At 40.7% G+C, this 68,231-nt stretch overlaps 1 protein-coding gene across 1 annotated transcript; it reads left to right on the forward strand.

Annotated features, from left to right (window-relative positions):
* Positions 1-24,637: 24,637 nt before the first annotated feature.
* Positions 24,638-58,433, forward strand: ALKBH8 (alkB homolog 8, tRNA methyltransferase; the record flags this gene model as incomplete). Its single annotated transcript, XM_080932570.1, is given in 14 exon segments — positions 24,638-24,650; positions 24,653-24,690; positions 24,694-24,770; positions 27,298-27,433; positions 30,006-30,243; positions 32,024-32,155; positions 33,151-33,246; positions 35,293-35,397; positions 37,209-37,279; positions 44,080-44,186; positions 51,194-51,345; positions 52,529-52,785; positions 54,242-54,391; positions 57,879-58,433. Coding segments are annotated over 14 exon segments (2,127 nt in total).
* Between the last annotated feature and the right edge of the window lie 9,798 nt (positions 58,434-68,231).

Consider the following 68,231-nt stretch of genomic DNA (forward strand, 5'->3'; position numbering starts at 1 on the left):
TTTTTCTGTTTGTTTTATCTTGTTCTGAAATTAAAAGTATGCAAAATAAAGGAAAAAGGGTGATATCACATTGCCCAGACTGGCTTTTTCTTTTGTCTTATCTCTTACATAATGGAACCCTATTTTCATTGCAGCCTGATCTTTATCGATGTTTTGCTATAACCTTGACTCTGTGACCTTGACTAGACCTCGAAATAATCTACAGATTACTTCTGTTCAGGATACTGCCTGCGTAGGTGCCTCATATTCAGTTCTTTCCCCTGGTGCCACGGGTAATTTGGAGTTTGTTTGTAGGGGACTTTCAAGGGGCTTTTCATGTCTTATGTACTGATTGTGTTTTATCTCATTGTTTTTCACAAAACAGAACGTCTATGTCATTCAGCAGCAGACACTGTACTGCCACTACCGTCCCTGTCAAATCCCGGTACTGAACCATTCACCAAGCCTCGTTCTCGTTATACCCCAAGTGACTTGTAGCTGCTTTGGTTTTAGGAATTATTGTCTCGATTGGTATTGTCACTTATTTTGCTCTTTCTACTGCTTTTCTTGTACAGGAGGTTCAAACTTCTCACCGTGTGGCTCAACTATCAAAAATGTTTGGCTACGATGCATCAGGAACAAATATATAGGGGAACTCAGAATAGGTTAAATGCTTTAGAGGAAGCAATCTTCTTTATGGGGGAATGAAATTCAGAACGTTAAGATTTGACTCTCTGTACAATGCTATTTCTTACTTAAATGGGTTTGTGTAACTCCCCTTCCCTACCGTTGGGATTCTGTAAACCCCACCCCTCAGTTACCTGGCAATAGCCAGGTATGCTCTGCCCCAGTGACCTCACGGTATAAAAGGGGCTGCTTGCCCCCTCCTCTCTCTTGCTCTCTCTTGTTCTTGTACCCTTACCCCTCCTTTTCCCCTTCCCTTCCCCCCTCTCTCTCCACATGCTCATGGCCGGCCTCTTCTCCTCTAGGCCTCTACTTCTCTATTCCTCTCTTCTCTCTCTCTGCCTCTACTACCCTTTTAACTCCCCCATAACCTAAATAAACTCTATTCTGCACTATACCATCCTGTGGCTGGTCCCTTAGGGGGAAAGGATTCCCAACATGGATCCTCCAGAGGCATCTCCCCTGTCTCCAGGCCTCGCCCCACATCCATGGGCCATATCCCCCAAGTCTCTTCATCCTTTAACATTGGTGCCCCGTGTGAGGAGATTAGATTTCCTCACGACTGGATATCTTCTTTTCCTTTCACCTACAATGACAGAGAACATTCCTGGGATACAGTGCAACATCATATTCTGGGGAGGGGGGTTGGAATAACACAGGACTAGAAATGAAGATTAACCAGTTGCATGAAAGAATTGCTGATTTTAGCAGCTCTCAGGTTGGCTCCTCTTCTCTGGAGAAAGTGGCCACAGCTTTTGCTTCTTCTGTACATGAGTATGTTGTTAATGTCAACTCTTGCTCCTTTATAATGTTGCCATGGTTGGAGGTTTGTTCATTCTCCTTAATTTTCTTCCATTCATCATCTGATTCGTTCTGTTTCTTCTCTTGCTGTTGATGCCTGAGCCTTGCAGTTTAAACACAAGGGGAAATGTTGTAGACACTCCACATTAAGTGTGAGATGCCTGGGACCCACACGACAAGGGAAAGAGCTGGGGTACCGTGTGTCTCAACTGGTGTCTTCCCATTAGCTTGCCAGGTACCCCTAGTTCTGGATGATCCCCGATTCTTCTCTAGGCTGGACATAGGCCCGGTACCGCTCCATTCCGAGAGACCCTATCCCAGCAGAACTAAAGGCATCCCTTCCCACTGAGGCCCAGCGGCAGGGGAAAGAGATCCAAGGCAGACAATAGTCAGAGAGCTCCTGCTCCAATTGTTATGGGACCCCGTGAACACCAAACTGCCTATCCACAAATGTGTTTGAGGACTAGGTCCAGCCCCTGCAAATTCTTTGGTTGATGGTTCAGTCTCTGTGATTCTCCATTCGCCCAGGTTAGTTGACTCTGTAGGTTTTCCCGTGGTGTTCTGGATCCCTCTGGATTGCTCGATTCTATCCCTATTTTTCCACAGAACTCCTCAGTCTTTCCCTAATGTTTTGCTGTAGGTCTCTATGTCTGTTTCCATCCACTGGTAGATAAAGCCTCTTAGAAGACGGTCTGCAAGCATGACAGAGTACAATTAATAATGTTGGGGGTTGGCTCCCTCTCATGGGATGGGTTTCAAGTTGGGGTAGTCATTGGATGGCCATTCAATGGCCTGTTTCTGCTCCATCTTTATTCCTGTGCATCTTGTAGGCAGGACAATTTTGAGTTGAAGGTTCTTTAGGTGAATTGATGTCCTCTCTCTGCAGGAAGTCTCAACGGGTCTACAGGAAGTTGCCTATTCAGTCTCAATATACCCTGCTGGTAGGAAATTCAGCTGGGGTCACCCTGATAGACTCCCAAGATCTCCCCCAACCCAGGTCTCCAGCTAGGCCTAGAGATGCCCAGGACCAGTTTCTACTCTCACTCCCAGCACTCTCCTGCTGTGCCTCTCCTGCCCCTACCCTTACCTGATCCCCATCCCCTTTACCCTTCTCACCTGCTTTCCCATCCAGTTCCCTCTTTCATCTACATGTGGTGATTATTTTGTTTTACCTTCTGAGTGAGATTCACACATCCTCCCTTGGGACTTGTTCATTAGTTTCCTTGGGTCTGTGAACTGTAGAATGGTTATGCTGTAATTTATGGCTAATGTCCAGTTATGAGTAAATACCATATATATATGTATATATATATATATATATATATATACCTTTCTGGGTCTGGCACATCACTCAGGATATTTTGTAGTTCCATCAATTTGCCTGCAAATGTAAAAATTAACGATGTCCTTATTTTTATTAGCTGAATAGTATTCCATTGTGTAGCTGTGCCACATTTCATCCATTTTTCAGTTGAAGGACAACTAGGTTGTTTCCAGTTTCTGGCTATTATAAATAAAGCTGCTATGACCATTGCTGAGCAAGTGTCTTTGTAGTATAGTAGAGCATCTTTTGGATATATGCCCAGGATTGGTATAGCTGGGTCTTGAGGTAGAACTATTCGCAATTTCCTGAGAAACTACCAAATTGATTTGCAAAGTATTTATACTAGTTTATATTGCCACCAGCAATAGAGGACTTTTCCCCTTGCTCTACATCCTGGCTAGGATGTGTTTTCACTTGAGTTTATGATCTGAGCCATTCTGACAGGATTTAAAAAAAAAAAAAGGTCTATTTATTACATATAAATACACTGTTGCTGTCCTCAGACACACCAGAAGAGGGCACCAGATCCCATTATGGATGGTTGTGAGCCACCATGTGGTTGCTGGGGTTTGAACTCAGGACCTCTGAAAGAGCAGTCAGTGCTCTAACCACTGAGCCATCTCTCCAGCCCTCTGACAGGATCTTTACTGTACATAATGGTCTCCATTTAAAGCTGATATATTTGCCTGGATGTGTTTCATTGTCTTTTCTGTTGGAAAATAACTGCCTTTTCTTCTTGGGGTGTCACTGAAGATTGTCAACACGGACTTTCCTATAGTCATTCATGAGTTCCGTCACCATTTGTTGTAGTCTGTCTGCCCAACACTGAGATGATTTTGAGGTTCCATCTCAACACTTCGCACACATCTCGGTCACAGAAAATGGCTTACAGTGATGTAACACAATAATTAAGCAAGAATCTCAGGCCACTTCCTGGGGCTTCAATTATAATTTCCTCTCTCTGTATAAGACCTCAAGCTTCCGAAAGGCATTCACCCCACAGTGTGTGCTCTTGAGTAGAAACATTAAGGCTGCATAATCATTTCACAAATAATTGTTTGACGTGTATTATGAATATCAAAGACTAAGCAAGTTAACAAAATAAACATCTTAAAATGTTAAATATTACAATGTTTACGCATTACAGTATGACAGAAAATCTTGAATAGAAATTTGAAGACGTTTTCAAATCTTAAACTGATACTTTTGAAGTTTTGAAAAACAATGCTTTTTCTCTTATTTCTTTTGAATCATATTTTCTTGCTCCCCTTTTATTAAATATAGGTTATTTTCTCATATAATACAATCTGAATATAATTTCCCTTCATCAGTCCCTGCCCCTTCCACATACGCACATCTGGCTCTATCCCATTTCTATCTCACATTAGAAAAGAACAAGCTTCTTAGAGATAACAGCACATCAAAATAAAATACATTAAGATACATAAAAACCATTATACTGAAGTGGTACAGAACCCACTCATTCTCAGGTTCCTAGTATATATGCAGGGGATCTGCATAGGTCCTGTGGTTAGTGACTCAGTCTCCGTGAGTTATATGAGATTTGCTCATTAACTTTAGAGCACATTTCTCTCTCAGTGTCCTCCATCCCCTGTCTCATTCTCAGAATAAAACAGTCTTTAAAATCTTTATTACAGAAACTGAAAACTAAAATGATTTATTACTGTTTAGAATATATTCAAAATATTAGTAAATTTGGCAGTATGGTAATCTATACAATGGGGTAAATGAAGGTGTTGTTCTTTCTCCATATCCTCGCCAGCATCTACTGTCATCTGAGTTTTTGATCTTAGCCATTCTGACTGGTGTGAGGTGGAATCTCAGGGTTATGTTGATTTGCATTTTCCTGATGACTAGGGATGTTGAGCATTTCTTTAGGTGTTTCTAAGCCATTCAGTATTCCTCAGTTGAGAATCCTTTGTTTAGCCTGTACCCTATTTTTAATATAATTATTTGATTCTCTAGAGTCTATTTTCCTGTGTTCTTTGTATATATTGGATACTTGCCCTCTATTAGATGTAGGATTGGTAAAGATCCTTTTCCAATATGTTAGCTGCCATTTTGTCTTCTTGACAGTGTCCTTATCCTTACAGAAGCTTTGCAATTTCTTGATATCCCATTTGTCAATTCTTGATCTTACAGCATAAGCCACTGGTGTTCTGTTCAGGAAAATTTTCCCGGTCCCCATTTTCTCTTCTAACAGTTTCAGTGCACCTGGTTTTATGTGTAGATCTTTGATTCCCTTGGACTTGAGCTTCGTACAAGGAGATAGGAAAGGATTGATTTGCATTCTTCTGCATGCTGACTGCCAGATGAACCAACACCATTTGTTGAAGAGGTTGTTTTTTTTCATTGAATGTTTTTAGCTCCTTTGTCAAAGATCAAGTGACCATAGGTATGTGGGTTCCTTTCTGGGTCTTTAATTCTGTTCCATTGATCTACCTGCCTATCTCTGTACCAGTACCATGCAGTTTTTATCACAATTGATTTGTAATATAGCTTTAGTTCAGGAATGGTGATTTCCCCCAGAAGTATTTTTATTCTTGAGAATTGATTTCTGTATCTAGGTTTTTTGTTATTCCAGATGAATTTGCAATTTGCTCTTTCCAACTCTATGAAGAATTGAGTTGGAATTTTGATGGGGATTGCATTGAATTTGTAGATTGCTTTTGGTAAGATGGCCATTTTTACAATGTTGATCCTTCCAATCCTTGAACATGTGAGATCTTTCACTTCTTTGAGATCTTCTTCAATTTCCTTCTTCAGACTGGAAGTTCTTGTCATACAGGTCTTTCACTTGCTCAGTTAGGGTCACACCAAAGTATTGTTTGTGACTATTGTGAAGGGTATCTTTCCCCTAATTTCTTTCTCAGCATGTTTATCCTTTGAATATAGGAGGGCTACTGATTTGTTTGAGTTACTTTTATATATAAAAGTTCTCTGGTGGAATTTTTGGGGTCACTTAAGTATACTCCCATATCATCGGCAAATAGTGATATTTTGACTTCTTTCTTTCCAATTTGTATCCCTTTGATTTCCTTTTGTTGTCTAATTGCTCTGGCCATGACTTCCAGAACTATATTGAATAGGTAGGGCAAGAGTGGACAGCATTGTCTAGTCCCTGATTTTAATGTGATTGCTTCAAGTTTCTCTCTATTTATTTTGATGTTGGCTACTGTTGCTATGCTGTATATTGCTTTTACTATGTGTAGGTATGGGCTTTGGATTCCTGATGTAAAGCTGAATTTGTGGCCAGATATTGTATAAATTTGGTTTTTTACTGGAATATCTTGGTCGCTTCATCTATGGTAATTGAGGATTTTGTTGGATATAGTAACCTTGCCTGGCATTTGTGTTCTCTTAGAGTCTGCATGATGTCTGTATAGGATCTTCTAGCTTTCACAGTCTCCGTTGAATAGTCTGGTGTAATTCTTATCAGTCTGCCTTTATATGTTACTTGTCCTGTTTCCCTTACTGCTTTTAGTATTCTGTTTTGAACATTTGGTGTTTTCACTATTATGTGTCTGGAAGAATTTCTTTTCTGGTCCAATCTATTTCGAGTTCTGTAGACTTCTTGTATGTTCGTGGTCATCTTGTTCTTAAGGCAGGGAACTTTTCTTTTTTGATTTTGTTGAAGATCTGTACTGTGCATTTTAGTTGATATTCTTCACCCTCTTCTATACATATAATTCTTAGAATTGGTCTTCTCATTGTGTCCTGGATATCCTGGAATTTTTGGGTAAGGAGCTTTTTGATTTTTGTATCTTGTCTGACTGTTTTGTCTATGTTTTCTATGTTGTCTTCTGCCTCTGAGATCCTCTCTTTCATCTCTTGTAGTCTGTTGGTGATGCTTGCATCTGTGACTCCTGATTTCTTTCTTAGAAGAAGAAAGGGTTGTCTCCAGGGTTGTCTCTTTTTGTGATTTCTTTATTGTTTCTATTTTCATTTTCAATTCCTTCACCTGTTTGGTTGTGTTTTCCTTTAATTCTTTGAGTGATTTCTCCTGGTTCTCCTGTAATGTTTAAGAAAGTTATTCATGCACTTCTTGATGATCATCATCACCATGAAGTATGATTTGAAGTCTAAATCTTGGTTTTCTGGAGTGTTGGTAAGTCCACTTCTTGTTGTGGTGGGAGAACTGGGTTCTGATATTGCCAGGTTGTCTTGGTTTCCATTGATTGAGTTCTTGTGCTTTCTTCTTGCCATCTAGTTGTCAGTGATTGTAGGTGATCTTTTTGTTTCTGACTGGTGCTTGTCTCTCCTGTGGGTCTGAGGGCTCGTGGGTTCAGGAGGGAGATTGATCCTGGGTGTCTGGCTCTTTATGGGCAGGCAGTGAGTTTTGATGGCAGTAAGTTGGTTCTGTGTCCGTGGGCTCAGATGTAAGAGGTCTTATGAGGCTGTTCTGGGAGTTCAGCCTTCTGCCTGTAAGTCCTGAGCTCTAATGGTGGAGACCTGTCTCTCTTTCTCTCTCTGTGCTGGAAAGGACCCTTTTCCTGAGAGCACCATGCTTCCTGTGCTTCAAGAACTCCCAGAGTTGCCTCTCCAGTTAGCTGGTGTGCTTATGTGTCAGGCTCACCTTTGGCTCAGGTGGAAGAGTGCTTGTGTGGCTATTCTGGGAGCTCAGCCTCCTGCAGGCAGATCCTGAGTCTTAATGGTGGAGTCCCAGCCGTGCTGAAAAGGACCCTTTTCTGAAGTCATTGTTTCAGATAGCGGAGCAGTACTCCTTTGTGTAAATGTACCACAATTTCTGTATCCATTTTTATTGAAGATGTCTGGGTTCTTTACAGCTTCTGGCTATTATAATTAGTTATGAACATAGTGGAACATGTGTCCTTGTTATGTGTTGGAGCATCTTTTGGGCATATGCCCAGGAGTGGTATAGCTGGGTCCTCAGGTAGTACTATGTCCAGTTTTCTGAGGAATTGCCAGACTGATTTCTAGAGTTGTTGTACCAGCTTGCAATTTTACCAACAGTGGAGGAGTGTTCCTCTTTCTCCACATCCTGGGCAGCATCTGCTGTCACCTGACTTTTTGATCTTAGCCATTCTGACTGGTGTAAGGTGGAATCTAAGGGTTGTTTTGATTTGCATCTCCCTGATGACTAGGGATGTTGATCATTTCTTTAGGTGCTTCTCAGTCATTCCTTAGTTGAGAATTTTTTGTTTAGCTCTCTACCCTATTTTCAATAAGATTATTTGATTCTCTAGAGTCTAGCTTCCTGAGTTCTTTGTCTATATTGGATATTAGCCCTCTATCCGATGTAGGATTGGTAAAGATCTTTTCACAATCTGTTGGTTGCTGTTTTGTCTTCCTGACAGTGTCCTTATCCTTACAGAAGCGTTGCAATTTTATGAGATCCATTTGTTGATTCTCAATCTTAGAGCATAAGCCTTTGTTGTTCTGTTCAGTAGATTTTCAATCTTCATGCATCTGTTGAGGCCTGTTTTGTGACCAATAATATGGTCAATTTCGGTGAAGGTACCATGAGTTGCTGAAAAGAAGTTATATTCTTTTGTTTTAGAATGAAATGTTCTATAGATGTCTGTTAAGTCCATTTGGTTCTGTTAGTTTTTACTATGCCTTTGTTCAGTTTCTGTCACTATCATCTGTCCATTGATGAGATTGGGGTGTTCAAGTCTCCCACTATTATTGTGTCTGGTGTAATATGTGCTTTTCACTTTAGTATAATTTCTTTTATGAATATGGGTACCTTTGCATTTGGAGCATAGATGTGCATGAATGAGAGTTCATCTTGATAGATTTTTCCTTTGATGAGCATGATTTTTCCTTCCTTATCATTTTTGATAACTTTTTATTGAAAGCAGATTTTATTCAATATTAAAATGCCTACTCCAGCTTGTTTCTTGGGACTGTTTGTTTGAATTTTTTTCTCAGCTTTTTACTCTGAGGTAGTGTTTGTCTTTGTCATTCAGATGAGTTTCTTGTATGCAGCAAAATGCTGGTTCCTGTTGATGTATCTAGTGTGTTAGTCTATGTCTTTTTATTTGGGAATTGAGTTAATTGATGTTAAGAGATATTAAAGAATAGTGGTTGTTGTTTCCTGTTATTTTTGTTGTTAGAGGTGGAATTATGTTTGTATGGCTATCTTCTTTTGGGATTGTTGCAAGATCACTTTCTTGCTTTTCCTAGTGTGTAGTTTTCCTCCTCTTATTGGAGTTTTCCATGTATTATCCTTTGTAGGTCTGGTTTGTGGAAAGACATTTTATAAATTTGTTTTTGTCATGAAATCTTTTGGTTTCTCCATCTATGGTAATTGAGAATTTTTCTGGATATAGCAGCCTGGGCTGGCATTGTGGTCTCTTGGGTTCTGTATGATGTCTGTCCAGGATCTTCTTACTTTCATAGTCTTCATTGAAAACTCTGGTGTAATTCAGATAGTCCTGCCTTTATATGTTACTAGACCCTTTTCCCTTATTGCTCTTAATATTCTTTCTTTGTTTTGTGCATTTGGTGTTTTGACTGCTATGTGATGGGAAGAAATTCTTTTCTGGTTTAATCTATTGGGAGTTCTGTAGGCTTCTTGTATGTTCATGGGCATCTTTTTCTTTATGTTAGGGAAGTTTTCTTCTATGATTTTGTTGAAGGTATTTACTGTTTTTTAGTTGGGAGTCTTTGCTCTCTTTTACTCCTATTACCCTTCGACTTGATCTTCTCATTGCCCTGGATCTCATGGACGTTCTGCATTAGGAGCATTTTGCCTTTTGCATTTCCTTTGACTATTGTGTCAAAGTTTTCTATGGTATCTTCTGCATCTCAGATTCTCTTTTATCTCTTGTATTCTGCTGGTGGTGCTTGTATCCATGATTCCTGATCTCTTTCCTACATTTTCTATCTCCAAGGTTGGGTAACTTTGTGATTTCTTTATTGTTTCTATTTCCATTTTTAGATCCTGGATGATTTTGTTCAATTCCTTCACCTGTTTGGTTGTGTTTTCCTGTAGCTCTTTATGAAATTTTTCTATTTCCTCTTTAAGGGCTTCTACTTATTTACCTGCACTCTCCTGTATTTCTTTAAGGGAGTTATTCATGTCCTTCTTAAAGTCCTCTATCATTATCATGAGGTATGATTTTTAAGTCCAAATCTTGTTTTTCTGTTGTGTTGGGATATTCAATACGATCTGTGGTGGGAGAACTGGGTTCTGATGTTGCCTAGTTGTCTTGGTTTCTGTTGCTTAGATTCTTGAGCTTGCCTCTTGCCATCTTTTTATCTGTGACATTAGTTGGTCTTGCTGTCTCTGACTGAAGCTTTTCTCCCTTGTGGGCCAGTGAGCCTGTGGGCTTAGGAGTAAGAGTGCTCCTGGGTGCTCAGCTCTCTATGGGCAGATTTTGGGTCCTGATGACAGTGGGATGGCCTCAGCTCTGGGTGTAGATGGAGATTATAAGGGTCCAGTTCCAGGCAGCGCTGTGACTCCTGTGCCCTGTGTGCTCCTGGCAGGTCTCTTCTTGGAGAGTCAGTGGAGAGAATGTGGGTCTCACTAGATCTCTATCTCTATCTTTATATACAAATTAGTGTAATCCTCTCCTAATAAAAAATTCTCATGAAAACAAAACAATTGGTCAAAATACAATAACAAAATTTTGTGTGGCACCTAGGCCCAAAATTTATATCTTCTACACAATTTTTGCTTCTAAGACGCAGGGAAAAAAAAACATGGAATGAAGGCAGAAAAATGAGCAGAGACAGAAGACTGAAAAATCATAAGTTTGTGTTTCCTGGAAATAAAAAAGAAGCTTTGTCTATGATAAACATGGATACCTAAACACAAAATATCCAGACAGTGTAATATGAAAGTGGGAACCTCATGGAGCATTTCTTAGGCAAGAACAAGAGAGGAAGTATGTGTTTTATCAGGAGATGAAAACCAAATTCCAGTGCTCAACTCTGATATCACACACAGAAGCAACAAGAAACAAACTCAGCAGGTTCTCTCAATGTTTTCACACACTTAAGTACTAATGGGAAAATGAGAACTTAAATTTGACAGGAAGTGAGGAAGGTCTGGATAGAGGAAAAGCAAGGGGCTAAATAATGATGTAAATATGATTATATGTAATATATTAAGCTTATATATAGTTATATATCAAATATACAATTATATAAATCACAATGCTATGTCATGAAAGGCATGGAAACCAAGTAAAATAGACAATCAATAAAACCAGGGAACATTATGACTCTACTTTAAACAAGACTTGATGAAAGTGGATTGGGAAAACTCATCAGCAAAAGTAAGAAGATGACTACAGGGGTAGAAAACCTGTGACACTGGGTAGCACTTTTTAGAAATTAATAAAAACTGATGGCACAAACTGTCCATACAGCATAAATGTATTCAGTGAATAAAATGCGAAGGTTTCCTGGATTTGACATGAGAGTACACATTATGACAAACTCATGGGCTTCTGGTTTATAGTTATGGTTTTGACATCAGGAAAGGCTTTTGAAGAGCAGCTGATTCTTGGGGAAGCTAGGAGCGGATAATGGCGAGGGTGCAGGCTCGTTTCTATAAAAGCCTAAGGACTGATGGGCCCATGGATAGAAGTTAATGGTTTTTATCACATGAGAAAAGAGAGACCCCTCTCAAAAGAAAAGAGAGAGACCAGAAGAGCCTGTTAGTGAAGGTGAAACCCAGTTGCAACAAAAATTCCAGCATTTTGGAGACACCAGAACCACAGGGTCTGCTGCAACAATAGAGTAAAACTAGCCTGAAGCAACGAAACAGGCTTCGTGTGCTACCGAGGGCCGAACCCTGGAAATGGTGCTTTTGTAAGACACAAAACAGCCAGAAGGTAAACCGTAACAACAAACACACCATTCACTTTTCTATGTTATAATGCCTGCCTTGTAAAAGAGGCATGATGAAGTTCACTTACAATGAAAAAGCTCAACCAGAACTACAAAGTTGCTTCAAAGTCTCCACTCAGTTTTTAGTGGCAACCAACAGAATGGGAAAAGATCTTTACCAACACCACATCAGATAGAGGCCTAATATCCAAGGAATACAAGGAACTCAAAATTCTTCTAGTTTTTAATTACTGTCTTTCAGTGAAGGCTCACTAATGGGAACACATTCTTTTCTTGAACTGTTTCTATTAGAGATTACAACTGGCCACATTAAATTGCTGCTGCCTGTTTGGGTAGCCATGAGCTTTTCTACCCAGCCTCTCTGTTTCCAGATTAACGACTCTGAGACTTAATTATTTATGAATAAATTCCCAGGAGTAAGCTTTAGCTCATTTTCTGACTAGCTTGTAACTCGTGTAACTTATTCATTCTAGTCTACTTGTTCCACCTGGTTAGTTACTGTCCCTCAGTTTCATGTGTTCATCTCCTCTGTGCCCAGGACAAAATACTTTCCCAGAATTTCCATTTCTCCATGACAAATGTCCCACTTTTTAATCCTGCCTCAGCTTATTGGTCATCAGATTTTTTATTGACATGGGATGCTTTCATACAATACATAACTATTTTGAATATCCCATATCTATCTGTCTGTCTGTCTCTCCATCTATCTATCTATCTATCTATCTATCTATCTATCTATCATCTATACATACCTCTATTCATCTATCAATCAGTCATCTTTTCTTAGTTATGGTTCCTACCCCTGTGACAAAATGCAATTACCACAAAATAGTTGGGGAGACAAAATTATCTTACACTTCCACAGCAGTGTTCATCATTGAAGGGAATCAGGACAGGAGACGTGGAGGACAGGATCCTGGAAGTGGGAGCTACAGAACAGGACATGAAGGGGTGCTACTTACTGGCTTTCTTCTGATGGCGTGCTGAGCTTGCTTTTTATAAAACCCAGGACTACTACTCCAGAGATGAAACCAACCACAATTGCCCAGTGTCTCATCTAATTAAGAAAACACCTCACATACAGATGTTATGGAGACATTGTCTCAATAGAGATTCATTTTTTTTTTTCAGAAAACTCTAGTTTGTGTGTCAAATTAATAGACGACTTACCAACCCACATCTATTATCTCTCACTACTCATTCTTTTACTTTTCTGCACAGTTTACATTAATTCAAAAACTAATATGTGCTTATTAAATATCATGACTGGAACCATTAAAAACATGCATGAAACCTAGAGGAAAATCAGCATTACCAAACACTAAAGGATTCAATGATAAATCGATTTCCACTTGTTCATCACATAATGGCATTCAGAGTGTATATGTTTGTAAGAGTGTTGTCTTACTTATATGAGTGAAATTGTGTCATATATCTACAAGTCTACCTGAAAGAAAAAGAAGAAAAGAAAGCAAACACTGGATATTCTGTAAAGGTAAAACTATTTTTAAAATTTTTTATAAACCGGTTTTCTCTTTTTTTTTTGGTTCAAATGCTACTAAAATACACACAACCCAATAACGATGAGGTTCTACAGTCAGTTCGTGTTTAATGGCATTTGCCAAAAATTGCTGTGCTAAAATAGGGACTATCATTCTTCAGATATGCCTCACCTTTCACAACTTAAACTCTTTGATTACTCAAGCAAGGAAACTCACTGTTCTTCTTAAAAACACCTGGCCACTATCACTTTAGATCAGTCAATCCCCACTTGAATTTTAGTGTTTCAAATATCCATGGTCTTAATTTTTATTCTTCTTGCATATAGGTTCTTTTTTTTATTAGATACTCTCTGTATTTACATTTAAAATGTTATCCCCTTCCCCCACCCACTCCCATCCCCCCTCCCTCTCCACTTGTCTTCGGGAAGGTGCACTAACTCCTAATCACCCTCTCCACCCCATTGCCTTGGCATTCCCCTACATTGAGAAAACATGCCCTCCCTGGACCAAAGACCTCTTCTCACATTGATGCCCGACACTGCTATCTTCAGTTACATATTCATCTGGAGCCATAGGTCTGCATATAGGTTCTTATTCAATTTATCAACAATATAAAATCTGGTTGCATGGGTTCTGGTAAAGTTTTCCACTATTGTGCCTAGAGAGGTGCATCTTGTGGTATAGGTAAAGTTTTTGAAATGTATTTGTAGATACCAAGATGATAAATATTTTCTGTTTAGTGAAGCATTTAGTCTCACACAGTACAGATTATTCCATGGTTGTTGTAAACAATCATAGAGAGTATATAATAAATGGATATTTAATGTCCCCCCAAAATACATATTGCAGATAATATGATGATTAATCCTACAGTTATGCTCACTGACTTGAATATATGATCTGTTTCTTAATCACTAGAAGAAAAGACCTCATGGGTTTCAGTAGTATGACAACATGAAGACGCTTATAACCTGATTTGATTGTAATATAGTTGTATTTTATTTCCAGACATCAAAATATGTCTAAAATATACATCCATCATATGTTAAATAATTTTTATATCTTTATAATTATACAGTTCTAATTATGTAGAGTTAATCAATGTGTCTTACAGACATGAACAATCTTACATCATATCCCCAATCTATGTCAACATAATACCAGTTATAGATATTAATTTTATTTCTTGAACTTGTATTCATATTAAATATGCAACCAATTCTAAATTTATTTAATTGTTTTGAATTTCACACACACAAACACACACATACACACACACACACAAAACACACACACAAACACACATGCACACAGTTGGCAAAGGCTCCTTTCAATAAACCCATCACTGGAGAGCAAGATAATTTCTCTTAATTTTGTCTATTATTATAAGAGCTGTATAAGGAGAGTCAGGCACTTGTAACTTTTCAGTTCTGATGAGATGAATTACAAAGCAAACAGAAAAGTACATTTTGATGGAGTGAAGTCATTTTATAAGAAAATTGTCACATTGAACTATTTTATGAACTGCACAATGAACCCAGAACTCCATGTCACTCTTCCAGAACACAGTGTGTGTGTAGAAAAAGTATTTTATTTTAGCTTAAGCCCAGTGTCTCCAATGTCTGTGCATCAAAAGTCTTGTGTTCAGTCTAAGGAGATGCTGGGAGATGATTCAGTGTTGCAGTGGTGGGATCCTGTGCTGATGAAAGCAGTGCTTTACTGGTCCCTGAGGAAGGACGCAGGGGAACAAGCTGCTTGTGTTATTGATACTTTGTGTAATAACAAATGATGGTTTGTCCCACGAACAATATTAAAAATCTCACCAGATCATAAAGCCTACCATATAATTCTACTACCTTTGCATAGTAACTTGTGTTAGGTACTTATTACATCACTGTACGTTTTAAACGGCAGCTCTTTGTCACCTGAATCACCCACTGGTGTACCCATCCGCACTTGCTTACTGCCACACTCCGGCATTTCAACACTGAACTTAGTAAAGCTCTTATTTTCAGCCCTATATTGGGAAAGAAAGCTGTAGAAAATGTTCATACCTGAAACACTGTTACCTATCTGTAAAGAGCAAGAAAACCTTGTGCACACAAACACTGGGGTATCCGGGAAAGTCCAACAGTTTATGCCCTCCGTGCAATGAGGTGTGTAGCTGATCTTCCTGGGATGCCAGGAAAAATGGAGTTTTACAACTTGCCACTCCTTTGCTGTCTGATGAGAAAATTTCTTCCCCCATCTTCCAGAATTTATGTTTTTATTTATCCCAGACCATTTCCCCTTAAATATTGAGCACTACTTTCAGATTACTAAACACATTTGTATGAGTAATGTCATTTGCTCTTTACAACAGCCAAAGTGATTGCTATTATCTGAGAGGCAGGCCAGTTCTGATAATCACAGGCATCATTTCTACTTCAGTCGTTCTCCCTAGACCTTTACCTTGAGCATTCTTTCTAAGTCAGCAAGAAATTATCTTATAGATACATCCTTATGGACTTTGCTAAGAGCTTCAATGTAAACATGTCTTAAGCTTCGCTGTATTCACCAGGGTGCACTAAATGTTATTAGAATATCCTTTCCCCACAGAACTACACAATGCTTAAATATAGCTAAAATAAAAGCATACGAGCCTGACTCCAGAAGTCCTTGGCCAGCACCATTGACAGTAAAATCTGGCTGAGCAGAGTTTCATTCTTGTCTCACTTGGATCACCTTTCCCTGCCTGCTGTGAGCCTGTAGGGAACGACCACACATGTGCTATTTCACTTGAGTATTGAATGGTGTGTGTGTGTGTGTGTGTGTGTGTGTGTGTGTGTGTGTGTGTGTGTGTACCTGTATGTTATAGATTTCAATATTAGATATCTTTCTCAATTCATTCCCTCTCTGTCTCTCTCTGTCTCTCTGTCTCTGTCTCTGTCTCTGTCTCTCTCTCTCTCTCTCTCTCTCTCTCTCTCTCTCTCTCTCTCTCTTATGAAGCAGAGATTCTTAATAAATCTTGGATTTGACCAGATATCCTCAGAGATCAATCTGACTCTGCTGTTGCTTCCAGTGCTAGGGTTGCAAGCATGTTTATTCCAGCTTTTTTACAAGAGTGCTGTAGACACATATCCTGGGCTTTGTGCTTGCATAAGAGGCACTGAGCTATATCCCTAGCATCAGATTTTTACACAGGCCCATAGATCCAAAATACCTCTTCAATACTAATGTTCTCTAGTTAAGTGAGAAAGCTACCCCTTCCATTCCCAAACCATTAGCACATGAAAATTGACATTTAACCAGCAGTAATTAAAATGAAAACATTGAATATTAACATTTGTCGGCTAGTAAAGAAATAAAAATTCAAATTTTAGAAAAATGTAACAAAATCAACATCTGAAAAGCAAAACATGTACCTTGTTAAAATCATAGTTCTAAGTTACCTTAGCAAGAAGATAAACACTATATTTAAAAACAAGAACAATATGTAGAACTAGATTATGGTTATTTCAACAGTTATAGGTATTCAGACACACCATTCCAGACAGTGATGAGACACCTAAGTTATGTGTTATGGTGTCAAGAACCAGAACCCGAAACACTGAGATGTTGCAAGGCAAAAATGTTGTTTTTATAGCCAGGCCAAACATACGGTCTCCTAAGATTAGGAGAAGAAGTAGCTTAGACGAAGGTAAAGAGGTACTTTTGTATTAAAGTGAGGAAATGATTATAAAAGTGGATTTTTGTAGTTAGCAGTTATTTATTTTTATGATTATGAAGAAAGCATTTATTGTGGCTTTGTCGCAAGCCATAATGGAAACAAGTTATGACATGCAAATCATGAGATTAAAGAGGAGGAAGAGTTAAAAGAACTCAAGCTGTTCTTTAGCTTAACCTTCAGCTTGAGGCATGTTTAAAGCCAAGACCATAAAACACAGTACAGAAATAAATCAAAATTTGACTAAAGAAAGGAGTCAGCTGTTCTATAACAGTTGGACTATATGTTTGTTTTTAAAACAAATACTAAGGCAGTTGACACCTTTAGGAGGAAAATTGTACAAGCTTATTTTTCTAGAAGTTTTTACGTTTCTAAATTAATTAGTATTCATTCCTGTTGCTTAACTTTCTGGTTCTTAAAAGAACATTATGTTAAATATAAATTCTAAAGAATATTGATATTTCATGCATCTCATGGAAAAACTGGCTTATACTTTAACAGCTCTTGCTGTTAAGGAGGAGCAACAGGTACTTTGTGATGCTGGGAGAGGTAGCAAACATCCATTTTGATAGTTAAGAGGCCCTTCAGTCTTAACAGTCATTTGTTTTGGGTAACATTGAAACTTTGTTGTTGGAAGCCGTTTGTGCTGCACCCAAAGATGGTGCCGGCTTCCTGCCGATGATTCAGCAAACAGAGCTGCTGTCCAGCCTGAGGGACGTTGTGGGCATGTACCACAGCCCACTCTCGGGGCATGCTAATGAGATACTGGAGGGCGCACCAATCAGGTAGCGACACGATAAGCAGTGCACTTTTCTTCCATGTGGTCCCCTTATCAAGAGTACTGTACAATAAAGGTTGTTTGCAGAAGAATCCTGTTGTCGCATGTCGTCCTTGCCAGCGAGACGTAGGGCGCGAGACATCTTGTGGGGCTGTGTTCTAGAGGCCCCACATGGAGATCTCTGGTCAGGGAGGGGGATGGCTTCCACCGATGGCCATCCCTGCAGCTGGGTCTGTCTAGGCAAAGGGTTTCAGGCAAAGGGGAAAGAGCTCGAGGCAGGGAGGGGGAAAGCAGTTCTGCCCTCTTGGCTGCTGGTGCTGCTCCACCTCTATCTCAGCAGTTAGGCAGGATGCTGGGAGGGCTGAGCCAGCAGGAGACTGGGGGGATGGTGCAGGGGAACTTTGGGAGAGAAGATCTCTTCCTAAACAACGATGTTACAGCTCTTATGACACACACTCTCAGATGATGGAATAATTCCTGCACACCTTCAATTCTACAGGCCTCATATATATATATAGCTTTAGGATGGGTTAGAGTCTGACAACAGGTGCTTCCCATTGTCTTGTCCTGAGGGCTTGGGAATCCTTTGTCTACATATTTGGGGGCATGGTCCTGCTTCTGTCTTCCTCACATTCTTACCTGTGGAGGAGGGACTTGGGGTATGATCAATGCCACTCAGGGTGGGGGGGCTGGGAGGCTATAGCTTGGGAGACTAGGAAGCTCCTGCCTTCATTCCTTAGGGTCCAGGGGCTTCTCCTTATCTCTACTGAGAAATTGCCACACAAGACCTAACATTCCAGACTTTTGCTGATAATAGTGAAATAATCTCTTCTATAACTATCTCTTGTTGAAATTCATGCATGACTGTGTGTGTGGGGGGGTTAGGCTTTAAGCTAGGGCTGTTCGATGACTAGCTCATAAGTTGATTATCCTGTTTAAACTATTCTATATCTGCCACAAGACTGATTACCTTTCCTCAGTTTCAAACATCTGACTTCCTCAGATTCAGGTGGGGAATCCTCAGAGCCTGACTTCTCAGAATTCTACTCTCAGTCTCTGCTCGACGTCCTACCTTTTAATCCTGCCTCTGCTTATTGGCCATGAGTATTTTTATTGACAGGTAATGCTTTTACACAGTGCATAAGAAATGTTTTCTACAGTATCAGTTGGAGTTGGGGTAAAAGGAGCAACAGAAGGACAGAAACTAGAGACTGAAGAGAGACAGGAATGCAGCTGGAACGTAGCTCAAGGAAAGAGTCAGGTGGTGGAGATACAGTGGCAGAGAAATCAGGTTAAGCTTCATGGGTAGTTGAGAGTAAGCCCCAGCAAACAGACACCTGCATTATAATACATACATGTTTTTATGTATTTATTATTAAGCTATAACTGGGACACAAAAGCACCACAATAGGAAACCTGCAGCAAAAGATATAGACTAGAGACAGATGATAAAGTTAAGAAGTTTAGGTGAAAATTTTATCTTGTGTGTGCATTTTAACCTTTCAGGTCCATGGTCCTGGTAGTTGTAGAAGGGGAGTCCCAAGGCCAGGGGAGAATGAGAGATAGATTCCGCCCCGAGGAATAGGCAATTGAGAAAAATTTGTCTTTTATGCCACGAGTCTGGAGTCTATTTGACCCGTGACAGGTGGGTCCAAGTCAACTCCCTAGAACTTACTTCAAATTTTAAAGTTTATGAAAATCAACAAGAATTTTAGACATATTAGCTTTAACATATTAGCTTTCTGTACTGAAATCTAGAGGTGTGGGTCTGATGTTAAGGTCCTGTTCCTCAATTGGTTATTGATCTCTCAGTAAAGAAAGCCATGGGACAGTTACTGGGTGGAAGGAACAGGCAGGACTTCTGAGTCCCTGGAGGAAAATCAGACTTATAAAATGAAGGAGGGATGAAGTTTGCCAGGCTTCTGATGGAGTAAAATTGACCAGACATGTGAAGTCTCAGGTGGAGTGGCAGCCTGTGGTGGCAGCCACTCCTACAGGTAGGCAGGTGGAGATGTAGTTAGTGCCTAAAATTTAGAGCAGGTGGGAGGAGTGGAGGAGGTAAGAATATTATTAAGGGTTTAGTACTCACAGACTGTTTGAAGAGAGCTGAGCACCCAGGAACACCAGGAACAGTCTCCCTCCTGAGCCCACACTTGAGTCCCCACTTTCTCTCCACTGACCACCCAGGGAGAGACTGCTGGGATCTCTCAGGGCACAGGAATCACTGTGTTGCCTTGGAATGGACTGTTCCGGCCTCCATCTGTGCTCAGAACCAGAGCCGGATCACCACCATTGGAACCCACAGCCTGCCTGCAGAGAACTGAACACCCAGGGGAAATCTCTGCCCTAATCCCATGGGCCCACAGGCCACAGAAGAGACAAGTTCCAGTCAGAGACGACAGGATCTACTAGCATCACAAATAACAAGATGGCAGGAGGTGAGCGCAAGAACCAAAGCAATGGAACCAAGACAACCTGGCAACATCAGAACCCAGGTCTTCTACCACAGCAAGTAGTGGATGTTGAAACAACAACAACAACAAAAAACCCAACAAGATTTGGACTTAAAATCATACCTCATGTTGATGATGGAGGGCTTCGAGAAGCGCATGAATAACTTCCTTAAAAAATACAGGTGAACACAGGTAAACAAGAAAAAGCCTTTAAAGAGGAAACACAAATATCACTTAAAGAGCTACAGCAAAACACAACCAAACAGGTGAAGGAACTGAACAAAACCATCCAGGATCTAAAAGAAAAAATGGAAACAACAAAGAAGCCACAAAAGGAGACAACCCTGAGAGAAAAAAACCTAGGAAAGAGATCAGGAGTCATAGACACAAGCATCACCAACAGAATACAGGAGATGGAAGAAAGAATCTCAGGGGCAGAAGATACCATAGAAATTATCGACACAACAGTCAGAGAAAAGGTAAAAATCAAAAAGCTCCTAACCCAAAACATTCAGGAAGTCCAGGACACAATGACAAGACCAAACCTAGGATGATACCTATAGAAGAGAGCTAAGACTCCCAACTAAAAGGCACAGTAAATATCTTCAACAAAATTACAGAAGAAAACTTTCCTAACCTAAAGAAAGAGATGACCACACACATACAAGAAGCCTTTAGAACTCCAAATAGATTGGACCAGAAAAGAAATTCCTCCTGACACATAGCAGTCAAAGCACCAAATGCACAAAACAAAAAATCCTAAAAGCAGTAAGGGAAAAAGCTCAAAAAAACATAAAAAGGCAGACCAATCAGACTTACACCAGACAAGGATATGGATTGACGTTAAGTTGATATATGATTAGACATTAGAGAGGTAGGCAGTTGGAGAGGTAGGCAGAGAAACAGTAAGAAACCAGAAGAGCAGAGATTGAGGGAGATGGAGTTGGAGAAAGCAGACCTGGATCTAGGTGGACTTAATTGGCAATAGGTAAATATGAATATTTTAAGGAACTCTAAATGCCATTTTATCTCATATAGAAGGACAATTTACATCTTTGTCTATTGGATATAATTTTATTGGGTAGAGCATGGAGAGCTTTTGGGGTCACTTGGCAAGAGTCTGACATTGGGCCAGGAAAAGAAAGTAGAGCTACTCCAGGCAGGAATTTGACATTGGGCTAGGACAGGGAAGTAAGTTCAGAGAGGAATCTGATTTTAGGCTAGAACAAAGAAGTGGGCTTTAGGCAAGAGTATGGCTTTGCTTAGGACAGAGAAGTGGGCTCAGATAATCCTGTCATCTTTACAAGCCTTAGAAACAGTGATCACAGGAGTTTATTTATGGCCTCGATTGTTTTCTGTCTATTTGAGTTCATTGTCTGGCTTGTTCCCTTAACCTAGAACTGACCTTATTACTACCTGCATGTAATTAAAATGGTATAAAAGGAAACTGGAAGAATTGAACCCACCTTTCAGCCTCAGAACTGGCTGGGGTCATGCTGCAGTTTTGTCTAACCATCTCTTTCTTTTTTTTTAATCCTCGTTCTGCCACTGGAGAACTTCATTGACCGACTGAGCTGGCTTGGTCAGTAGAGGGTTTGTGGATTGAGAATTCAATATATAAACCTGTATGAAAAGCTACAGGGATTTAGAGTCATGCTTGTGAGGGACAATGGAGAGATGGAACACACCTGGGTGGTTGTATCCACCGGGATAGAAGTAATAGGGTGGGCGGAGTGAACTGCCTGGGAAGGGAATCTCATGGAGAGTTTGATGTAAAAAACAAAGTTTGCAGGGTCTCTGAGACTTTTCCAAAACACCCCATTCTTAGAATGTGAGACCCTAAAGACACAGAAATATATATGACCAGTGCACTGGGGTGGCCTACATCCAGAGGAGAGGCGACCATGAAAGGCTGTTACAAGTAGGTTTTATATTTTTAGGGGTACAGGTTACGTCAGCAAGGTTACAGTTTAAACTTGTTGGCTAAGCATATTGGTCTTTCAATCTATTGGCTAGCGAGCATGTGACAGGCATTCGAACTCTATCTGGGACCAGAGAGTCAGGTGACTATCAGTCAGTTTATTCTGCGATTTTTCTTTTTTTCCCCCCATAGGCAAAAGAACAAAAATTTTGTTAAACAAGACAAAAATTACTTGTCGTGGTTTTAATATGATTGGCCCACAGGAAATGACACGATTGGGTGGTATGTTGAAGGTGTGGCTTGCTGCAGAAAGTACACCCCTGAGGGGGCAAACCTTGATCCTCACCCAGGCTACCTTCATTTGCCAGAGCCTGACAAATACAGAGTTGGAGGCTCACAGCCAACCATTGAACTAGGCACACGGAGCCCAAAAGAGGAGTCAGAGAAAGGACTGAAGGAGTGGAAGTGGTTTACAACCCCATAGGAAGAGCAACAATAGCAACCAACCAGACCCCCCAGGACCTCCCAGGGGCTAAACCACCAACCAAAGAGAACACACGGAGGGACCCATGGCTCCAGCTGCACATGTAGCAGAGGATGGCATTGTCTGGCATCAACAGGAGGAGAAACCTTTGATCCTGGGAAGGCCTGATTTCTCCAACGTAGGGGAATGAGGGGAATGCCGGGGCAGTGAGGTGGGAGTAGGTGGTTGGGAGGGGGAGCACACTCACAGAAGCAGGAGAAGGGAGGATGGCATGGGGGTGTGTTCCGGAGGGAAAATGTGAAAGGAGATAACATTTGAAATGTAAATACATAAAATATCCAATAAAAATAAAATATCTGTTTGATGGATCCGTTTTTTAAGCTATTCAAGTTACATATACAGCATATTCTAAACAAAAGTCAAATCACACATATAGAATGTTGAAGATCATTAAGAGTAATAATACATAGATTTTTACTTAACTGTGCAACTTTTGTCATAGGTTTTAACTTAAGTTTTGTTACAGATTTTTTTTTTTTTTTTTTGTTGCAGATGTTTTAATTCCCAATGAACTTAGAAATGTTGAGATAGTATATAGCATAGTTTTAAAGGATATTTTTCAGAGTAGAGAAATTGTGGAGATAAAAGATTTTTAAGAACAGTACGTAGAAAAACTTTAGAAAGAAGAGACTTTTGGAAAGGTTACAAAGGAACATTTAGATATAAAAGGTTTGGAATTTTTTTTTGTTTATGCAATGGTAGTGGTTGTTACCCTAAGAGATAATTTAGAAATAAAGTGTGCTAATCTTTTGTTATGGAGCCGAACCGAGGCCAAGCCATTTACAGTAAGACTGCAAAGCTGTAATAAAGTCAAAGTCTGGGGATCAAACCAGAAAGGGTCATAAATGGAACTCCAAGATGGGGAGAATTCCCACAAGTGGTTCAGACTGGCTTGGAGATCTGCAGCATTCCAGGAAGCTCCTAAGAGAAGACTGATTAGAGGAGGCTCTAAGAAGGAGCTCTGCACAAAGAAAAGTGCTTTTAATGACACCAATTTCAATCTCAGGTATTGCAAAGCAGACTGAAAGACTTATTTGAGAGAAATGTCCCAAATTGCAGAGGAGAAATGTCCCTTTCCATATGACTGGGAACCCTAGAAGGGTTAGTGGAGCTTGCTGGCATACTGGCACAGCTTTTGTATTAATAGCAGACAAAGCCGGCAGCTCCAGGGGGACATTCATCAAGTAGAGGAGAAAAGCGGGGGGTAGGGGGGGGGTGGGGGGGGTGGGGGGGTGGGGGGGGTGGGGGGGGTGGGGGGTGGGGGGGAGGGAGGGGGAAAGAGATGTTTCTTCTGTTTTAGAGTTTCTACTCTTTCTGTCCTTTTTAAAGATTTTAATATAATTTACTCATTGCATTTCCTTCCTCCAAACCCTCTTCTATACCCACCTTCATTGCTCTTTCAAATTCATCACCTCTTTTATTATTAATTGTACATATATACGTAAATACAAACTGCACAGATTTTATAATGTTACTTTTATTAAGTGTTTTCAGGCTGACCATTGATTGTTGGATAAACAACTGGCAATGTCTTCCCTGGAGAAGAGTATTTTTCTTGCTCTCAGAATTCCTTATTTGCGTATTGTTCTTTGTGGGGGGTTTAGGCCTTCTCGACTGTTTGCCAGACCACACAATCTTAGCAGTTTTCATGGTCTTTGTTCAGATCAGTTTAAGCAGCCACGCTAGCGAGGCTTTATGGGTGTGGCTTCTGATGTTCCCAGGAGACACAGTCTTCCATTGTAAGCTTCCATTGCTCCGCCTCCATTTTCTCTGCAGTGTTCTGAGCTTTAGGCGTAGGAATTGTGCTGTGGATATCAGTTGAGACTGGGCTCTACACCTCTGCATTTCGATTGGTTGTGGTTTACAAAGATAAATTCCAGTTACCTGTGAGTATACGATCAAATGTTCAGCATGTAGTTAAGGAGTGTGCTGGTTAGTAACCTGACAGTTTTAGGTCCTACTCCAACGATTACTATTTACCCACATCACATAAAGCAGCCGAATTTTCCGTTTCACGCCAAGTTTACAGACACTTGGCGGAGAAAGGGTCAATAAAGAATTTGAGCGCCGGAGGGGGTTGTGGTAGCCCCGTGGGCTCATGGGAAATGTAGTAAATTGTCTGCAAAATGGCGGCGATCAGGTAAGGGGGTGTGAGAGCCCTTGCATTTCCCGCTAGGCTGCACTGGGGAAGGCTGGAGACTGACAAAGCAGCTGGGAGGCGGACATTTCTGGTGAGGAAAGAGAAAAGTGTATGCCACCTGATTGGGGTCTGGAAGTATGGAGGATCGCAAACCATGCCTTACTCCCTTCAGCTCCCTGTCTGCTCTCTCCTGACCAGCATGGTCCGACTCAGACCTCGAATGGTGCAGTTGATGGGCCGGGGGATGTAAGGGTGTTGGGAACTCTGGTAGGATCTAGGGTCCTTACGTTTGGTCTATGATGGGTGCCTAGCGGTGTCTGTGTTAGCTGCTATAGGGGTTGGAGACCAGCTTTGCTTTTAGTCTTTTTTTCAGCCAGCATCAATTCTGTGAAGCATGGATGTGCAAGGGACTCCTGGCCCACATCTGCGTCTCTTTATATTCTTTGTTGATCAATCTTGCCTCTGGGGTGGAGTAATGCCAGCCTGTGATTTTCATCGATTTCATTTAACGTTTGTTTCCAGCTGTATGCCAGGTACCCAAGACTAGATGAGAATCTGACTCCAACACATGCAGGTAATTGGGATGCACATTCGGTGGGCGTTAAAGGAAATCGCTGAAGATGGCTGCCAAAATTAGAATTAGGGAGAAGAGAAGTTTAGTAGCTAAAACGGCAAATTCTACTTAGGTTTATTTAAATATATATATTTAATGCGTCGCTACTGGACTCATCCCGCTTGAGTGCTGCGTGCTATCTGGTGAATAGACAAAATCACTTCTTTATGTACTTAACTTTCTAGTCACTTATGGAAGAAGATAAACAATGGGTGCAAGAAAAAATAGAATGTGTAATTCAGGAATGGGATTTTTTTCTAAGTCTTAATGTTTGACCCTTGCTTTCTTCTTAGATAATGTAATTTAAATATATTATACATGCAAAAGACATGTACTGCCTGCATGTGTGTCTCTGTACTTCCTGCATGCCTGGTGCTTAAGGAGTGACCAGAAGGAGTGAGGTCTCCTGGACCCGGAGTTGTGGATGCTTTGAGCTACCACGTGGGTGCTAGGACTTGAACCTCTGGAAGAGCAGCTAGTGCTTATAACCACTGAGCCATCGCTAGCCACAGCTCTGTTTTCTAACTCAGACATGGACACAGTACAACTGGTACTTGGGTTACTATACAACAGGATATATTGAGAGTTTACCAGTAGCAGAGCCTTCTTATCTGTTCTCTTACCAACAGGAAATTTGCTGAGACTGGAGGCACCTGCAAAGGTGCCATGGCTAACATCCTTTTTAATAGTGACCTTTCTCCTGTCAGGTGCACCGGGTCCCAGGCTTATTGATCCTGTGGGAACTTTGCTTTCTTCCTTGCTCTCTCCTTTCTTTTCCTTCCATGCCTCTGGCGGAAACTAGGTCAATAGGTCAACACTTCTGCTTGCTACAGGTGTATTATTGCAGGTCTTCTCATTACTCACCGCCCTACCATGATTTACAAGTGATGCATCCTCCTGACTGTGCCTCCTGCAACGTGCCGTGTGTGTTAAGAAACTGAACTGATGACATTTTTCTCCTCTCCTAAGTCAATCTACTAGAGTTTTGACTGTGCCTTAGTTGTTTTGAAACATAATTTTAGTTGTTAACTATGAAGTATGCACCTTTATTCTGGAGGGTCAATAAAAACTTGCCACTCAAAACCTTTTATACCAGCTGGACATGATGGTGCACATTTGTATTCCCAGCATTCAAAGGCCGAGGCAGGAATAATGTTGTGAGTCTGAGGTCAGCTAGAGCTATATAGTGAGGAAGTGTCTGAATAAACAAAAGCATATACTGGACATGTGGGTATACACCCACTTCAGAGGTAGAGTGCAGGACTATTAGAAATGCAGGTCATCCTCTGCCTTGTCACAATTTAGAGGCCTGCCTAGGAGATACATGGGGCCCTCTTTCAAAACGGAACAACAATAAAGGGGAGGGGACCCCTCAAATTATGTTTGTATTCCACTGTTGTTGGACATTATCATTTTTCCTTTGTCTTTTAAAAAAAATATCTCACTGAGTAGCTTTTTAAAAAATGACTATGTTGTTCTGGTCCTTCTAATTTGAAGTGTTACAAACTTTTTCGGTAACATTGTTTTTGTGTTTTGGTCTCTAGTTATGCCACAAAACCCAGCAATAGGACTAGCAGTTGATTATATGGAGATATGTCTTAATTGTTCATTGGTATGCGCTTGCTTTGCTCGTCTCACAAGTTCCCACAGAGCCATGCGCCGTGTTACACTTGCACGGTCAGAGCGCTGAGGCTGTCCTAGGCAGGCATGCCCACTTAGTTTACATTCACTCTTCATGTGCTCCTGGGCACACACTATATGCTGGGATTCCCACTTTCCCAGAGTTACATCATGATGGAACTTAACCTAACAGATGAATTGTTATGAGTTGCATTAAGCTCTGAAATGCTTAAACATTTTTATTTGTTTTCCACTTCTTAGATTTTTGGAAAGGAAACTAAGGCTTTTTACATAAAACAACATTTTATGAATTATAGAATGTATGAATAGTAATTGTTCCTTCAAAACTTGTAAGACTTACACTTTTTATATTTTTTCCTTACAGTATTACTATGAATACCAATCCTAACAGTGTTTTGAAACTCACTAAGATGGAGAAGAAGTTCTTAAGGAAACAGAGTAAAGCCAGGCATGTGTTACTGAAACACGAAGGCATCCAGGCAGTGTCTCACCCTACTCAGGTGACCTTAAATGTTACTAGCATTTGAATATGGCTCTATAACATGTTAACGTATTATGGTTTTTTTGTTTCTTTTTCCATTTATTAGTTTATTTACTTTATATCCCAGTCACAGTCCTCCCCTTTTTGCCCAGTACCATCATTACATCCCCCTTCCTCCATCCCCCCCCATGGGTACCAACCCACTCAGGTACATCAAGTTGCAGCAGGACTAGACATGTCCTCTCCCACCGAGGCCAGACAAGGCGGGATAGCTAGGGGAAAGGGGTCCAAAGGCAGGCAACAGAGTCAGAGACAGCTCTGGCTCCAATTTTTAGGAGTCCCACCTTCTCATCTGCTACCTATGTGGCTTGGGCCAAGTGACGGAGGTGCTCACGGCTCCATATCAGGGTCGGGCCTGAGGAGTGAGACCTCAGGGCCAATAAAGAGATAAACTGTATTGTTATTTTTTAATATTTACTGCAACACTTCTGCTACCAACCTGTTTTAGTCAGGGTTTCTATTGCCGCAACAAAACACCACGACCAAAAAGCAAGCTGGAGCGGAAAAGATTTATTCAGCTTACATTTCCACAGCAATGCTCATCACTCAAGGGGGTCAGGACAGGAACTCAAGCAGGGAAGGATCCTGGAGACAGAAGCTAACACAAGGCTGTGGATGGTGCTGCGCATTAGATTGACTCCCCTGGCTTGCTCTGCCTGCTTTCTTATAGACAGTGATGGCACCACCCACAATAGGCTGGGCCCTCCCCCATTCAGCATTGGTTTTGAAAATGCCTTAGAGGTGGATCTTATAAGAGTATTTTCTCAACTAAGTCTCCTTCCTCTCCAATGTCTCTAGACTGAGTTAGTTGATACTGCTATCATGTTTATGAGAATGAATGTCCATGAGACTAGGAAAAGGTACTTTGTTTCCTTTAGTGACTCTTACTCAGTTTTAGGGAAAGAATTGAAATGTTTTTATGATAGTTGTCACATATAACCAAATTGTTATGGCATGCTTTGAAAAATACTTTACTGAATAAGGTCATGGCAAAGCAATCTGAGAATAAATTTTATGCTGTTCAATGCAGCACTGTAGCAATGAGTGGGTTATGATACAAGTGTGTCCTTATACTCGTGTGTAACATGTGTTTGGCTGGACTCCATGGAACAGAGCTTTATCTTTGTTGACAGTTCTTTTACACGTTCTCAAGGAAGTTAGAGACAGCCTCGTTTTATGCAATCAAATGAATACTTACTAATTTTGAGCTAAGCACAGTTCAAGGAGTTAGTGAACTATTAGACTGAGAACAGATATGTCTTGTGAGCCAAGAATGTTTTTCACATTTTAAGACGTTAAATAAATTGAGAAACGAATATAACTGTATACCCTTGAAACTCTTTAAGAGCATTTCAACACTTGGTATAAATAATGAAATAGGTGTGAGTACACCGTCCCAGTTGAGGGGTGGTGGTGCACACCTTTAACCCAAGCACTTTGGAGTCAGAGGCAGACCAACCCCGTGAGTTCAAGATCAGCCTGCTCTACAGATCTAGTTCCAGGACAGCCTACATAATTTATTCATGGTACATTGATATTTGTGCATGCACGCACGTGCGCGCGCGCGCGCGCGCACACACACACACACACACACACACACACACACACGTTTTCACACAGATACAAATAAGACTTAGAAACAACAGGTGATAAATTACATTGACATGCTTTAACATTTTACTGTGTAGGAATTTTTTAAGTATAGTAACTATGAGAGCACTAGACCACGTCCAAAGATGGGAGGATCCCCTCTTTCACCCAAATCTCTTGACTAGAGCTTGGCAGCCGTCAGAGTGACAGAAACTTAGCAACTTACAAAGGAAAGAAAGTTCCTTGCGATTTGACTGAATTATTTTCGACGATTTCCTTGAGCAGAACCCTTTTCATGTCTTATGGTCCTGCAGCTAATTTTTTGATTCAGTTTCTTGACTTTTATCTTTTTGGTAAACATGGCATAACGGTTATATTCTAAGTGTGAGTTCCAGAAGACTAACAGCAATGGTACTTAAGCTTGGCTCCTAATCACTCACTTAACCCACGTTTTTGGTGAGTAGTTTCTTGCTCGATAAAGTGGGGCTCATATTATACAAATATGTTTCCTCTGTTTTAAAGATTATGCTAAATATGATTAAATGGGTAAAGGAATGCAAGACATTCATTCTCTGGCAAGAAGTATCAAGGTGACTGCTGACTGCGTGCTTCTCTGTTTATTCTTCTTTCCTTTTTATTTTGCTAAAATTTGGATTTCTGAACAATAGAAATTTATCATTTAACTTATATGTCTGGTTATGAAGAAAGAATAAATCAACAAGTATTTAAAAATAAATGTTTGTAGCATAGGAATACTTTCCCCCAAAATATATAGTAAATTAGTCTGTATACTTTGTATGAAGCTAACAGACCAAGTAACTATTTTTATGTACAAAGAAATAAGAAACTTTTAAAGTTACAGTATTTTGAAATCATGTAATTTCGTTTTACTTTCAGGTAGAGATCCATTATGTCCATTGCTTATTACTTTTTTTTTTTAGAGCCTGGTTGTTGCCAACGGTGGTCTGGGTAATGGTGTGAGTCGGAAACAACTACTTTTGACTCTGGAGAAGTGCGGGCCTGTGGAAGCGCTCCTCACGCCACCTAACAAGCCGTATGCATTTGTGACATTCCAAACTGTGGAAGAATCCAAGAAAGCCTATTCTACCCTCAATGGGAAAGAAATCTTTGATGATTTGGGGCAAAAGATCTTTCTGTACTTGAATTTTGTTGAAAAAGGTACGTTGACGTTAGCTTCTTTCAGCTTCCTTTCTCGTGTGAGTGTTCTCAGTTACCCTCTGTGCATGGGAGGTGAGCTGTCTGTGCTTGATCATCTGTGCCTGTGGCCATTGGTTACTGTGGGAAGAAAAGAGTTCACTGCTAGTGGGAATATGGACAACAGCTTGAAGCTGAATTTCCATATTATCCAGCTTTTCTGCTCCTAACTATACCCGAAAGTTTTAATGTCTGCTTTTCTGTTGGCTAAGAATGTTGAACATTCAGAGGTTTTTTTCTTTTGAGAATTATCTGCTTCATTCATTTGCCAGTGAACAAGCGAACAAACAACAAACTTCCCTTTGAATTCCTTTCTGTGCTACTTCATTAGCATCTAGAAAAGCTGATTTTTGAATGTTGATCTTGTACCTTGTTATTTTGTTGGGAGTGTTTAACAGGTCTAAGTGTTTTCTGGTGGAACACAAATATATACCTTTCTCTGGGTATACCTTTTTTGTTTCTTCCTCTTTCTGCTCTAGCTAAGACTTCAAGCACTATATTGAATCAGAGTAGGGAGAAGACACCTTCGTGTCATTACTGTCCTGATTTTAGAGGAAATAATTCAGTTTTTCTCTGTAAATAGGTTTGTTGCATTTATTATGCCTTTATTATGTTGGGGTATAGTACTTTCTAGTTTCATCAAACCTTTTATCATGAAGAGATACTACAAAGCCTTCTGCACTGTGTGAGATGATCTGAAATCTGTTCTTATCCTGCACTGTCTTACTCTTGACTTTTTAAAAATAACAATTGATACAATAAGTATTAGGAAAAGCCTTATCCTTGATGTTTATAAAGTGACTCAATTATGTATGTACAAAGAGAAGACTTGGGTACCATTCTTTTTTTTTTTTTTTCTTCTTCTTCTTATTGGATATTCTCTGTATTTACATTTCAAAAGTTATCCCCTTTCCCTCCACTCGAATCCTCTCCCCCTCCCCTTGCTTCCATGAAGGTGGAGCCATCCTCTCCACCGCAGCACCTTGACATTTCCCTACTCTGGGAAAACACACCTTCAGTGGACCAAAGGCCTCTTCTCCCAGTGATACCAGACAATGCTGTCCTCTGCTGCATATGCAGCTGGAGCCATGGGTCTCTCCCTGTGTGCTTAATAGTTGGTGTTTTAGTCCCTGGGAGCTCTGGAGGGTTTGGTTGGTTGATGATGTTTTTTTTTCCCATAGGGTTGCAAATCCTTTCAGCTCCTTCAGACCTTTCTCTAGCTCCTCCATTGGGGTGCCCATGCTCAGTCCAATGGTTAGCTGCAAGTATCCTCAACTGTATCTTTATGACTCTGGCAGAGCCTCTGAGGAGGCATCCATATCTGGCTCCTGCCAGTAAGCACTTCTTGGCAATAGTGCTTGAGTTTGGTGGCTGCATATGGGGTGGATCCGCAAGTGAGGCAGTCTCTGAGTGAACTTTTCTTCAATCCCTGCTCCTCTATTTGACCTTGTATTTCTTCCCCTGAGTGTTTTGTTCTCCCTTCTAAGAAGGACTGAGGCATCTACATTCTGGCCTTTTTTTTTGGGTACCATTTTTGCTGAAGAGAGCATAATGTATAGTATGACTGATTTGGTTTTTTTTTTTTTTTTTTTTTTTTGCATTTTGCATTTTGCATTTTTACTTCTGAAATGAAAATTAAAAGTCTTTTAGACCATGCTTCTGGGGCAGAATTCTTTGTATATGAGGAGTACAGGTTTCCTATAAGACTGTGTTTTTTTTTTTTTTTTTTTTTTTTTTTCTGTAGCACAATGGAAAAAAATGGGACTTCAAGACTTACCTCCAGGCCTCTTGGTAGTAGAAGAAATTATTTCTGAGGAGGAAGAAAAAGTGCTTTTGGAAAGTGTTAACTGGACAGAAGATATAGGCAATCATAATGGTAAGTAAACATCTGTGGTTCATAAATTAGATTGGTGGAGACTATCCTATTCCTGATCTGTACACTGTAGGTTTACCACCAGTTTGTTATTTCCTCAAGATCCCCGAAAGTAGCTTGGACCTAGTAGTAGGCAATCTACACTGACAGTTACTAAGTACAGTGCTATATATAACATTTGTAAAGCGACCAGTCCCTGCAATTGCTTTTATCAGCCCTTCCACTGTTTGAAATCTTGTTTGGTCATTGACTTGGACCAGGTTGTTCTTAGTGACAAGTTCCTGAAGAGGTTGGCCAGGGGATCTGAAATAATAGACAGGAATATTTAGGTCAGCAGGTCTTACACAAGTATGTTTTACTTCTAAGAAGCGTATTAAGCAGGACAGCCTCTTATGTACAGTCTATAGGGGGAAAGTGGAGCAAAGTCAGGGGAAAGTTGATCAACTAATGTTGCACAGAAGAACACAGGGTATCTCATGTGTGCCACAGACCAAGCACTCAGTGGCCCTGGGACTGATAACTGCTGTTTCTTCAAAGGAAAAAAGTCAGCTTCCCAGAAACTGAAACCTTGGCTCTTTCAAGGCCCTGGCCCAAGCCCTAGACAAGACCTTACCAGGTCTGCATGGAGTACGGACACGGAGTAAGTGTTTCTTTTCGCCTTTCATCATGGCCTCCGAGAACGCCAAGGACTGGCCTGGTTCCCAACAGTTCCTTTCTGCCCTGAGGATTCCTCTCAGTTCTCAGTAGTACAGGGTATCCCATAGGTACGAAGCGGCTGTGAGAGCTTCTCTGCTTCTCTCCAGATCATCAGCCAGCCTGAGTGGCAGCTGTCACCACCAACACAACCAAACATGTGATATAAGCAAATGGCTTATGCTAGTCAAACAATAATTTAGCAATTAACAGAAGTTACAATTACCTATGAGTTTTTGTAATGTTAGACAAAATATGAAAGATTGCTCTTATTTTTTATCAAAGAGTTTATTTTCTTTATACAGTTCAAAGGTCCTTAAAACACAGAAGAGTAAAACATTTTGGTTATGAATTTCACTATGAAAACAACACTGTGGATAAAGATAAACCCTTACCTGGGGGTAAGTACATAGTAATATACAGTTATTGCTGGCTTGGAAAGAAAGATATGATACATTAGAAGTTTGTTTTAGTTGAGGTGCATGTCATCTATTGGGAAACTTTTGAGATAACTGGTTAAATTTAGGGCATTTTAATTAAGTGGCTGGGTTTTTAGACATTTTAAAAAACTGTCTATATAAATTGATTGTATTTATACTGGCAGTAATCATTTATTGGATTCAATTTTATGTATTTATTTGTGTGTTCGTGCATGTGGTGTGTGTGTGGTGCGTGTGTGTGTGTGTGTGTGTGTGTGTGTGTGTGTGTGTATTTGTCTGTGTAGTGTGTGTGCGTGCGTGTGCGTGTGTTTGTACAAGTGTCTTTGAGAAGGGGACAGCCTTCAGTATTGTCTGTTCTTTTGGAGCTGTTCATCTTACTCTGAGACAGAGTATTACTGGCCTTAAACTTACCAAACAGACCAGTCAGTGAACCTTAGTGTTCTGCCTATCTCTGCCTACATTTTACAGGTATATGTTACCATACCCAGCTTTTTTCCCTGTGTTATCTAACAGATCCTTTATAGGCTAAAGCATCTCTCCAATCCTACATTAATGGTCTTGATCATACTTAAGTCTTTCAAACATGGTGAAATCACATTTATGACCTCATAAAAGTTTCACTTGGAAATCTATGATTCTTTTAAAATAGTGATAATTTAAAATCTTTGAGGTAAATGGAATGCTTTCAAAACTTTACAGAGTATTTGTTATGGTTTGTATATGCTCAGCCCAGGGAGTGGCACTATTAAGAGGTGTGGCCTTGTTGGAGTAGGTTTGTCAGTGTGGGTGTGGGCTTTAAGACCCTCATCCTAAGCTGCCTGGAAGTCAGTATTCTGCTAGCAGCCTTTAGATGAAGATGTAGAACGCTCACCTCCTGCACCTGCCTGCCCATCATGATTATGATGGACTGAACCTCTGAACCTGTGAGCCAGCCCCAATTAAATGTGTCTTTATTTAAGAGTTGCTTTGGTCATGGTGCCTGTTCACAGCAGTAAAACCCTAACAATATTTGATTTAATTTCTAATATAAAATCTACAGGTTGAGCCTAATCTGAAAATTCAGTGACCAAGGCAGCTCAGCCAGTCAACAGGTTCTCCAGCGAAGGATTGAGGATTAAAAAGAAAAAAGACAATTAGACAACGCTGAAGCATGACCCCAGCCAGTTCTGAGGCTGAGGCTGGTTTAATTTTTTCCTAGTCTGCTTTTATACCATTTTAATTACATGCAAGTAATAATAAGGTCAGTTCTAGGTTAAGGGAACCAGCAGGCCAATAAAAACCAATAGTCAAGGAACAAGCGAGGCCATAAGCAAAATCCCTTGGATTACAGGATGACCAAGATATCTGAGCCGATACCTGTCCAAGCCCAAAGTCATATTCTTACCTGAAGCCCACTTCTTTGTTCTAGCCTAAAAATCAGATTTCTGCCTGAGCTTACTTCTCTGTCTTGGGGCAATGTCAAATTCCTGCCTGAAGTAGCCCTACTTCCTTGTCCTGGCCCAATGTAAAAAATCCACCAAGGGGCCCCAAAAGCTTTCCACAGCCCAAAATTTAAATTTTTCCAAAATCTAAAGGTGTTTGAGAGCTGACATGGTGCCACCAGTGGAAAGTGTGTATGTCTAAGCTCATGTGATAGGTCAGTCAAGACACAAGTGTGTGAAAAATAAGTCATAAAATTACTCTCAGCCTGAGGTGTGAGGTATGTATCAGACATTAAATTTGGATAAGGGCAATGCAATGTATATTGTTTTCTTATTTTATAAAGTGTCAATATTATTAGTAAAATTACCATTTTCTGCTTTTTTATTTGCTAGAATCAATGTAGTAATAACTTTAAAGGAATCTTACAAGTCTGTTTAACTCATTTTGCTTGTGGGTTTATTATTTTTGTTTGTTTTACTACAATACTAAAAACTTTGATCACTATCATAGCGTTACAGTCTTTTTATTCTTGGTTAAACGTGCCGCTATTTGAGTGTGCTTTGCTTTTCTGGTTACTCACTTTAGGTCTTCCTGAGATTTGCAGTAGCATTTTGGACAAGTTGTTGAAAGAAGGTTATATTAAACATAAACCAGACCAGTTGACCATAAATCAGTATGAGCCTGGGCATGGTAGGTGTTCCTTTTGCAAAACGTTTTTTTCCTTTGTAGATTGTTTGTTTTCTTTTATGTGGTGAGTGTTTTACCTGCATGCACGTCAAATCCCATGTGTCCCTAGTGCCCTGGGAGGTCAGAAGAGAGCATCGAGTGCCGAGGGACTGGACTCAGGACGGTCGTGAGCAGCTGTGTCTTATTTATTCACTTTACATTCCTGTTGCAGCGTCTCCTCTCCTTTCCTTTCAGTCCCCCTTAGAATCCTCTTCCCCTCCTCGCTTCCTCAGAGAAGGGGAGGCCCTGCTTAGGTGTGACCCAATGCTGGGACACAGAGTCCTTTCCCGCTGAGGCCCGACCTGCAGTCCAGGAAGGGAAGGGGTGCTCTTGCCCGGTCTCTAGTCCCAGTTCTTCTTTGTCGTGTATTTTAGAGTTAAAATGTTTATGAAAATTTTTAAGATCAAAAATGAAAATTGAGTAATTTTTGTCTTGGCTCAGACACAGCTTTGGGCTTGCTCTGCTTACATCTGTTGTCTGTGTTGCTGCTAACTGCTGTTGTACCCCTGTAGCTCCATCCCTGGAACCTCCGTTACAAAGCAGAATTAAATGAGCTTGCACGGCTGTTTTTGGTTTTTGCTTGTTTTTGTACCTCTCTCAACATGTTACAGATGGCATGGCATTGGTAGTTTGGAAAACAAACAAACAAAAAATATCCCATGGAACAAGCTTCTAATCCACAGAAAGGAAGAAGGCTAACTGGGTGGATGATCTCTCTCATCTTCTGTTTTAAAATCTGGAAGACGATGCTAGGAATATAGTGCCAGTGAAAATATTAGGTATAGATAGGTTTCCTGCATTTATAAATAGCAATTTTATTCGATACTTATTGTAGTTAATATCTTTTTATGGTTTTAGGTTTGGCAGTAGTTTTCCCCCCTGCTTTTATCATGATACGTTTTATTTTATTTCTTATTGTGCTGAGTATTAAACTTGGACATAGCACCTGCTAGTCATAGCCCTGTCGCTGAGCTCCAGTCCCAGCCCTTAGCCAGACTGACTCAGCCTTGAGCTGCTTCTTCCCAGCTCCCGGGCCAGGATTGCCGGTTTGTGCTGCCGTGCCCTCACGGTATGTGCCGGACTGCATAGATTCCTGTCCGTAAGCCTTTCGGAGGATGCGTCCTTTCTCTCTGTGTTGCAGTTCCCTTACCGAGGGCTGCTCGTTTATCAGAAGTTGTGTCTTAATTATTGATACACTTAGTCCTTATATACATCATCTGCTCTCCAAGTCCTTGAGAATCCCAGTACTTAAAGGAAGAGAGACAGAGAGACACACAGAGAGAGAGAGAGAGAGACAGAGAGAGAGAGAGAGAGTGAGTGTGAGAGAGAGAGAGACAGAGAAAGAGACAGAGAGAGAGACAGAGAAAGAGACAGAGAGAGACAGAGAAAGAGATAGAGAGAGAGAGATGGAGAGCAATAGACAGAGAGAGATGGAGAGATGGAGAGACAGAGAGACAGAGAGATGGAGAGAGAGAGAGAGACAGAGAGAGACACTAATCTGTCTTCCCCATTGTCCTCCTATGCTGACAATGGTCCTATTTAGACGGTGACTCTTGAGCCTGAATTTTATAGTCAAGTCTCAGTGTCATTGATGTTGAAATATTTCGTTTCAGATTTAATGTAAATTTGTTGAGTCCTATTTATTATGTTCCCCTTTAAGGTTATAGTAGCTTCTTAAGGATCAGACAACCTCTTCACTGGACCTATGCGTGGCTAGGTGTGCCCAGTCTGAATCAGTATAGGACAATGAAATGATGTCTGATTTTCTGTCTCAGGAATTCCTGCTCATATTGACACACACTCTGCGTTTGAAGATGAGATTATTTCTCTCAGTTTGGGGTCAGCGGTAAGTGTAGTGTGAAGCATTTTTTTTTTTAAAATCAGTTTTCAGCATAATTTTACTTTGCACATTTGCCTCCCCTTCACCTGTGTGGGACTATCTACATTGTAATGAAAATAAATTAATTTTTTTTTAAATAGAAAGGACGTTGTTAGCACTTTAATTAATTACCTCCAGAGTGGGAAGTTTTTACATCCTCTCTTTAGATGTCTGAGGTCTTAGAGCTCATTAGAGGCTATGAAAAATCTATACATTAACAGTGCGGTTCGGCCACCTTTTGACCTCCGTTTGCATCCTTGCCACCTAGTGGCAAGAGAGAATAGCTACAGGAGATAGGGTAGTGACACATTGGGGATTCTATTCATTTTTTTCCCTGTTTTTGAGGCTTGGTTTCTTTGTCCTTGAGCTCCCAATATAGACCAGGCTGGCCTGGAACTCAACAAAGATCCATCTGCCTCTGCTTCCTGAGCGCTAGGATAAAGGCACGTCACGTGCCACCACTACCACATTCTGGACCTTTTTACTTAAGTACCTTGAGTCAGACCTTTTAGACCCTTCAGCAGACGATATGTCTGCCCTTCCAGGTAAAGGAGAAGGCCGTATTATTCAGTGCTTAGTTTCTGTAGTCGGACTTTGCTCAAGCTTCTAACCCTGTAGAACCATGATTTAAACTGGTGAATGTAAACTCTTCAAGGTACATACTGTGTACAGTGATTGCTCTGACAGCCAGGCTCAGCTGCTTGGGGCATGTAAGTGCTCAGCCCACAACCCTTATGGGGTATGTAAGTGGTCAGTCCCCAACCTATACAACTCTAGTGGCCTTAGTGGCCATTTCCAGCTTCCAGAGATGCAGGCAGCCCATCTATGCCTTACAGAAAAAGAACACACGATCTGGCCACAAAATCCCATCAATCCCTGGGGTTTTCCCCAGTATTAGGGTACAGAATCTCACCAGTCCCTGTACTTGCCCTAAGGTCAGGCCACAGAATATCAGCAGTACCTAAGCTTGACCTAAAATCAGTCTACAAAATTCCAACACTCCCAGGCCTTCCTGGAAAGCTCTTCCCCAACTTAGAAACGCTGTGTAAAATCTGCCTCCTGCTCGGTTCTTTGTTGCTTTCTTCCTGAGCAGAGGTAATCACCCTTCTATGTCTTTCTCAATGAATCTCTTGTGTGAAGTTTGTTGTGGGGTGTGAATTTGTGGTGTTCCTCAGTCTCCAACTGCTAGGACACCTTCCCTTTGAGCTTTGATGTTGGACCCACATGGCCCAAAGGTCGGGGTATTCACTCCTACAGAGACACAGATAGACTGAGATCGATGCAATAGGCAAGAGGTTTAATTGAGAAGTCCATTATACTGGGGTCGTTCTATAAGTGGGACAGAGACGACCCCAAGGTTTCAAAATACACAGTTTTTATACAGTTCTAAGGGCAGATTTCAGCAACAGCATGGGGTGGTGGCATCTCATTGGTGGGTTACAGTGACCCTTGGATTCATTGGATGAGGGGTTTAGGCTGATGATGATGCATATTTGGACTTTTCTGTGAGACCTTGTGGCTGTCAGCCAGTAAATTCTGTCCTTGTTTACTTTCTCAAAAATGGGTGTATTGGAAAAGTCTCAGAGCAGGGGCAACTTACCCTGGCTAAGAGCCTCACAACATTCTTGGGTGTTTTGGAAAGTCCAGGGAGTGGGACAACTGCAGCTTGTCCCTAGGTGGCCTGGCCAAGAGACATACAGTGACACTGTGTTAGCAGCAAGTTACACATGAATTTTCACACAGAAATAAAGGAAAATAAATCCAGAATAAAGTATAGAATAGACTTTATTCATGGCATGGGGAGGGGAGTTAAGGGGGTTAGAGGCAGAGAGAGAGAGAAGAGGAGTAGAGAGGCAGAAGCCGGCCATGAGCATGTGGAGAGAGAGGGGGGAAGGGAATGAGGAGAGGAGGGGTGAGGGGAGGGGGAGATAAGGGTGAGAGACCAAGAGCCAGAATAATTCTTGAAATATTGAGATCATCTGATTTAACTGGAGGTTGCTTGAAATCTTGTCTCCTGGAGGCAATACAGTTCACCAGTCCTCCTCCTCTTCTCTTCCCTGTACCAGTGCAGTTCCCACCTCTAGCTTAAGCACTTTGGCTTCTTAACCTTTGCTGTATTCTTGTGATCTTCTTGATGCTGTGGTTAAAGAACCAGTAATGTGTGTTGGATACCGTAACACCATCTTATGATTTACATGTATGAATTCTTGAAATAGACCTTTTCAGAAATGTTAGATGGGAGAAAAAAACAAAAGTCCTTTTTCCATGTTGCTCATTCTTGCTTGTAGTTGTAGAGGAATTTCCCTGAGTTTTCTTCCCAAACTTGAGAAATCAGAAAAAGGACCAGGGGACATACCATTTAATTGGTATCAGATTCTAAGTTGCACAATAACCTTCTTCTCTGTGAGGGGATTCTGGGATGCTAGGTTATTTGGTGTGCTTCTCTAAACTTAAGAAAATATTTCAGTACCTAAGGCATAGTGTATACCTGCCTATAGAACAGTGAGCAGGGTTCACAGCTAGCCTATGGCTGCCTATATAGATGGTATAATTTATGCTGTCTGTTGACTAGCGTAGTGTCTCTGTCAGCTTCCTGTCTCATTGGAATAACACTTTCAGCAGCAGCATTGTTTGTATTTTATGCCATTGTTTTGCTTTTTTTCCTCCACCTAAAATTCAAAAGGCATAATGAAGCTCATAAATGTCTTCCACACTTAACATGCAGCCTTCATCCCCCACGTTTCCATAGGCACTGTTTCCCTCAGTAACATGACAGAAAAGAAAATGTTTCTAGCTTACCTTTGAGACATTAGAACATTGATGTCTGGAAAGCATTTTAGCTTGTCTTCTTCAAGATTCCATGTACTGTTGCCTTGCAGTGGTTCTCAACCTTCCGAATGCTGTGACCCTCAGCCATAAGCTTTTTTCTTGCTACTTCATAGTTGTAAATTTGCTACTATTGTGTGTATCCGGTATTCTGATGGTGGTAAGGGGCTGCTCAACCCCCAAAGGGATTATGACCCACAGGCTGATGTGTTAATGTGTTAATGTTTCTGTTACCTTTGAAGGTACCTTTGGCATATTTCAAGAGTTTTTTCTTTTATCTTTTTTTTTATAGTTATATTTTGATGGGTTACTTATTCCTTCAGTACTGATGGTTTGTTTATTCTATGTTGGGTTTATTGGGTTTGTTGAATCTTTGGATTAGTTTTATCCATCAGTTTTGTACAGTTGTTAGGCACTGTCTCTTCATTCCTCTGTAATCTTTATTTTTAATTTTTCTTGTTTTCTATATTTTATCTCTCTGTACTTTAGATAAGCAACCAAGAGGTTGCTTCTGTTAACAAGTTTTAAGATTTGTTTATCTATGTATATATAAGTGTGAGTGCAGGCCACAGCACATATATCGAAAGAGTTCATATGTGAATCAGAAGACAGGTCTTGAAACTTGGAGACTGGTTGTTTCCCCACAAGTAGTTGTTTACTTTTGTCTAATTTGTAATTAGATTCATTCATATTTGTTGTACTGTTTTTCTGTCGTTACATCCTGTTTGGTGTTTCTTTTTCTTTCTGTTTTCTAGTAAAATGTTTAAGCTTAGTATTTGCATATTTGAGCTTGCGAGCATCTTTGTCTTACAGCCCAAGTTTGACACTTAAATGTTAGTGGTTCTGTGGTTTGTTTTGCTTCCTTCTAAGCTATCTTTATCTAGTGCACACAATGTCACTTATTGTGACTCAAGAATACTTGAGATCAAGACCAGCTTTCTTTATAGAACGCTCACAGATATTTTGTCGATAGTGTTATTTGCTGGGATAATTGACCTTTGAGGTAGAAAATGCTGGAATTCTATATAATGTAGGGGTGGTTCTGATGCTAAGGTTCTATTTCCCAGTTGGTTCTTGATCTGTCACTAAAAAAGCCATGGGCCAATTGCTGGGTAGAAGGAATAGGTGGGACTTTTGGGGTCCCTGGAGGCAGGCAGAGAGATGCAAGGGAGGAGAGGAGAGTTTGCTATGTTTCTGATGGAGAAAAGCTGAGGAGCCATGTGAAATTTTATACAGAGTGGCCACACAGGCTGCTCCTACAGGTGGGTGCTCAGGGGTGTCTAGCAGGGACCAGATGTAACTGAGCAACTAAAGTTTAGGGCAGATGGAGAGGTAGAAAGATAAGGATAGTGGTAAGGGTACACTTCTCCAGGTGGGAGGTAGTAACAAAAGGAAAGTTGAAATTCAAAAATTATGTGTCTGTGTCTTTTACCCATGGATTCAAAGGAAGCTAGGTGGGGGCTGGTAGTGTGGCCCATTCTCAGAGCTTATGTTGGGTAACAAAAGCTATACACAACAATATAACATCTGAAAGGTTTGTGTGTGTGTGTGTGTGATAGAGAGAGGGAGAGAGAGAGAGAGAGAGAGAGAGAGAGAGAGAGAGAGAGAGAGGTCATTGGATCTCCTGCAAATAGAGTTACAAATGGTTCTATGCTATGAGATTACTAGAAATCGAACCTGGGTCTTCTGGAAGAGCAGTCAGTGCTCTTAACCGGAGACTCATCTTCCTGACTCCTCCATTTATATTCTATTAAACAAAGAATAGGAATCAAGTAGAGTAAACCCCAGATGGCAGTTTTAATCAACATTGGATTACTTTTCCAACATAGTATTAGAAATTAGGAAGGCAAAGGCTATGTGAGTATCTTTAGATCTTTATATGCTGGTACTGAGAGTAGGTTAAGACCTTGACAAGCTGAAGACTTGAATTTCAGCTCTTCCCTATTTGTGAATTAATCACCCCAAACCAGTCCTCACGTGCTTGACAGATACAGTGGCAAGGACAAAGTGATAGTGTCCTTAGCAGTGAGGACTCTCTATCAGCTGCATTTCTCATAACTAAGCTATTGGTTGTTCAGTTCTGCTGCATGAAATATGGATTGTGGTATATTTGTGGTATATCAGGACAGATGTTCTGAACTAATTAGTCTGACATTTATGCTTCTTGTCAGTATTAATGATTTCGTTAGATTTCTGTGTTTTTAAAACCATTGCCTTCCTTTGATGCTGGGGCTGCAGTTTGAGTTTCTCAAACTAAATGTATGGTACATTATAAAATGCTGAATGTTGGTCATAAATTGTGCTCTTTAGGAAAGGAAGCCTGTCCCTTGCATTCAGCTTTGAGATCTTTGATGCCTGGTACAATGACTGATAAATATTTGTTGATGAATGAATTGGATTCTCATTTTCTAAAATCCTTCCCTGCCACAGCATAGAATTTAGTTTAATTTACAGATGATCATCTCTAATAAAAATAAGTGTGTTCATTATTTTGTTCTCTTGTGTGGACCTCAGCTTAACTTCAGGAAGTTGGAAGCTATATATGTTGGTTTAAAGTAAGCCATGTGGGTTTTCTCACAACAGTTTCTTATACACACTCATATAAAATGGAGTTGAAAGGATTGTAAACACCCCTAAACGTGCTCCACAGATTTAACGGCTCCTGCAGTTAACATTTATTATACTTGCTTTACTCAAATATCACTGTTTCTCCATCGGTTTGCTAGTCCTTTTTTACATTTACACACTTCAAGCCAATCACAAATAAGCACACTTCATCTATACAAACCAGATTTATGTTTTGTTTATAAATAGAGTGATTTTAGAGTATGACTTAAGTGAAATTATGTGTGCACATTTGGAAAAAAATGCTTGTAGAAAATTTACTCAGTCATCTTACTTCACTATATTTATATTGAAACAACGTGGAAACAAGTGTGTACCTGTTCAGTTCATTATTATTTAGAGATAGTTTTTATGTGTATTAACTAGTATTTTATGCAGCATCATTATTCAGAATAGCAGTGATATTCAATGTCATTTATTGAATTTTTTTTTCAGCTACTGTGTTGTACTCACCTTCACGAGAATACATGCCAAATTCTCCTTATCCTCCTTTATTTTCTGATCACATTTTATTTTTGGAATAGGTGATTCGTTCACAGAAAATTGTTGTTTTCAGTTCTCTGTTGTGCTGTGTAGATTCTGGTTCTTTGGCTGCTGCTCTTTACAGTCTGAAGTCCCTGGTATTTGATGGGATCCTAGGACAGAAAACCCCTTCTTGGCCATTGTATTTTTGCAGGGCCATTTAGGATATTTGAGTGTAACTCAGGAAAAGTTGTTCTGTTTTCTTTGCTTATTTTTTAGTATCTAATTTCAGTGTGTTGTGAAGGTGTCAGAGTACCACATAGACTCTAAATCTAATAGTTATTTTCTCTTATATTAATGCTTATTAACATTCTGTGGATTAGAAAAATATACTCCTTTTTCATTTTTGCTATGTGCCAACCATATGGGTTATAATCTTTATTATTTAATTCATGCAGCATCGTGTGAGGATTAAGGAGAAAAGGACGCAGAGACTATTGACTATTAAAAATGGCTCCCAAACTAAAGAGCCAGACAAGGAGTGTTTGAGCAGTGTGACATTGCTTTAGTGTTTCTGAGGCTCTGATCCTAACATTACTTGCCTTATAGATTGCTAGGGATGATTCTTAGAAATGTGGGTTTCTGAACTTCATTTCCTATGTGCTCAGTCTCAGTCTCAATACAGAGGTATGCTACCCCAGTGCTCACCTATCCTTATTGTACTGTGTGAGAGTAAGTTGTAGCTTTATTATCTGTTAATGTAGAACTAAAGTCAGCAGAAATAAATTATCCTAAAGCCCTGTAGTATTAACCTTTCTTGGCGATAACCTTTTCATTTTTGTCTTTGCTCCAAGATTGTTATGGATTTCAAGCACCCAGAGGGTGTCACAGTACCAGTTATGTTACCTCGTCGGAGTTTGCTGGTGATGACGGGGGAATCCAGATACCTCTGGACTCATGGGTACGTACGGAGATGAACTCGTGACAGCTGGGATACTTGCTGCTTAGTGGAACTCACCGTGTCTTTGTTGCACTATCTGAGCGCTGCATCCATGCCCCGTGTGACACAGCAGATCATTTGGGTACAAGCCTCCTGGAGTATGTGCAAGTTTTTTTCTTTTTAATACATTTTTTAATTTTGAAAGGACTTCCATTTTAAAGAAAACTTGTAAAGGTAACAGGACAAAATCCGTTCCCCTTCCACCTATAGTATTCAGTTGTGAACACTTTCTGTGACTTACTTTTCTCATATACTATCGTCATTGCTTTTACTCAGTTGCCTATTTCTCTGCACATCTTTCAGAGGGACACGATAGTAATAGTTTGGCTTTAAGACAAAGAATGGGCATAGTCCTCAGGTGAAAAGACATAGAGACTACTAGAAGGGTGAGAGCCAATAGAAATGAAGATTCTGAAGGATTGGGTCACTGTATTAGTCAGGGCTGTCTTGAGGAACAGAACTGGTAGAGTGTGTGTGTGTGTATGTGTGTGTGTGTGTGTGTGTGTGTGTGTGTGTGTGTAAGTATATATAGGGTATTTCTTTATTGTTTCTTTTCTGTTTTTATTGACTATTCTCTGTATTTACATTTCAAATGTTATCCCCTTTCCCCCACTCCCATCTCCCCCTCCCCTCTACTTGTTTCCATGAAGGTGCTCCCTCTCCCAACAACCCTCTCAACCCCAGCTTCTTGGCATTCCCCTACACTGGGGGAACAAACCTTCACTGGACCAAAGGACTCTTTTCCCATTGATGCCAGACAATGCTGTCCTCTGCTACATATGCAATTGGAGCTATGATCTCTCCATGAGTGCTCATTGGTTGGTGTTTTAGTCCCTGTGAGTTCTGGAGGGTTTGTTGGGTTGATAACGTTGTTCTTCCCATAGAGCTACAGACCCTTTCAGCTCCTTCAGTCCTTTCTCTAGCTCCTTCAATGGGATCCCAGTGTTCAGTCTGATGGTTAGCTGCAAGCATTCTCAACTGTATCTTTATGACTCTGGCAGAGCCTATAAGGAAGCATTTTATATCTGGCTCCTGCCAGTAAGCACTTCTTGGCATCAACAATAGTGCTCGGGTTTGGTAGCTGCATATGGGGTGGATCCCCAGGTGAGGTAGCCTCTGAATGATCTTTTCTTCAATCCCCACTCATCTATTTGTCCCTGTATTTCCTCCTGTGAGTGCTTTGTTCTCCCTTCTAAGGACTGAGGCATCTGCTGTCACCTGGGATTTTGATCTTAGCCTTTCTGACTGCTGTGAGGTGGAACCTCAGGGTTGTTTTGATTTGCATTTCCCTGATGACCAGGGATGTTGAACCTTTCTTTAGCTGCTTCTCAGCCATTCAGTATTCCTCAGTTGAAAATTCTTTGTTTAGTTCTGTTCCCCATTTTCTAATAGGGTTATTTGATTCTCAAGTCTAACTTCTTGAGTTCTTTGTATATATTGGATATTAGTTCTTTATCAGATGTAGCATTGGTAAAGATCCTTTCCCAATCTGTTGGTTGCCATTTTGTCCTTTTGACAATGTCCTTTGCCTTACAGAAGCTTTGCAATTTCATGAGGTCCCATTTGTCGATTCTTGATCTTAGAGCATGAGCTATTGGTGTTCTGTTCAGGAAAATTTCCCCTGTGCCGATCTTTCTCTTGTATTAGTTTCAGTGTACCTGGTTTTATGTAGAGTTCTTTAATCCACTTGGACTTGAGCTTTGTACAAGGAAATAAGAAAGGGTCTATTTACATTCTTCTGCATGCTGACTGCCAGTTGAAGCAATACCATTTGTTGAAGAGGCTGTCCTTTTTCCATTGAATGTTTTCAGCTTCTTTGTCAAAGATCAAGTAATCATAGGTATGTGGTTTCATTTCTGGGTCTTCTATTCTGTTCCATTGATCTACCTGCCTGTCTCTCCAATACCAGGTGGTTTTTTATCATGATTATTCTGTAATGCAGTTTGAGGTCAGGGATGGTAATTACCCTGGAAGATTTTTTATTGTTGAGAATAGTTTTTGATACCCTGGGTTTTTTGCTATTCCAAATGAATTTGCAAATTGTTCTTTCAAAGACTATGAAGAATTGAGTTGGAATTTTAATGGGGATTGCATTGAATCTGTAGATTGTTTTAGGCAATTCCGTCATTTTTACTATGTTGATCCTTTCAATCCATGAGCATAGGGGGTGGATCTTTTCATCTTCTGAGATCTTCTTCAATTTCCTTCTTCAGAGACTTAAAGTTCATGTTATACAGATCCTTCACTTGCTTGGTTAGGATCACACCAAAGTATTTTATATTCTTTGTGACTATTGTGAAAGGTGTCCTTTCCCTAAATTTTTTCTTAGCCTGTTTATCCTTTGAGTAGAGGAAGGCTACTGATTTGTTTGAGTTAATTTTATATCCAGCCACTTTGCTGAAGTTTTTTTTTTTTTTTTTTTTAATCAGCTGTAGGAGTTCTCTGGTGGAATTTTTGGGGTTATGTAAGTATACTCTCATATTATCTGCAAATAGTGATTTTTTTTTTTACTTCTTCCTTTCCAATTTGTATCCCCTTGACTTCCTTTTGCTCTCTAATTGCTCTGACTATGACTTCGATTACTGTATTGAATAGATAGGGAGAGATTGGGCAGTCCTCTCAAGTCCCTGATTTTAGTGGGATTGCTCTGAGTTTCTCACAATTTAGTTTGATGTTGGCTGTTGGTTTGCTGTATATTGCTTTTACTGTGTTTATGTATGGGCCTTGAATTCCTGACCTTTAACATGAAGGGATGTTGAATTTTGTCAAATGCCTTCTCAGTATCTAAAGAGATGATCATGTACTTTTTTTTCTTTGAGTTTGTTTATATAGTGGATAACATTGATGGATTTCTGTATATTGAACCAGCCTTGCATCCCTCGTATGAAGCCTATGTGATCATGGTGAATGATTGTTTTTGATGTGTTCTTGGATTCAGTTTGCAAGAATTTTATTGAGTATTTGTGCATCAGTCTTCATGAGGGAAATTGTCTAAGGTTCTCTTTCTTTTTAGGGTTTTTGTTTGGTTTAGGAATGAGTGTAGTTGTGGCTTCGAAGAATGAGTTGGGGAGTATTACCTCTGTTTCTATTTTGTGGAATAGTTTGGAGACTATTGGTATTAGGTCTTCTATGAAGGTCCGATAGAATTCTGCACTAAACTCTTCAAGTCCTGAGCTTTCTTTGGGAGGTTTTTGATGACTGCTTCTATTTCTTTAGGTGTTATGGGGCTGTTTATCTGATCCCGAGTTAACTTTGGTACATGGTATCTGTCTAGAAAATTGTTCATTTTCTCTAGATTTTCTAATTTTGTTGAGTACAGGCTTTTGTAGTAGAATCTGATGATTTCCTGAATTTCCTCAGTTTCTGTTGTTATGTCTTTACTTTCTTTCTTTCTTTCTTTCTTTCTTTCTTTCTTTCTTTTTTTTTTTTTTTTTTGTCAATTTGGATACTCTTTCTGCACCCTCTGGTTCATCGGACTAAGGGTTTATGGATCTTGTTGATTTTCTCAAAGAATCGGCTTGTGGTTTTGTTGATTCTTTGTTTAGTTCTTTCTGGCTCTATTTGGTTGATTTCAGATCTTGAGTTTGATTATTTCCTGTCATCTACTCCTTTTAGGAGTATCTGCTTTTTGTTCTAGAGCTGTCAAGTTGCTAGTGTATGCTCTCTCCTGTTTCTTTTTGGAGGAGCTCAGCACTATGGGTTTTTCTCTTAGCAGTGCTTTCATTGTATCCCATAAATTTTGGTATGTTGTGCCTTCATTTTTGTTAAATTCTAAAAAGTCTTTGATTTTTTTTTAAGTTCTTTCGTGACCAAGCTATCATTGAGCAGAGCATTGTTCAACTTCTATGTGTATGTTGGCTTTTTGTTGTTTTTGTTATTATTATAGACCAGCCTTAGTCCATGGTGATCTTATAGAATGCATGGGAGTATTTCGATCTTCTTGTATCTGTTGAGGCCTGTTTTGTGACCGACTATATGGTCAGTTTTGGAGAAAGTTTCTTGAGGTGCTGAGAAGATATTTTCTTTTGTTTTAGAATGAAATATTCTATAGCTGTCTGTTGATTACATTTGCTTCATAACTTGTATTAGTTTCAGTGTGTCTGTTCAGTTTCTGCTTCTATGATCTGTCCATTGATGATATTGGGGTGTTGAAGTCTCCCACTATTAATGTGTATGGTGCAATATGTGCTTTGAGCTTTAGTAGAGTTTTTTTGGTTTGGGGGGTTCTTTTTTTTTTAAATGAATGTGGGTACCCTTGTATTTGGAACATAGATGTTCAGGATTAAGAGTTCATCTGATGGATTTTTTTCATTTGATTAGTAAAAAGTGTCCTTCCTTATCTTCTTTGATGGCTTTTGGTTGAAAATTATTCGATATTAGGATTGCTACTCCATCTCTTTTCTTGAGACCACCGACCCCTTCCCCCCACCCAACCCTGGTTTCTAAGCTGGTATTATATTCATGAGGAATGTTTGTAGTAGGCCAGAAGTCAGTTTCAGACCTAGTATTGGGTCTTGAGGAACACAGAAAGTCTAGAAGGTTCATTGGCATTCTTGCTTGTCATCTGGCAAGCATAGCCTGTAGTTGAGCAGCGTGTGTCTTCCTGAGTTGGGGTTAAGGCACAGTGTTGAGGTGGGTGTCAGAGCTCAGGAGGAAATGTTCTTTGAGTTCCAGGGAGGTGAGGACAGGAGGAAAGGAAGCTTGTAGCTCATGTTCTTTTGCTGCACTAGAGTTGACCTTGAGAATTTAATTGAGGAAGCAGAGTACAGAAGGTCAGAAGGCAGCCTATGTCTTTGAGGAGTAGCTTGTGGGTGAGCAGAGGTGTTTGCCAGAGTTGGGGGCTGTGACACAGCAAAGAGTTGAAAGCCAGGGGAAGGTGGGATGTTGGGATCTACAGAGCTGTAGCTGGGGTAGGGAAGGTGGGATGGTGGATCCAGAGCTGTAGCTGGGGTAGGGAAGGTGGGATGGTGGATCCAGAGCTGTAGCTGGGATAGGGAAGGTGGGATGGTGGATCCAGAGCTGTAGCTGGGGTAGGGAAGGTGGGGTGGTGGATCCAGAGCTGTAGTTGGGGTAGGGAAGGTGGGGTGGTGGATCCAGAGCTGTAGCTGGGGTAGGGAAGGTGGGATGGTGGATCCAGAGCTGTAGCTGGGGTAGGGAAGGTGGGGTGGTGGATCCAGAGCTGTAGCTGGGGTAGGGAAGGTGGGATGTTGGGATCTACAGAGCTGTAGCTGGGGTAGGGGAAGGTGGGATGTTGGGATCTACAGAGCTGTAGCTGGGGTAGGGGAAGGTGGGATGTTGGGATCTACAGAGCTGTATCTGGGGTAGGGAAGGTGGGATGGTGGATCCACAGAGCTGTAGCTGGGGTAGGGGAAGGTGGGATGTTGGATCCAGAGCTGTAGCTGGGGTAGGGAAGGTGGGATGGTGGATTCAGAGCTGTAGCTGGGGTAGGGAAGGTGGGATGGTGGATGGTGGATCCAGAGCTGTATCTGGGGTAGGGAAGGTGGGATGGTGGATGTTGGATCCACAGAGCTGTAGCTGGGGTAGGGAAGGTGGGATGTTGTATCCAGAGCTGTAGCTGGGGTAGGGAAGGTGGGGTGGTGGATCCAGAGCTGTAGCTGGGGTAGGGAAGGTGGGATGGTGGATCCAGAGCTGTAGCTGGGAGGAGAAGCTTCAGCTGCTGTTCTGCTGCAGTACTAGAGACAACCTTGAGAATTAGGTTTAAAGAATTTGAGTCATAAAAAATAGATGGTCTGATTTTTTTCTTAATGGCCATTAAAATATTGGCTCTTAATGGAGAGGAGATCAGGAGGCAGGGCACCTTTGTGAAGGCAAATGGAGGGGGAGGTGTTGGGAGTGGGGGGGGTAACTTCTCAAATGTAAATACAGAGTATCTAATAAAAATTATGAAAAAAAACCTGGCACTGTCTAATCCATTTTTCCAAGTATTTCTGGAATTTTGTGGAAAAGACTTTCTTTTTTCTTTTTTGTTTGTTTGTTTGTTTTCTTTTTGGCCCAGGCTCTTTTTGTTGCCACTTACTCTTAAACTTTCAAGAATAATGGCACTTACAGTAACTGCAAAATAAGGAGCTGTTTTGCATATATATTAAAAACATTTTCATTTATTCTTGCAAATGATATTGCATCATCTCCTGAGGTGATTTTTGGTTGTGTTTTCTACCAAAGTCCCTTGGCAGGTCAGGACTAAAGTGTGCAACACAGAGATCACACTAGAGATTTATTGGTTGGGGCCAGGGGAGCAAAAGCCCACCTCTCGATGGCAGGACCTTTGGGAGGTGCACACGGTGCCCAAGCAGCCGGTGCTGACAGGCCTAGTGGTGCTGAGTTGCCGAAAGTCGCTGGGATTAACATTTTGATCACTTTTTAATTGAAATGTATTATGCCACTGACTGCTGACAGTAGTTATTTCTGAAAGTTTGTATTGTAAGTCTCTCATGTTTAATGCTGATATAGGGTTGTATATTCTTTATAATATTTTTGGGAGAAAGAAAAATAAATCTCAACATTAATTTTTGAAGGCTGCTGTTGGCGTTACTGATTGTGTGTATATGGGAGTGTGTGTGTGTGTGTGTGTGTGTGCGTGCGTGCGTGCGCGCGCACTCACACTTCAGAAAGAGATGAAGGAAAAGGTAGGAGGTAGAGATAGGGAAGAGAGTGGTACACAGAGAAAAACCATGTCAACTATTGAGATGCCAACTAAGATCTTTTGTGAAAGGGAGAAAAAAATTGAAATAAGCATGAAAGCATAGGACATAAACTTGGTAAAAACCTTCTGATGTTTATTTTGGAGAAAACGGGATTTCACCTTGCTATATGTAAATTCTTTCCCAAGCACATTGTAGTTTGTAGACTATCAGAGATGTTAAAAGATACATTCATTCCTGTATTTGTTATGTTTCTTAAGATATTGGTCTCACTATGTTGTCAAATGAATTATTTATTGTCTTCAGAATTACACCTCGAAAATTTGATACCATCCAAGCCTCTGAGCAGTTCAAAGGAGGAATAATCACCAGCGACATCGGAGACCTGACTTTAAGCAAGAGGGGGATGCGAACGTCGTTCACGTTTAGGAAAGTGAGGCGAACGCCCTGCAATTGCAGTAAGTCTCTAATTCTGTGTGTGCTGCAGCGGGACACAGCTCGTAAGAAAATGTTCTAAAACTACCAGTGCTTGGAGCTTTTCCACAACTTTCCCAGTGGTGTGTGATCTGGGCTAGGCCTTCCCAGCACTTCTCTGAGATGCCTCCATTGATATTTATATTCTTTGAAGGCAGAGGCTATACTTTATCGTTAAATATGTGAAATTTCTTTAGCATTGAGTGCCAGAAAAAAAAGCTTCATTTTTGAAAGTGACAGGTAAGAGTTAGGGTTTGTGAGGCAGTAAACCCTGCTTGTGCAGAAATAGGAACTGAACAGAACAGGGGCTATTCTGACTTATTTACATACGTGTGTTGATCCCTAGATGTATTTCTTGGACTCAACAGAAAATATTTTTACTTTATAAATGATAATTTGCATTGACAGAGATCAGAAAATGCTTTTCCGATCACAAGGGTTTCAGTTTGGGGTAGCCTGGAGCAGAAGCTGTCATATTTAGCTGCAATCCCAAAAACATTTTAAATTCAAAGTCTTTTATCTCAAGGCTGGAGAGATGGTTCAGCTGTAGCTTCTTTCTCGTACCTACATTACCAAAAGATGGGATACATTCTGGCCTCCACAGGCGCCCTTACTCCCTCCCACATGACATATACAGAGACATAAACACATAAATAAAAATACAAATAAATCTTAAAGGACAGAGCTTCTTCCATCTGAGGATAGTAATCCTGTTTAACAAAACCGTAAAATGGCTGGATTTGTGAGGGTGAAAGGAATGTTTATTTATTTTGCTAATGGTGTCAATAAGTTTATAAAATATGATACTGGGGTTATTTCTCGGTGGTGTTGGTGGAGGTGGCTGTGTGGGAACGGGGTCCTTTTGTTTGGAGCAGCTGCGAGGGGGTGAGGGGCACAGAGCAGCAAGGCCCAAGGACTTCCCAGCTGGCCTTCCCCCAGCTCTCGGTCCCCTCCTGGGGTTGTGGGGCCACCCAGTGAGCCTCCCATGGCCTCAGGAACATTGATTGAGATGGGGGTTTCACTCTGCAAGTCTAGGCCACTTGGAAATATATATATAACACAGAGTACCCTTAAATTCTTGTTGGTCTTGCTGTTCAAACTCTCAGATGGTAGGGCTGTGGGTGTGAGCTGCCACACCTGGATGCAGAGCCTTTTCTTTTCATGTAGGTTACTCCTCCGTCTGCGACAGGCAGAGGAAGGTCACGCCTCCATCCCTTTCCGGGAGCCGTAAAGATGCGTTGGAACTCGAGCAAAAGCATGTCCACTGTGTGTACGATGAGATTGCAAGTCACTTCAGCAGCACAAGGCACAGCCCATGGCCGCGCATAGTGGAGTTCCTGAAAGCCTTGCCGAGTGGCTCCATAGTGGCCGATATTGGATGTGGAAATGGAAAGTACCTTGGTACCAACAAGGAGTTATATATGGCAAGTAACTAGTGTAAAAGCAAACGGGGAGGCCCATGTTCTTATATGAGCTCTGTGCTTAACATCATTTCATCCCTCCCTTTCCTGATCCCAATTCCTCCTGTGTTTCTTTCATTCTCTTTCAAGCCCATGACTTCTTCTTTTCAACTGTTATAGTTACGTAAATATTTATACATGTATATTTATGCACATACATACATGCACACACATATACATGCACACACATATGAAGCCTGCTGAGTCCAGTTAGTGGTATTTGTGTGTGTGTGCATATGTGTGTGTTTGTTTAGGGCTAATAACTTGAGATTGGATAAGTTACTGGCGAGGCTTCCCCTGAAGAAGATGCCACGCCTCTTTCATCCATCACTAACTACCACAATTCTTCATAGAGGTGGACCTTGTGAAATTTCACCCAACCACATTAGCATGTCACCTGGTATTGTCATTTTTCAGCCCTTGATTAGGCAGTCATATTGAGTGGTACAGCTTCCCTGTCATATATAGAAGATGCTGTCTCATAGCAGATGTCTTGTTCCTGTGACCCGTACAATCTTTCTGCTCCTCTTCCACTTTTTCTGCTTTATGTCCCAATAAGGAAGAGTTCTCTGTAAAATCTCTTCTAATCTATAATTTATAATAATAAACTGGTTTATTCACGATCATATTACAAAGTAAAATCTAAGGACAGGGAAAATTTCAAAGAATACCTAGCAATTGTGGTCATAAATACTTAGGGAAACAGAAAAAGAGCTGGAGAAGTCTTGAGGTGATACCTCAGGACATAAATCGCATGAGGACCTGAGTTCAATCCCCAAACACCCACATCAAAAGCTGGATATAGTGGCACAAAATTTTCCTTCCAGTATTGGGGAGGCAGTGACAGGAAGGTCCCTGGGCTCAGTGACTAATCAGCATGCCCGAGTCAGTGAGCTGCAGGTGCCATTGAGAGATATTTATCTCAAAAGACGAGATTGACCGTCCTGTTTGGTACCAGTGAACACAGCACTCATGCTGCTAGAGTGCTGTAGAAGTCTCTCTTCACCCACCGGGCCCTACCCAGTGAACACAGCACCCCCAGCAGGCGTTTAAGAGAAAAAAGATCAATAGTTTTAAAAATTGAAACACTCTCTACCAACAGTAAAAAACAAGCAAACAAAAAACCTACCACCACCAACAACAATAAACAGGGCTTCACTGTGTCATACTGGCTGGCCTTGCCTGCCACTGCCTCCCACATGCTAGGATGAATGACTTGTCACTGTATATGACCTCTTCTTTTGGGTGTGGGGTGGGATGTTAATTGATTTTTTTGACTATAGTCATGACATTGTACAGTCTGTTATGACTTGTAATGTTTCCTTATGAATGTGAACCTTGTGTGATGAGTGTAAGGTATGAAATAAACTTCTTGCGATGTGTAAACCAAATGTTATAATTTTTCTTTTTTGAATCACAGATTGGGTGTGATCGCAGCCGGAACCTTGTGGACATCTGTAGAGAGAGGCAGTTCCAGGCCTTGGTCTGCGATGCACTGGCTGTCCCCGTCAGGACTGGGTCTTGTGACGCTTGTATCTCTATTGCTGTCATTCACCACTTTGCGACTGCAGTGAGTGTTGCTCTTCCCTATGTAACAGTTCGTAAGTGACAGGGAAAGTGTGTGCGTGCATGTGTGTGTGTGTGTGTGTGTGTGTGTGTGTACGCGCGCCTGTGAAAATAAACCTTTCCTTTCTTAAATTTCTTTTCTTTTTTTATTTTTCTAACTTTGTCATACTTTCAACATGAAGTATCCTCCATAAATAAAAAAGGTTCATGTGCCGAAAGCTCAGCCCCAAGCTTGCGGCTCTGTGAGAAGGCGATTGGGTTATGAAGGTACTAATTCCTTCACTGGGCCAGTTCTTTGCCTCTTTTATGTTGTATGTACGATGGAGAGGTGGGGCCTGATTTGAAGAGCTCGCCAGTAAAGTGGCTTGGAATGGCACAGCTCATCCTGAGCCCCTGTTATGCCTCTGACAAGCAGCTCTGCCAGGATGCCCTCTTCTGTGAGGCTCTGCCCAGTGTAGCCCTAGGAACAAGAAGCTGAAAGAAAATGGACTGAAACCTTAAAGTCTGTGAACCAAAATAAATTTCCATTTATAATGTTTTTCTTGGACATTTACCACAGTGACAAAATCAATAAAAATTCTTTTTGATCGCTTGCTGTATAGCTTTAATGTAGTTTTCCCTCCTTTCTTACCTTTCTGGTCTTTGGTTATTTTTAATATTTGCCATAGGTGACCGATAAGACACCAGAACATTTACCTCCTCTGTCTTCCACGGCAGTGTTATTATACATTATTTTTGTTGTTTTAGGCTCTTGGTATTTATACTGTTGAGTATTTACTCTTTTTAGTACTCCTTTTTTTGAAGCACTTTTAAAGGTTTCTGAAAGACTAGCTTTCTTTTGCTTAAAGAATTCTGTTTTCTGTTTTTATTTAAGTAGTTATATTGGCGGTACGTCCTCTCACATTTTGTCATTGAACTCTCCTTATTTAAAAAATATTATTTTGAGTATATTTTGAATTCTAAATTGATAATGTTTTCTGTATTTGTAGCCTTTTGTCCACCTCTGCTTCATTCTAGGTAATTTATTCTGACTTGAATTCTGACTCAATGATTTCCTGTGGAGATATATGTAATATAATATTAAATTCATGTGTTGCTTTGGGTGATCTTAGAACTTATTTTTTTCTTTATTCAAATTTTTTATAGTTTTATGGACATTATTTCAAGTTATGTTAAAGTCTTTGAAGTTTTTTTAATGGAAAATAAGTCTTTTCTTGTTTTATGTATAACTAGACACATGCTAATAGTTGCTTTAATATACTCACTCATAGGTCGTCATAAAACAGTTGAAATGATGAGACATAAAATGTTTAACTTGCATTTATTTATGTGCTGTGTGTGTGTGTGTGTGTGTGTGTGTGTGTGTGTGTGTGTGTGCCCTGATGTGACTGTGCCTTTCCCACAGAGTATGGTGTTTGACAGAGAACAACTATGGCGTGAGTACTGTCTTTCCACCATAAGGGTGCTGGGAATTGATTCAGGTCATCAGGCACTAGCAAGAGCCCACTAAGCCATGTCCCCAGCCCAAAATATACAGTGTTTAATTCTTCATCCCATTGAATGTAGCTGTGCTTTCTTATGGTATAACAGAGTTGGTATATTTAATGTTGATTAGCTAAACTTTATTTTATATACAGAAAATAGTGGGCAATAATTACAAAATGTTACAGTGGAAACAATTGTATAAATCCAGTTTCATTTTAAAGAAATACATCGCTTGTTTTTTATTTGAATTAATAGAAACTGCAGAAAGTCGTGAACCAACTAAAGAAATATGAGAAACTTAAAAAACAACTGAATAGACCAGTAATAACAAGCATTGTTAAATATGTTCTATTGGTTTAATTAAAACTAGAACACCTGAGTGATGGAATGTCCTGGAGCCTACTCAGAATTTGAATTCAGTTCCCAAATGTTGAAACAGTGTTGCAGTGTTGAAAACTGTCTACATTTGGAAAGTTGTGACATCTAATTTTACGAATTTTATAAAAAGTCCATGATAGCCGTGATGATGGTGAGCGGAGCATCTCTGCACACGCAGCATCTCTGCACATGCAGCATCTCTGCACATGCAGCATCTCTGCACACGCAGCATCTCTGCACACGCAGCATCTCTGCACACGCAGCATCTCTGCATACGCAGAGCCACACTCAGCAGTTAATCGCTAGTGTGAAAGAATCTAATGAAAATAATAGTTATCTCCTTTTGTACCTGTAAAAACTGAGGATAAGGTTTCTGAGAATGCATAAGCAACTGAAAACAGACTTTGACAAGAAGCCTTTCTAAGACAAGTATTTTCTTTGCTTCCTCTCTTATTTTTCTGAAAGTGATAGTTACAAAGAATCCAAATAACTTTGAAAAGCGTACTCCAAAATTAAATAAGTCTTCTTCATTTTTCTACTGAAAAGGAGAATCTCATCAAATCTCCCGTCTGTCTGTCTGTCTGTCTGTCTGTCTCTCTCTCTCTCTGTCTCCCACCCTCCCTCTCTCCCTCTCCCCCCCACCCCCTATAAACACTTTTTCTTTTATACATACTAAAATATCTTGAAACTAGAGAGGTGACTTTAGTGCACAGCACTTTCTCTGCAAGCGTAAGGGCCAGAGTTTGGGTCCTAGCACATACACAAAAGCTGGCCATGGTCTTCAATGGCACCTGCAGCCCCTGCTGAGTGCAACAAAGACGGGACTGCTGCATTATTGCCTGATGGTCTAGCAGGAAACTGATAGTTCTTGGTTCAGGGGACCCTTGGCCACAGGGAGCAAGATCCAAAATGATAGAGGTGGGCGCTGGGCACTTTCTGGCTTGAGTGTTTAGTTTTATAGTCTGTCTTTTCCTTTGTTTTTGAAGCGTTGGTCATTAGTAGTGTTGTTGTTGAATTCTGGACATTTTACTAAATGTGTGAAGTCTTCTGTCCTCTTTCAAAGAGGAGTAAATTGAGAGCAACAAGCACATATGAGTTGATCATCTTAACTCTTTAAGGATGGACTCTCTGTTTTATTGGGGTTAAGTCACAGTTGCTTATTTCAGTCTCTCCCGAAGGTCTCAAGATAAGCCTTGTTTCTTTCTGGGTCACTGCACCTTGTAGACCTTAAGGTCATCTTCTGTCTCTCCATTGTTGCTAGTGCTGGGTTTCCGGAAATTTCACCCAGTGCTCAGTGTGGGAACCGGAAGATAGCTTTAGAGGACTTTGCGTGTAGCTGTTGGAGGCATTTCCTTACAGTTCCTGCTTTATGACGCTGACCCCTGAATTTCACCTGCTTTAATGTCTCTGTACTAAGAACCGGGTGTCCTTAGGCCAGCGAATCCTCTGCTTTCTGCTTGTATTTCATCCTAAAATTCTCTCAGGTCCAGACTGCAGACTTGCTCACCAGTGCCTTAGCCAGGTGTTTTATGTGCAGTTTTGAGGACCAGCAAACAGTTATACGTTTGTCTCCTCTGGGTTGATAAGTTACAGTCACTTCATCTTACTGTTTGTTTGTTTGTTTTCAGGAGCGCAGAGTGGAAGCTCTTCGAGAACTTTCCCGGCTCCTGAGACCTGGCGGGCAGGCCCTCATTTATGTCTGGGCAATGGAACAAGAATATAAAAATCAAAAGTCCAAATATCTTAGAAGAAACAGAATTGGCCAAGGAGATAAAGATGAGCTAAACAGTACCACATCCAAGGAAGAATTGCTGGTAAATCAAATGACCGAGGGAGGCTGTGAAGACCCAGCATCGTCTGCTCACTGCAAGAACCCCGAGAACAGAGAGTGCAAGTCAAGAGAAGTTCCTACTTCTGAGCTTCCTATTCATACAAATAGGACCTGTTTTCATTCCCAAGATGTGCTGGTTCCCTGGCACCTCAAGGGAAACCCTGGTAAAGACAAAGCTGTTGAACAATCTGAACTAGCAGGATGTCCTGCCCCAAGTCCTGTGTTTCATCGTTATTACCATGTGTTCTGTGATGGAGAACTGGAAGCTTCCTGCCGGGCTGTGGGTGATGTTAACGTTCTGCAGAGCTATTATGATCAAGGGAATTGGTGTGTGATTCTTCAAAAGGTCTGATCATTTACCTGAGCATATCATGTGTAAAGAAAAAGATGCCAATCTGTTTTTGAAAAGGAAACTAGATTATTGAAATAGTGAGGACATTTGGGGAATGTAAACAAACCAGAAGTGAGAGCAGAGATACTTAGGAAGCATTCTGTCTGTTCCCGTTGCCTGGCTTCATACATTTAGGTTCCTCTTACGTGCCTTTTAAGTATGGTGTTTGACATTAACTTGTGAAGCGTCTGTGGTGTTTGTGTAAGTGTATATGTAGCGTTTGAAGATAAACTTTTGTTTAAAATCTTTTGGTAAGGAAGCAATCATGTGAGCATTTAATGAAGTGAATACTCCTGGACAATAAGAGAGTATTTGAAGTTTTTTTTTTTTTTTTTTTTTTTTTTTTTTGTATAGTACAGAATAGTTTATTCAGGTCATGGGGGTCAGGGGTTAAGAAGATAGTAGAGGCAGAGAGAGAGGAATAGAGAAGTGAAAGCCGGCCATGAGCCTGTGGAGAGAGGCGGGGATTGGGGGGAAATGGGGAGAGGAGGAGAAGGGGGAAGAGCAAGGACGAGACAAAGAGAGTAGGAAAGCAAGAGGCCAAGAGCTTGAAGTTTTATCTGAAAGTGTTTGTTCCAAAAAAATCATACTTTCTCACTGCAGCTTTGTATCACATTCTGGATGCCTGCCCAGTAACACTAGCCAGATGATTCTCAGAAATTAATAGAAATTGAGTTCAACAGGTATTCCTTAAACACACGCCCTGAACTGAGTAGTATTAAAGACTAAGAATGGAGCTGTAAACAAGTAAAAGAGGTCGGGGCATAGATGAGTTGAAGAACCTATGTTTATCATGGAGGCCCTGGATTTAATGCCGATTACCATGGGCACATGCACAGCAGCAGAAAACAAGAATGAAGCACCTATGTGTAGAGAGCTAACCTTCTCTAAGGGACGACTGATAAAAGCAAACAAGCAAGTACCGTGTTTGTGGTGACCACGCACTCCATGAAGAGTGTGGAAGGGATACTAGCCTATGACCAAAAGTTTGCTTTTTAAGTTTTTTGTTTTTTAATCTTTATGCTCAAGATTTTATTCTCCTCCTGGTCCACTCTCCTACTCTTCCACATCCCATACTTCTTCCACGCCCCCCATCTCCATGAGGATGCCCCCACCTCACCCACCCCACCAGACCTCTAAACTCCCTGGGTCTCCCTCCAGTCTCTGAGGTTTAAGTGCATCTTTGACTGAACCCAAACCCGAGAGTCCTCTGCTGTACATATGTTGGGGCCTCATATCAGCTGGTGCTGCCTGCTTGGTGGTCCAGTGTCTGAGATACCTCAGGGGTCCAGGTTAGTTGAGACTGCTGGCCCTCCTACAGGGTCCCCTTCATCCTCAGCTTCCTCCAGCTTTTCCCTGATTTAACCACAGGAGTCAGCATCTTCTGTTCATTAGTTGGATGCAAATATCTGTATCTGACTCTTTCAGCTGCTTGTTGGGTCTTCTGGAGGGCAGTCATGGTGGGTCCCTTTTGGTGGGCACTCCGTAGGCTCAGTTATGGAGTCAGGCCTTGGGCCCTTCCTTTTGGGACTTTCCCTGGACCTTCTTTTCCTCAGGCTCTTCTCCATTTCCATCCCTGCAGTTCTTTCAGACAGGAACAATTATGGGTCACAGTTTTGACTGTGTTATAGCAACCCCATTCCTCACTTGATGCCCTGTCTTTCTGCTGGAGGTGGGTCTACAGGTTCCCTCTCCCCACTGTAGGGCATTTCATCTAGGGTTAATTGCTGAAATAATTACTAATCCTGACTAACTTATTACTAGAAATTACTATTCCTGATCCATTGGTCTAAGCTCTAAAGACAACTTTCATAGTTCCCTTTAACAGTTAAATTGCAAAATTTAAAATGTTTTCAGCAAAACCAAACTTTGTTATTGCAAACACAATTGGCTGTTTCTTAATCATTGTTTGTCTCAATTTAGAACAGGGGCTGCATTTTTATGTACTCAGTGAAACCAAAAGCATGTTCTTAGAAATTATTAGTAAAATTGAAGAATATTTAGTTAGACTGAGTTGACGGGGAGAAGTTTTTGTGTTTTTTGCAATTACCTCAATAAAAAAAATTAAAATTAGTAACATGTAAATGTTTTTAAAATCTTTTAAAAATGTTTATAATTAACACTTTTTAAATTTTAGTAGAATTATTTAAAATTCGATTTGCATATACAATTTTGTTTTCCATTCTTTTTTTAAATTGAGTATCTCACATAGTCCAGGTTAACTTCATTCTTGCCGTGTAGCCGAGGATCATCTTGAATACCTGGTTCTCCTGCTTCCATCTCTCCAGTCCTGGGATTACACACCTCCACGGCAGGCCTACGCCAAGTGTTCTGTATACATACATATATGTGTATATGAAGAAAAAGATGTTGGTTATAGATTAAAGCAGCAGTTCTCAACCTGAGTGTCACGACCCCTTTGGGGGTCAGACAACCCTTAAGACCATCGGAAATAATAATTATTTACATCATGATTAATAATTGTAGCAAAATTATAGTTATGAAGCAGCAGCAGAATTAAACTTATGGTTGGGGGTCACCACGACATTAAAGTGTCACAGCATTAGGAAGGTTGAGAACCACTGTATTAAAGGAGCATACAGACCAGTGAGATGGCTTGATTGATCCAGGAATTTGCCACCAATCCTGACACCCTGAGTTCAGTTCCCGGGACCTGTATACCCACACATGCCTGTGCATGTGTTCCTAAGCACGCACGCGCGCACACACACACACACACACACACACACACACACACACACACGAGTGCACAAATACTCATACAAATAAATAAATAAATACCTTTTTTAGAGAAAGGGTTTCTCTTTGTAGTTTTGACTGTCCTGGAACTAGCTAAATTGAACAGGCTGTTCTTGAACACACAGAAATCTGCCTGCCTCTGCCAAGTGCTGGAATTAAAGGTATGTGACATCATGTTCAATTAAATACACTTTTCAGAAAAAGATATAAGATTTTTAGCTGTTCCTAAATCAAAGTTTGAATATTGTGCTTGTGAATTTAAGTTTCCAAGTAAACAACTTAGCCATGTTGACTGATTATAAGAAGAAAATCTCTTAATGTATATTGACTTATTAGACTAATTTTAATATTTCCTTATTCATGAATATTTTAGAAATAAACTTAAAGGCAAGCATAGGATTGAGGCAAAGGCAGGCATGAGTCTCTTCTGCTCAGAAGCCTGAGCCCCAGAGTTCAAAACTGGCTAGACTTACGAAGTGAAACCCTGGCTTAAAAACAAAAAACAAACAGTAAATCAGACAAATCTGTTCCTTGAGTCATTTCCCTTATTTCTCCTCCTTTGAAATGGCATCTGTGGGTGTCAGTCAAAAGTACAGTAAGAAAGAAGTCCATTGACCCTGCGGGGCCTGAATGCAACTTACTGTACGTTTCTACCCATAAAATTAAGACGTGTATGAGTTTTTGTTACTGCTCATTTCTAGCGCTGTCAGGCTGCCCAGCTGTACTTTTGTGCTTAGAGTTTTCTTGAGATTAAATAGGAACTGTCAGAGTGAAAGCTTTGCTAGGCCTTCTCCTAAAGTCTTTAGTAGATAACTTTTTCATTTCTTCATAAAAATCTGTTATTAAGCGAGAAACATATAAAGTTCAGCTGGCATTTAGCTTTTTTCAGTTATGACTAATTCTGAAGAACTCTGTAGTTAATGAAGGAAAGAATCTCCTTAATAGGTTTTAATAGTGTATCGAGATATTATATTATTGTGTCTCATTTCACTCTTTTACTGTATGTCAGCTTTTTAATGAAAATACCTCATGGATGAGAGGAACAGTAATTTAGTATTAGCTGTCTTCATACTGTATTTAAACTATGATTTTGGATGCCCTAGTCTAATCAGAACCCTGTGAAATAAAAGGTTAAGAAACAACAATGAGACTATGGCAATGAGATTCATGTTTTACATACTTGAAAACTTTTAACTGAGGTTTTAAAAATATAAGTTGTAATCTGGTGGCAGCTGTGAGCCTCCTTTGAGTTTTTAGAACCTGACTTCCCACACACCTTCATTGCTATGTCTGACCTAACGTAAAGTTGTCTTGTTATGTATTATGGTCTGAGTGAGAAATGTCCCTCCACAGGTTTCTGTATTTAACTCCTCGGTCCCAGGTTGGTGGTATTACTTGGGGACGTTATGGGGTGGTAACACGGTAGAGCCTCACTAGGGAAGTAGTATTGTGGAGGAGTTTTAAGAATTTCTGACCTGGTCCCACTTCCTCCTTCCTGTATGTGGATGAGATGCAACCCCTCAGCTTCCTACTATGGAAATCTGGTGCCGTGATGGACTTCATCCCTGTGGGACAGTGGGACAAAATAAACTCCCACAAATTGCTTTTTATCATAGTATTTTCTCACTGCAACGAAAAGTGACTAGGGCTGGAGGGATAGATCAGTGGTTAGAGCACCAACTGCTCTTCCAGAGGTCCTGAGTTCAATTCCCAGCAACCACATGGTGGCTCACAACCATCTGTAATGTGATCTGATGCCCTCTTCTGGTGTGTCTGAAGACAGCTACAGTGTACTGATAAAAATAAAATGAATAAATTAAAATTTAAAATGTGACTAGTACACATTGTTTTTAAGACAATATTTTCAAGTCTGATGTTTTTAAAACTGAACTTCATCACTTAGTAGCTGTTAGAATTTGGCAGATGCATATCTGAAAAAGAAAAAGTATAGTAAACTGCAGTCTCGTTGGATGGATTACATGAGAGAGCACAACTATTTCAAACACTGTACTTTTTACACAGGGACAACCAGCTTCCTCCATCCTCTCTTGCCCTAAGCACACACCTGGGAGCAGTGTACTTTTACCTTTCCTTATGTATTTGTGATTGTAGTCAGTTTGGCATTGACATTCATTAATACATCGCTATAATTCTTTCAGTATTAATTTGCTGATTTTCCTGTTGCATGCCAGGCATAATTCTTGTTGAAGAACGTGGTGTGTTATGCCCAGTGGTGGGTTGTAGAAGGGGCAGTAAGATTAACCATAACCCAGAAACATACATTATGAGCTGAAGTAACGTATTTTCCCCATAGAGAAAACAGTGTAAGTCAGGTTCAGAAGGCTGGTGGGTTTCAGCTTCGGAAAGGTACAGACAGTTCTCTGTAAGAAGAGGGGTTTATGTGAAGATCGACTGAGGCTGGAGAGTAAGGTATGTACTTATACATGGAATCAGAATTCAGAAAACCTAGTGTCAAATGCTGAGGTAAAAGGCCAAAGTGAAGAACTGCAGGGAGGGGGTGTGTATGAAGCAGAAAGAGTGAGACTCACCCATGTGTTCACAGTTTCAACCAACTGTAGACCAGAATCAAAAGAGAAGCCATTCTCTTACTATGCCTCCTTCAGCCAAGATAACTGGTTTTGATTGCTACCTTCAAGCAATTTAGAATCACTGCCACAGACTTCTGTTTGTGAGTACCTGCCAGAGTTGGGCATAGGGCACTCCTCAGAATGGACAGTACCTTCCTCTAGGCAGCCCAGATGTAGAGGGATGAGGAAAAAGCAGTTTCATCTACATGCCTTCCCCTTTCTTTGTGTCTGTCCTGCTGTTACCCTTCTCTGCCGACAGCCTTTGCTTTACAGTGTGACCTGAATTTGTCATTCTTTGGGACCTGCTGTATCAGCCTGATGGACTGAGCAACTCATGGATTCTCCCTTCCCAGGAGGCAGATAACCATTGTTAAACTCCCCAGCCTCTGTCGTGCACACCAGTCTAATGAATGCCCGTTTTGTAATAAACATATTCTGTTGGTTATGTTCCTGTAGAGAACCCATCTATACACGAATGAAACAGTGAAACTACTACATACACAGCATGTTTATATTGTGTTTGTAAGTAAGCTGAAGTCGTTAAAGTATAGGAGGATGTGTGACAGTTTTATTCAAAATTTATTTATAATGAACTTGAGTATGTTTAGATTTGACCTCTTCTAGAAGCCCTTGAACCACTTCCACCAACCCACCTGCACCCCAGGTACTAAGGAATGGGTCCAGTTAGATACAACGTCAGACACAATATAGGTAGGATATGCCAAAATTCTGTTGGTTAACATTTTGAGATTGCAACCTCTTTGGAACAACTTTAGTTCCACTTTGCAGGGAGCATCTGGCTTCTGTGTGAAGATTAGACAGTAAAGGGATGAAAGGGATCAACCAGGACTTGAGATATAATCCAAATGAGAAGGGAACATTGGTCTGTGGTAGTGAACATGTTAGCATTGGACATGGGAGAACCGCATGCTTTGGGCTATGGGTTTGGAGGTGGAAAGCCAAGCGTTTCTGATCTTTGGTCCTGTGTGAGGGATGGGAGAGGCCCACAGTGTCTGCTTTCCACAGTCTGTTCTCCCAGGGCTGCCATTCTTCAGACTGAATGCAGTTTTGATTTATCCATTTCTCTCCTCTGTGATACAGGCACAGGGCTCTAGTTTTACTGCCCCAAGCAAATCTGCAGACAACCAGAGCAGTTGTCAGAAGTTCTACTCATCGCTGAGTAGTCAGTGTGTGAAAACAGAACACAATGCAACAGTTGTGATCACTTAGCAACCATACACTGAGACAGACACATTCGGGATTCCAGATCACGTAGGCAGCAGGATAACAAGCAACCTGGTGCTGCTTTATATTTAGCAATCATCAACAACAACAACAACAACAAAAAGATGTTGCTTACCTAGGAAGAGCCAGACATGCTAAGCGTAACATCCACATGCCCTCTGATGAAAAAAGAAAAGGTTGCTCCAAGCTTCTTGCTGTCTCACCTGATGTGATACAGGTCTACTTATAGGTTCCAGAAACATTTACAAGGGAAAAAAAAAAGAAAGAAAGAAATCATTATGGAGAAAAATATAAGATATCATCATTTCAGACCACAAATCTCATCTTCATTTTGCAAAAAAGCAAGTGAAGGTTTTACGGATTATTAAGACATGGAAAACAAGCAATCATTGGTAATAGTCAGAAACTGGAAATAACCCATATGTGCTTTAACAGAGGAATAGATAAAGAAAATGTGGCTGATTTACACAGTGGAATACTATTCCACTATTAAAAATGAGGACATTGTGAATTTTGCAGGCAAATGGATGAAACTAGAAAATATCCTGAGTGAGTTAACCGTGACCTACTCACTGACAAGTGGATATTAGCCAGAAAGTACAGAACACCTGTGATACTCCCCACAGGATGTAAGACGTTAAACAAGAAGAAAGGCCAAAGAGAGAATGTTTGAATCTCACTTAGAAGGGGAACAAAATAATGATGGAGGCAGAGGGAAAGATGGAGGGACCTGGGTTGGAAGGGGGGGGCAGGATCATGTATGGGGAGAGACAGAAGAGAAACTCAGGAGAATGGATGGAAATATGCAGCTGCTGGGGGTGAGTGGTGGTGGGAATCTCTAGCAAGACTCGGAGTTGTGGCGTGTGAGAGACTTTCAGGACTCAGTGTAGGTGACCGTAGCCAAAATGCCCAATAATGGAGACATGTAACCTGAACAGTCTACTTCCGGTAGTTAGACAGGACCCCCCCCCCAGTGGACAGATAGGGGCACCAACCCCACTCAAAATTTTTGACCCAGAATTGTTCCAGTCTAAAAGAAATGCAGAGACAAAAATGGAGCAGAGACGGAAGGAATGGCTGACCAGTGACCGGCCCAACTTGGGATCCATCCCACAGGCAGGCGACAAACCCTGACGCTGTTACTGATGCGATGTTGTGCTTGCAGGAGCCTATAAGGCTGTCTTCTGAGAGGTTCTACCAGCAGCGACTGAGACACATGGAAAAACGTAGACCCAACCATTGGACTGAGGCCGCGATCCCCTATGGAGGAATTAGGGGAAGGATTGAAGTAACTGAAGGAAATGACAGCCCCATAGGAAGACCCACACTGTCAACAAAGGTGATCTGAGAGCTTCTAGGGATCAATCCACCAACCAAAGAGCATACACGGGCAGTTCCGAGGCTCCTGACGGATGTGCCTAATCTGTAGATACTTGATGCCCCAGAGGAGGGATACCCGGGGTGGGACCCTCTCAGAGGTGAAGAAGAGGGGACTGGAATGAAGAATTACGGGAGAGGGAGCCGGGGGCAACATTTGGAATGTAAATAAATAAAATAATTGATTAAAAAAGGAACCAAGGGGAAAAATGAGTGTTTATTCTTGCTTTCAGTCTCCAGAAAGGAAATTGGAACCTTTTAGCAGATAAAACTGGACTCAGCAGCACACATACTAAAATTGAAACAATAGTGACGACTAGTATAGGTGTTCCGTGCGCGAGGCGGATGCTCAGATTTATGAAGCATTCCCGAGGGGGGGGGAACATTGTGTTTGAGCAGAAAGGTTCTTTCATCTGCGGTCCATGAATAAGTTACAGGGGGCTTGTGAACATAACACCTTTGATGCAGACAAATGTGTGAAATGTCCACTTACCAGCTGCCTCAGAGTCAGCAGATGTGACCTTCCTGTGCTTATGTTCACGAGAGTACACGTAGCAACAGTTAGCATCAGAAGCACCAGTATCCCTAGGTACTAGTTTATATTTTCTAGATGATGATGGTGCCCCTAGAATATAATTAGATGAGAACATGCTAAATTTATACTTTAGTTCTATGAAGCAGGGTTCTAATCAAGATTAACCTAATCACCAGAACAGGTGACATAAGTCCTAGAGTTGAATCAGACCCAAGACTCTTTGAATGAAGTCAAGGCCGTGTTTCTTTGAGGAAGGAGCCCACCTCTCAGCCTAAAGCCTACCCTTTTAATCTTCGTCTTATAATTCCGATAAAAAGACTATGACTTTCAAACACGGTAACTGGATTAGAGAAAAAGACTTACGCAGACATTTGGACATAACTAGACACTGGCTTCTGAGTCAGTTTTAGAACCTCACAATGTCAGCATCTGCACTTAGAGGCTTGAGAAGGGTAGATCCTCAGTGGGATGGAGCTCAGTTCCATGTCACAGTAGGTAGAGTGGATTCCTTAGTTCATATTGTAGTTACCACCTAGTCCTAAAATACATGACTGGAAGGGCACGGATTCTCTGAGCGATGGCGTGTCTGAGATTACAGTCAGGACATCTGGAAGCCGCTAGTGCACGTAGTAAGGCGAAGCCAAGATCACACACTTGAAAAGGTTGCAGACATTACAGCGTTTTGTGCTTCAGTGGTGTGTTTTCTTAGAGATTGGAATGGTGATTTTTTTTTTTTTTTACTATATCCCATTTCAATCCATCTTTTCATAAAATGTATAAAACAAATGGACACTGAAGAATTATCAGGAAATCCATCCATGTCCTGGCTCTTACCTAGCTACTAATTTAGGTGTGGGCTAAGTTTTGGAGTAAATTAGTAACCTCCCCTTTTACCTACCAAAATATATTTTTAACTAATTTTATCTTTCTGTAGGTTACTCTAAGAAAATATCATTTCAGTAAATTAAAGTATATAAAGCTTTTTCAGTGACAAAAAAATAAACGTGGTTTTAGACTCTTGATCTGTACTCTAATTCAAAGCATACATCTTTATGTTATGTTTATTTAGCAGCAAGCAATAATAGCCAATAAAGCCTCCTAGAGGGCCTGCGTTCATGTCTAGTTATTTAAAGGCTCCCCATAGCCCCCCAGGCTTTACTGATTACTGCCTTCCCTAAATGCCGGAGCACATAGGGTCTTCACTTCAGGACTTGAGTTGTGACGTCATTGATTGTGCCGAGTGCTGTTCGTTAT

This window comes from Micromys minutus (assembly GCF_963924665.1).
Source record: "Micromys minutus genome assembly, chromosome: 18".
Classification (NCBI taxonomy): domain Eukaryota; kingdom Metazoa; phylum Chordata; class Mammalia; order Rodentia; family Muridae; genus Micromys; species Micromys minutus.